The 54,977-nt window shown below is 41.7% G+C and overlaps 2 protein-coding genes across 2 annotated transcripts; one reads left to right on the top strand and one right to left on the bottom strand.

Annotated features, from left to right (window-relative positions):
* Nucleotides 1-30,449: 30,449 nt before the first annotated feature.
* neil3 (nei-like DNA glycosylase 3) lies at nucleotides 30,450-38,956 on the top strand. The gene is made up of 10 exons (XM_035161894.1): nucleotides 30,450-30,669; nucleotides 30,779-30,885; nucleotides 32,396-32,530; nucleotides 32,940-33,153; nucleotides 34,071-34,145; nucleotides 34,404-34,570; nucleotides 35,865-36,028; nucleotides 37,344-37,758; nucleotides 38,070-38,250; nucleotides 38,424-38,956. Exons 1-10 carry the CDS (start codon nucleotides 30,565-30,567, stop codon nucleotides 38,583-38,585), a joined length of 1,725 nt encoding a protein of 574 aa, XP_035017785.1. The 5' UTR covers nucleotides 30,450-30,564; the 3' UTR covers nucleotides 38,586-38,956.
* aga (aspartylglucosaminidase) lies at nucleotides 38,894-53,241 on the bottom strand. The gene is made up of 9 exons (XM_035161895.2): nucleotides 52,909-53,241; nucleotides 50,356-50,509; nucleotides 48,433-48,545; nucleotides 45,979-46,091; nucleotides 43,875-43,983; nucleotides 43,305-43,380; nucleotides 42,835-42,942; nucleotides 40,470-40,603; nucleotides 38,894-39,114 (listed from the first exon to the last, which is right to left on the bottom strand). The coding sequence occupies exons 1-9, from the start codon at nucleotides 53,066-53,068 to the stop codon at nucleotides 39,014-39,016; spliced, it is 1,068 nt and encodes a 355-aa protein (XP_035017786.1). The 5' UTR covers nucleotides 53,069-53,241; the 3' UTR covers nucleotides 38,894-39,013.
* Between the last annotated feature and the right edge of the window lie 1,736 nt (nucleotides 53,242-54,977).

Below are 54,977 nucleotides of genomic sequence, written 5' to 3'. Positions count from 1 at the left end.
CGGTCACAGTTTCATAAGCCACCATGCAAATCATCAGACGCTCAATATAGTTGTGGTTTTACCAGGCTCTGAGTTCTGAGAACGTGAAGCTTCTCGAGTATCTTGTTTTGACTTTTCAATCAAAATTCAGGCTTATTACAAAACTTAACGTCAGACTTACATTTAGTCCTGACATATCTAAATTATCCGTCAAATAATTCCAGAAAATGTAAGTACAGTATTCAATCGGGTGCGATTTGGACACATGTGTTCAGTATTAATGAAATTTCAATATACAGGCAACCACCGCTTCGTAGCAGCGACGGCTGGGACTCATCAACTCAAGTGACGCTATTACGACATCAGTTCGTTCACACCAATGACGACGACTGATTCTCCAGTTCAGGTTCTCTGTACGGAGTCAAGCTTCACCAATAGCAACCTTTCACACTCACATACACAGTCAGTTAACCTAAACGTAACATGCAAACTCCACACAGAAAGAACTGGGACTCAAACCAAGAACCATCTTGCTGTGAGGTGACAAGCCTGACCACTGCATCACCGTGTCGCCCTCATCAACAATCACAACCAGGTGTAAAGGGAAGCTCTCTCCTCTTCTGCCTCGATCCTATCCTGTCACTTTTATGCCAGTGACTGACTTCCTTACTTTATCCCCGAACACATCTGGGGTATGATAGTGTGTGAGCTACTTCCACGTCACAGCCTATCTCCTAGAAACCCCCCCAACACACACTCACACAACATGGTGGCAGTGCTGTTGTAGATATACCGAGGATCAGGGACTGATGAGCTCTGACAAACGCCGCCGACGGCCATGAGGGAAACGCATCCTTAATAGAAAACAAGGTCAAAAGTCACAGATTCCTGTGTCATCCAGTTAATTGGCAGAGAGCTTCCCTCGGCCTGGAGGTTCACAGTGCATCATCTAATGATGAATTCAAACAAAGGAGAAGGCAGCTCCGTCTTGTTCTAGTCTTAGGTTTCCTACTTTAATATTATGAAGAGCAAAAATAAAGTATCGAATGAGATTCAAGCAACTCAAATAAATGTTTTTTTTTTATTTCTGTGAGTGAAACTAAAGATGCTTCGGCTCCAAGGAAGAACAAGTCAAACAGAATTTGGAAAGAGGAAAACAAATTCTGTAATAAACGGTGCATAGCATGCAAGAAATGTGTGAAATATAAAACTATGCATTGGATTTGTTGATTTGTTAATCGCATGAAAATGTTTACAAATATAAAATCAGATCAGCCAAATTTTTGCCAAAACAACTTCCCTGATCAGAACCGCATCCTTCCACCAAGTTTCATGGAAATCTGTCCAATATTTTTTGCGTTATCCTGCTAACTAACAAACAGTCAAATAAACGCAAATGAAAACAACCAGTTAATGGAACGGGTTTCGGTTGAATCACTGAAATTGAAATGGAACGCGTCACTGAGGAAATATTGTCATTATTAACACAGCAAACATTTTACATGTTATAGGAGAAAAATGTGAAATTGATAAACTGTTATTTAGATGTGCGACTTAATGCATATTCAGCTGGTTGTGCAATGAAGTTTTACTCTGATGCAGTTAAGCCATGACGACTTGATCTTAATTACCAAATGGCTCATGCAGTTCGCCGAAGTTTCTGTTTAAGTTCGCTTTAGGGCAATAAGATGTGAAGAGATGGTCCCTCATATTTTTCGGGTCCTGCCTACGGCATGTTAGTTTATGAAGCTGCAGGCGATAAGGGGACTTCTTCTTCTTCTTCTTCTTCTTCTTCTTCTTCTTCTTCTTCTTCTTCTTCTTTATCAAACTCTCCTGCAGACGTCTGGCGTTTGACGATGCCGTTACTTGCGAGACAAATAAAACGGTGCTGAAATGCCATAAATGTGTGCATATTAACTTTGAGGTGTCATGGCGGCTGATTGATACGTCGCGGGCACGTAGCTGACAGATGTGTGCTCCAGATGGCCCCCGGGCGCTAAAGGTCACATGGTCTCCCAGAGGTCTGTGGGTCAATCATTCGCTGGGAGCTCGCTGCGGTGGCCAGGGGACGAGGATCCCGGTACTCGGGTGACACTGACAGATATCCAACCGGACTCCTCCCGACACTCCAGGACATATATGGAGCTGATTAGACTTTTACAAACCAGAAACACACACAGAGACGCGAGTTGTTGAATATTTAATAATGAATGTTTTGCTGTGAATTCTGTGTTATAATCAGTTTTTGGTGTTTAATCAGCCGAGTAGATGTGGAGGGAACTATAATGTGTGACTCATAATTCGGGTAAAGCACTTAAGAGATAAGGGGATTTTATTCAAAAAGCAAACGCGAAAGAGACTTTTTGGAGATTCGTGAAAAAACCTTGCATATTGCACATCAAATATACATAAGAGAGAATTTTACATTATTTCAATCAGCAAAAATGCAGATTAGAAGTTATTTCTTATCCAGAATAACACATCTAAAGTTTATTTCATTTTTTAAAATGTTGAATATTTGTTTTGCTTATATGCATATGGATTAAAATCAGTTTTTTCAAACATAGTTGTGATGAATAATAGATTTTAACTACAGTTTGCTTCACTTGTAATAACTGTGTAATAACTCTTTCGCTATGGAGGTTGTGTTTTCACCCCTGTTTGTTTGTTTGTCAGAAAAATCATACAACAACTACCTCAATGATTTCCAGGAAACTTGGTAGAAGTGAGAAATATGCGCCAAGAAAGAAAAAAGCACCAGTCACATTTAGGGGACTGGTATCTATGAGTGTGGCCAATTTGGTGCTGGTTTTATAAATGTGAAGGGACTGTGGGGCCTTGGCAGATGTATGTGCCAAAGTGATTTAAAGAAAGACTTCATACTTGAAGGATTTATCTGTCTCGAGAGCGGTAAAGTGTTGCTGGGTCATTATCAGATTTTACTGAAACGATTACAGCCCTTCATTTGTATCCCGAAGCTGCCACAATGCAGCAGTGTGGGGGTATATTGGTGTTTTCTGTTGTCGTCTGTGTACACAACACAAGATTTACTCTGGATAAAGTGGTTTCACTGGATAACGGTGACCAGCTGCAGGGACTTTCTTTAGCGCAGAGATTTCTGCGGCATGTCTGTGCTGGCTGCTAATTGGCCTGTTAATGAGCGCAACCGCTGCCGGAGCCTTTTATATCAACAGCCGAGATGCAGCAGGTACGACTCAACACACCTTCTCTAACCGGGGGGAAAGGATGAAACACGCGATGGCGTCCACACGCGTTCTCCGATACAGCGACGTGAAGGAATAAGTGTGAGGTTAATGAGTTTACACTGCAGCCTTCAAGTAATCACAGCTGAAGATACCCTGTAAAAACCGACACCTGCACATTTCTTCTAAGCTCATCTCCCCTGACAACTGCTTAGAGGAGCACAGCTGCTGATCAAAGTCGAGCTCGGCACCAGCCCGGGCGTTTGGGGATTAAAAACAACGCTGCCACACAATATAAAACTTAACGGGGAGAAATGTAAGCAAGCGAGAAATAAATAGTATGGTGGTTGTTTTAAAAAAAAAAAAGAACGAGTCTGAGGTAGTTTGAGGGAAACTGGCAGCACAGACAAACGCTGATGTCAAAGTGCGTGTTGGTAGGTTTCAGAAATGGCGGCATGTTAAAACATTGTTCTGTCTTCCTTAAAAGGAGAGCGGCTGCGCTGTGTTTATAAGGTTAACGTGATGGGAGAGTTTATTTTAGCTTCACTCAGGACTTAATTTAAAAATACTTTGTCTACATTGTTAACAGAGAAAGGTCGACTTATCCACAGAGTGTGTGTGTCTGTGGGTGTGTGTGTGTGTCACTAAATCAAACAGGATATTTAAGGGGCTGTCTTTAATTCCTAGTTTGTGCCGTGTGCTCCGCTGCTTTTAAGTGAAAGCAAACATTTGCTTCAGATTAGTGCGACTCTGATGCTATCGGCGCTGAGTGCACTGATTTTTCGGGGTGTTCACCGGTACGTCTCATAACTACAGGGATGTTGTGTTGAGAGTTCCCAGAAGCTGAAAGACTGGAAAAGTCTGCACGAGAGAAGATGCCCGTGTCATCAGCCGGGGGTTTGGTTTTCCTAAATTTGTACACCTCCGCTTCCAGAGCGTAAACTGACCCTGTCCGTTGTGTTTTTGTTTTTTTTTCCCGGTGACCACATCAATCGGGGAGATTTTTAAAGAACTGGCGCAGCGGTGCCTGGACATGAATGGGACATTTAGAGCACTGCTGACTGGGGCCTGTGTTGTGCCTCACATGTGGTCTGTGACCCTCGTTCCAAACAGTGTCGAAAAAGGAAAACAGGATGCCCCGAACCATTTGACTCGGCCCAGTTGTGCGTGCGACTAAGAGTGAGGCGATGGGGCAGGTCCGGGCATGTAGCAAAGAAAATAACTCCCTGATGGTCAGAGGCTCCTGCGCCTGCTGTGTTCAGCCCACGATCTGATGCTCGGCTCTTGAAATGCAAAGCAAACTATAAACCACAACCTTTCCTACAATCCTATATATAGAAATAGATACGTATGTATAACCGACACATTGGATTTCCTCTGTAAATATATTCAAGATGGAATTCTACTCTAAAAGTAGATATGAAATTAGAAACAGTTCCTCTTAATTAAACTTTCTGTCTCATCCTCTGATAGATAACAGTGAAGATTAGTTCTGCAAATCTTTTTAATACTTTTTAATAAACTCAGACCAAAAGTGAGAATAAAAATGAGCATATATATATATATTTTTTATAATCTAATGATAAGAAGCCAGAGATCGTTCATATTTACACGCATGTGCAGTGCAGCTTGAGATAATCTGCGTCTTTAAAAATAACACCACCTGGAAATGTCTAATTTTCATTTGCGCCACGTTACGAACCGAGCCTGGCCCTTTAAGAATGTGGCCTTGTGGGTAATATGTGTGCGATGCAGTGGACACTCGACGTGTGTTGCCGTTGATGTCAGTGCTAGTGTTGTTAGATGCAGTCCTGAAATTAAGTTGCATGTTCTTTTCTTCAGAGTTAGTTCAATGTTACCACCAACAAGCCAAGGCTAATCCAAGTAAACCAGCACAATACCAGAGGTCTCTTTACTGCTGTTCACGTCCACCCTGAGACAGAATCACAACGTGTCATCAGAAGACATCGCTCTCTGTGCAGTGGTTGACAAAGAGCCTTTGTGTTTTGCTAACACTGAGACGTAGAAGCCAACACGGAGCAGCAGCGAGTTCTCTCTCCCTGAGGAACGTGTCCTAACGAGCACCGAGCACAGTTCCTGTCTCACTCCAGGATCCGATCCTTTGTCCAGGTCTGTGTTATAATTCAACAGGTTCCTTCTTGGTTGGAATCTGTTTCGGCATATGAGAGAGAGAGAGAGACGATTAAAGAAAAGGTTGAATTTATGCGTCACTGCCTTTAAGAGTCTTACAACAAAAGCAACGTGGGACTAGTTCACGCATTTCACTTGGATGCTGTGGGATTTTTAGCCGCTACGTAATAAAGGGACTGTATTTGAAATAGTGCTTTCTCTCGTCGTATCTCATGCTCAATTCACCAGTTTATACGTCACGCACCATTAATACACGGTTGGTACAGCCATCAGGGGCAATTTAGGGCTGAGTGCCTTGCCCAAGGGCACTTCTTACTTGCCCGAGTACACCCCTGGTTGTTAAATGGAGGAGCAGGGGATTGAACCACCAACCTTCTGGTAAGTGGGCGACCCTCCTTACCTCCTGGTCGTCTTGAGGCGTCATGTCAACGAATGATGTCCGTACAGTGAGTTATGGAGTAAGCATACTTCACGCTGTAACTTTATCAGGAATGGACCTACAGTGAATATCTTTTGTTGAATTAAACATTATATCCAAGATTCTGTTTCTGCCGCCACATGTCTATTTTCAAATACTGGAACAATAATGAAATGGAAAATACGTACTGCAATACATACTGCAATTATGGAAATAATTGCATCATGCTTTTTGTTTGCGAGAGAAGTGGTGCAGCTGTGGGGGTGATTCAGTAAGGGTGATAATTTCAGTAAATTGGTGTGATCTTCAGTCGCAGGTGATCTCCCATTGTCCACTGGGAGCGTTCGCCACAACCCGTGGACAGATTTACAATCAGGATTTCAGTGTATGCCGTAACAGAGGAAGCTTTGATGTAGAAAATGCAAGAACACACCCCTCAATCTCAGAGCCTCAGTTTCCCACATCCTTTTCTGTCTCGAGACGATCTGGCATTTTTTTTTTTGTAAAGCATCGGCTGCTGAAGTTTCTCTAATAAAAACGTCTTTGAAGTCTATCTGAGATAAGATCAAACAATTTAATATTAAAAAAAAACTTTAACAGAATTATTAAATACAGAACTTATTAAAGGAATTATCCACCTTCCCTTTGTCTGAGAAGGCATCAAAGCCTCTCGACTCCCCCAGGTATTGGCCTGAAAACGTTGACGGAGCATGACGGGACTTGTGCATCGCTGCCGTTGAGCACAGCTCACACATCTCCAACAAGTGGGGGCACTTTTTTGTGCAAGTTCCTTGGGGACGGCCGAACCATTTTTGAAATGATTAAACCAGTTACAAGAGCTTGAGGTTGATGAAGGTCACAAAAACAAATCTGCACTCTGTTGAGGACCTTTGTGTCATTTCCTCTGAGTGGAAATCCACAGAAACATCCAGCGACGGATCGATAATCTCGTCATACTCTTAATAACGGCCCGGGAAACATCTTCAGTAACGTAGAAGTCTATATTTCTCATTTACAACGACATTAAAAAGATTCTTAACAGGTGAAATTTTGACTCTTAACTTGAAATTACAGTCTTTTAAGTTGCCTCACAGCACAGGCCTGTAATTTATATTGGCTGTTTAAAGAACACGCTCTGACGTCTCTTAACGTTTAACTATGACTTCTTTTATTATTATTTTTTTGCACGCTGTACATGCACAGCACTACATGAAATTGATGGGGCGTAGAGGCTGTTTTCATCTGAAGGCACATTGTGCCAAGTGACTGCAGGAGCGGGGCTGTTTTTATTGGCTCTTTAGTGCTTGGCTCGAGGAGAGTTTAGCTCCAGCAGGCATAGCCCGCAGTGTCTCCAGTAGCTTGTGAGGTCCTGACTTTGCTTTCAACTTCGCCAGCTTAGCGCAGGCGGTTTGTCATTAGTTTAACCACCAAACAATCATTTACATTCCATCTAATTGACAAAAGCTTCACCTCCACATGTGTTTGGGCTTTTTCTTTTTTTTACGACACTTCATAATGTTGCCGAAGTGCCACTGACGCATGGATGGACCCAGTGTTACTGTGGCAAACGTGATGGGAGTTTTCATTTAAGAAGCCATACCTCATTTACAGCTTATAGTGGATCTGCGGTACGAGCCTGTGTTTTAATGAGGAAATAGCTCCGGGGTAAAAGTCGGGCGCTGTTGCTTTATGTGTGAAAGATGTGAATGGTCCATTTAACCATGCAGCACTTTCATCTCACAGAAAAATCCTAAATGTGACGTTGTCTGTGGGAAAAGGGATCAAACACTTTTGTCAGTGCACGACTCTTGGGTCCGTGTGATGATTATCGGAGCTGAAGGCTGATGACGTCCTGTCGGGGTCTCCGACGGGACAAGGACAAAACATTTAAATATCTTAGATTCAACTTTATTGTTGTAGTGCAAGTGCATTGAGTACAAGTACAACGCCAATGACAGTTTGCATTTAACCAGAAGTGCAAAGACAGTATTATTTACAGTTAAATGCAGGAAAGCGAGTACTCCAGCATAAGTGAGGCTTTAACTTACAGGATTTAAAGTAGTAGACAGTAGTAGAAGTGGATAATTGGCATATACATATATATATATATATATATAGATGAATAGTTTAACCACGTACAGATTAAAGTGGGTCAAATTGGAGAGTACAAACTAGGTTGTATGTACAGTACAGTATATAAACCCAGTTAGTATATAAACATGTACATCCGGTTGTATACAGTCCTATAATTGAACAGTATGGTAAGTTCAGTCTGTACAAAAGGGAAAAGTTCAGCCATGAGTGTTCTTCTCCAAAATAACTACAAATATCTTATTTACTAACAAAACCATCACTATTAAAGAAGCATAGTCTGCAATAGTCTGCATGAAATATTTTAAATATATTCATGTATTGATTTATTAAGTAAAGAGAGAGGAAAGAACACGAAAGAATAAAATACATGAAGAGAAAATGTAAAATTTTGGAGCAGATGCAAATCTTTGCATGTGATGAACTTCGCTGTGTTGGATTGAACATTTTTATGACAGTGCGAAAAAGACTTAAAAGTATCATTTTGCCAGTTTATAGTTAAAAGTTACTTGTAATTCCAGATGGTCTTAACCTTTTCAACATCCCTCTTCTGAAAATGTTGTTCACATAATCAAACACATCTTCCCAACTCTCTGAAGAGGGGATGATAAAGGGAATAAGAAATCACAAGGAGAGGAAAGAAAGAAGCAACATTCAAGCCGAGCAATAAAAACAACAAACTGATGAGATATTTTTACAAAAAATGAATATATTTATTTTAGGGAAACGATAAAAAAACTGTTTGAAGTGAGTTTGAAGTTCCACACGTGTCTACATGTGCCACCTATTGGCCAGGAGAGTAAGTGCAGCCGTAGTTTTACTACAGATCTCCATATACATAAACACTAATATTGGTATTATGTAGTAATGCTGTAATAAATATGTGATTTAATTTACAGTGTGGTCTTAAATTAGCATTACAGATCCCTCTATATATCCATCTGTCTGTCTATCTATCTCTCTGTCTGTCCGTCCATCCGTCCATCCATCATCCCATACATCCATCTATCTATCTATCTATCTATCTATCTATCTATCTATCTATCTATCTATCTATCTATCTATCCTTCAATCCTTTTATCTATCTATCTATCCTTCTATCTATCCTTCGATCCTTTTATCTATCCTTCTATCTATCCTTCGATCCTTTTATCTATCCTTCTATCTATCCTTCGATCCTTTTATCTATCTATCTATCCTTCGATCCTTTATCCTTCTATCTATCCTTCTATCCTTTTATCTATCTATCTATCCTTCTATCTATCCTTCTATCCTTCTATCCTTCTATCTATCTATCTATCTATCTATCTATCTATCTATCTATCTATCTGTCTGTCTGTCTGTCTGTCTGTCTGTCTGTCTGTCTATCTATCTATCTATCCTTCTATCCTTTTATCCTTCTATCTATCCTTCAATCCTTTTATCTATCTATCTATCCTTCGATCCTTTTATCTATCCTTCTATCTATCCTTCGATCCTTCTATCTATCCTTCTATCCTTTTATCTATCTATCTATCCTTCTATCTATCCTTCTATCCTTCTATCTATCCATCTATCTATCTATCTATCTATCTATCTATCTATCTATCTATCTATCTATCTGTCTGTCTGTCTGTCTATCTATCTATCTCTCTCTCTCTCTCTCTCCGTCCGTCCGTCTGTCCGTCTGTGTATAAGTCAAAGTATAAATATTCTCAGCCTGTGTCTCATACAAGTTCAATACGACCACAAGGTGACAACAACAACACTGTGAAGTCGGAGGTATTCATGTCCTGTGTGTATATGAGGGGGGAGAGTGGGTTTGTGTCCAGCGCTGGTCTGTGGTCTGTCTGGTTCTCGACTCGACTGCTCACACACGGCACCGCTCCCCAGACTGTCTCCATGGGGACGGTCAGACACTTTCTTTTATTGGGTTACCTCAGGAAACCATTACCCACAACACCTTTCAGGTTCGTGTTTGTACAGCGGAGTGCAGGAAACTCCTGTTTTCCCCCAGAAGGCAAACTATGGTCTCATAATCTAATTTCTGGGGGGATTTTGATCGTATTTCTTCTTCTCTCTCACAACAGTGTCCTATTCTCTGCACTTGAAATTGATTGGTTTATATTTTGTAGGTGAAGTGGTTTATGTTGCTCAGTATTTTATCCAGTGCTGGTGTTATTTTAAGGTTTAATTTTCCGGGTTGTTCAGCCATATTTATTCAGACTTATCAAAACTCAGATTTTAAATCAACATAAGATTATAAGCTGAAAAGTTTGTTGTAGAAATAACATATTGATTATCAATGTTCCTTTTTGTTGTGTTATATATTATTTAAATGACGCTGCACAAACTATAGTGAAAACTCAGCTTCACTGCTTGTTTATCTATTTTACATTCACAGTATTATCCAGTTTGTGGTGAAGCTGTCGACTGATGATAGAGCAGAGTTGATGTAAAAAAGAACTCTGTGGGTGGAAGCACGCAGGCGTTGGTAGTCTGCCACTGCTGGCACCGGCTCACAGTGTTTCCACCGGAGAATCCAAATGGTCGCGGGCTGTGCCAGGAGAGAGATGGATCAAGGCGACGGGCCGTGGTATTCCCATGTCTCTGATCACAGAAGGTAAACTCTGCAGGGGGAACCTGGGAAAATCTGGAGGTGGGAAGCGCTTTCTGATTTGAGCTCGAACTCGCCCGGGCTGCAAACCTCTGCGGTGCGTTTTCATTTAGATCAAAGGGCCCAACCCCAATTCCAAGCATGCTAACACGGTGAGACAGCTGCAGCGGAATCAATGATATTTCCCCAGAGGATTTTCCCGAGCGGACATATTAAAACAAACCCCTCCGTGCTGCCGGCCACACCCCTGACCACTGGAGCTCTGACCGCTCTCTGTCCACATCTGTGCCGGTTTGAAAGGAAAATAATGTGGCCTACTTAATCGTGAGAAAATGAGCACAAAGATGTTCAGCCTTGTTTACTCCATCTGAAATATGGTAGATAATGCACTGCAGCTTCCCGACATATTCATTATATGAGCCTTTTTTTTCCCAAGTCAGCGCTGCAAACATTTGTTTCTCATTTATATATGAAACTGGCATTTTTTTTGACATACTTGAGAGATGAGCTTTACTTTGCTGCCATGTGTCAAAATATGAACCAGATATTGAAACCACTGAATCCACACACAAACATCTGCAGTCATACTCATTCTTCTGCAGATTTGAACCTAATGTTTTACGAAGGAGACGAGTCTGACTAAATCCTTGGATGTTTTTGGGCCGTAAAAACCTTTTAAAATGCACAAATAACACCTGCATCATCCCCGTTGACAAGACAGACCTCAAATATTAATAATTTCACGCGCATTGATACATGAAATCTTTGTCTTTGATGTGATAGCCATAGTTGTAAATGACTGGCAGGGTTGTGGTGCAATAGCCGGCTCGTCTCAGTCAAAGCTCCTCTCTGCCTTTCTTTGGAGATAGCGTTGCCATGGCAATAGGCATCCCAACTTAGTCCACAGGAGAGTCGGCCCTTTAGGTTAAAAGTTATGAGTTGCTGTATGCAAACGTCTCTCTCGGGCAACGCATAGATGAGACTGAAGCTGTTGAGAAAGGGGTCATTCTGTCATTATACTTTGATTACATGAATATTGATAAACTGATACATATTTCTCTCTAACGTAAACACATGCATATCAATGATCAAATGAATGAAGTGGACAACAAAGGAAATTTCATCAGATTATCAACAGATACAGTGAGACTCAGTCACATAAGCTACTCAGCAGGAGCCTTCACTGGTTTATTTAATGCATAAGTACACAGCACCTCAGACCAGACCCAGGTCCTGCAGGGAGGAGGAGCTTCCCTCTGCAGCTCTCACAGGATTCCCCTCGTGAAGCCCAGGACCTTATTCTGTCTCTCTTTGGTGACTGAAGGCTGCAGCCTCGGCAGCACAAAGCACCTCATGTATAATTCAGCGAGTGCAATCAGTCGTTTTGCATGAAACCGCTCATCGGTAGTTTGCTGCGTCACTTCAGCGAGAGTCAAGTTTGGAGAATATAAACACTTCCTGACAACTTTTTACCTCGTTTTTTCCGCAAAGATAGTGACAGTTAATTAAAAATCTAACAAATATAAAGCATAAGTGTATTTACTCGTTCCTCAGAGCTTCCAACTGCATCTGATAGTATTTTTTGTTTTGCTGCACAGAATGAGCCCAAAGGCTTTATTTCTCTTCATAAAGGAATTTTATAATTTTCCCTGGCATATGGTTTTTAGCTTATAGCTAAAGATGTTTTTTACTTACATTGTTAAACTGTATGCAAGAGGACAAGTTTTGATGTATAAATTGTGTGAGGGAAGAAACAACAATCTGAAAGGTCTTTTCAAAGGTGACCTTTCAGTTTGGTCCGTGTCCCATCTGCTAACATAGAGGAGGCGGGGTTTATGACCAGCCACCAGGCGGCGATCGAGCTACATGTGGCTTCACTTTTAGGGAGCCGTCATGTCGTCCATCTTTTGATACCGTCTATGATCTCAGGGAAATTACAAAGTGTGGTGATCGATCTTAACCTTGACACATGACGTTTGTGGGGTTAGTGTGTGTGACTACATATGAAGGGGCTGAAATAATTGTGAAAAGTGTGAAGAGAACCCAGTTGTTGCCAAAAATCATACTATTTATCTGATTTTAGATTTTGTTTATGCATCTCACGCGTCTATAAACAGCTGTTTGTGAGACACACAGCTGCAGAGACACCTTTGATGAGGAAGAAACTCCCAGTTTGGTCATTTCTGTCGAGACTTTATATTTTTGAGGCTGCAGCTCTGATCTGAGACAATACAACTGGTTGCCAGGCAACAGCATGTGGATGGCTCTTGAACGTGAAGTGTCTTCAGCTAAACCTTCCTGCACACACACGCCTACACACACACATATACACGTATAATGATAGAGGATAATAATGATGATGGAAATAATAATTTAAAAATGTGCATTTCCAACATCCCCTACGTTTAGTCATGTCTATTCCTACAGTGCTTTCAGAAGCAAATTGCTTGTGATGCTCAATGACAATAAACGATGACCAACTTAACAACAACAATTCATTCAAGGTCTGACCTGGTTTTCAGTAAAACTGTGATCAATACAGCAGAGGGGAAAACAGCAGGAGAACATAAACTGAAAATGCTGATTTATAACTAAAGACCCTTAATGCTTTGCTGTCTGGATATTGTATTGAATAATAGTGGCAGCGATCGACCCGCGCTGTGATTTACTGTCGGGGACAAACTCCATTTGATCCAGTGAAAAATAACTGTGCAAATTAATGTGTCGGCTTTGATCTGCTTCGCACCTTTGAGAAATGTTGATAACAGCATGTAAACACACGACTCAGAGATAAAAATAAAATGTACAGATGATGGCTGGAGGAAAAGTATGACAAGTTTATCAGCAGCTCATGACAATATCACTTCATAGTGTTCATGCTATAAATGATAGTAATGGGCAGTATGGTGCAGGCTTAACAGCGAGATGGTTGCTGGTTTGAATCCCCACTTGGCCTTTCTCTGTGGAGTTTCTCCTTGGGTCTGTGTGGGTTTTCTCCCACAGTCCAAGGACGTGCAGATTTCAGTTGACACTCTGATGTGTCCATAGGTGTGACTGTGAGTGTGAATGGTCGTGTCTGTACGTTGGCGCTTCTCACCCACGTCAGCTGGGATCTAACCCAGCGACGACCCCCTGTGGTTCAGCAGTTTATCTAAATGGTCTAAAATGGTTTTAAAATAATCACATCTGTTTCCATTGATGTTGCTGCCTCAGATATAGAATATTTTTGCATTGAATATTAAGATTCTCCACATCTGCATAAAGAAAAACAACTTGTCGACGGCCTCTGGTTCCACAAAACAGTCTAAAAAAGTTTGCACAATGACAGATGACTCCCAAATTAACTTGTTTCCCTCTGAATTAAAAAAAAAAGTTCTGTTGCTAAGAGATTTAAACATTACGCTTCAAATTTAGTTCATAATATGAGCCTGTGTTTTTTTCCCTCCTTCACTGGGCTCTGACATTATACAGTGTTGTGCCTCTGGGACTCTTCTCTGGGTGAATGTTGAGACCTGGAAAATCTGCCCATTAAACTGCCTGGAGATATTTCAAGCCCTGTTAAAGACCTGCTGTCTGGTCAGAAGATGAATTCCACCCACGCCTCCTCCTCCTCCTCCTCCTTCTTCTTCTTCTTCTTCTTCTTCTTCTTCTTCTTCTTCTTCTTCTTCTTCTTCTTCTTCTCCTTCTTCTTCTTCCCCGTGGTTTATTTCTCTCTCGTCGTAATCATGCACTCGCAGAGGTTTCTACATGAAAGTGGATCGATGGTTTAAAGGGAATCAGGACGCTTCATCATTCCTCTGTGGCTCTGCTGGAGCAGGGTTGAGAAGCGGCGTTTCCACGTGTTTAATATTCTTTTCCCACATTTTTATGTTCTCATGGTTTAACTGCATCAGCTCAATTCAGTGCATTCACTTCCATTTCTTTCTTGCACATGAACGGCAAATACGTACACATCCCTTGTTGTCTGTTTACCTCTTATTTAAACTGAGAGGTCACACTAACAAACACATTGAAAAAAAAATAGAAGGTTTTTTAGGCTCCAAAAAGATATTTCAATGAGGAGCTCGACAAGAGGAGAAAGTCATGTGATATAGATACAAGGCTTTTGGTGCTTTTACTCAAACGTGATCATGATTGAAGGGGGTGAGACTGTGCATACGGAAAGACACCGGTGACGGTGACGGGATGAAGAGGAAGCTGAAGATCGGGATGTGATTCCAGGACTGAACTCTGCTGGGCTCTGGATATGGAAACTGGAGGTGAAGGGGGCGAAGAAGCATCGCAGTGAATCACTGAAATGACAACTGACACCAGAGGAAAGGAGAAGAGGTTAAAAGTTTGACAGCAACAGAATCATCAGCTGATTGAGATTGTGGCAAAATTTGATTATGGTGGAGGGAGAGAGAGTGAATAAATGAGTCAAAATCAAAGCCTCATCTCAACTACACTTTTTTAAAACATCCTCTGAGAAACAATACTCTATAATTTGTCCCTGTTTTACAATGCGTCCTGTTCAGTGTGTTAGATTATAATAATTACACCTTTCAAAGAGAACAGCCCACGAGCTGATTGTAATCATTGTGTCACACACATTTTCGCACATAATCACTGTAACATTTAAAACATGGAAAAAATAATTGCTAGATATAACTTTTTCCATTTAAACATAAAGTGTTCAGGGTTATTTATAGTTTTTCTAAATGCTAAGAAAGCTTCTATCTAACATTTATCAAAATTTTAAAGTCACCGTAACATTTTTTAAAGAATATTCCACATTGAAAAAACAGGTCAAATTAAAGCATTTTAATGTAAATGAGGGACGATGAGAGAGACAGAGGACCAGTGCAGTAAGAAGACAACACAGTGAGGGACTGCGTCGCTGAATGACCGAGATAAAACAGGAAAATTGAAAATGACGGCGGGAGGAAAATGAAGATGAAGTTCCTCCATCTGTGTTGGTGGCGGCAGTCACACTGGGAAAGCACCTGTGTGAGACGGAGACCATTATAGAGCCGTTACAAGCCCGTTTCCAGAGGGACGACCACAAGTGGCCAATTAGATAATTAGAGCATCATTTCCTCCATGTTGTCCCCTCTGCTTCGACCTGTCTCCCGCTCAGGACGGAAATTTCCAGCTCAAGCCTGGAGAAGTGTAACCGTCTCTGGCTCAGCTGCGGGCGCACAGGGACAAATCACGAGGGTTGAGGGTGGAGGAAGGAGTTCGTCATTCGTCTTTGTCAGTTCACCGCAGGACTTGTTTACTCTCTTAACCCAAGTCATTACTATCGCAGACTGGGGAGAATAATTACATCTGGATGCATCTGGATTGGATCCTGCCCTCAGAACCGGCTGTTGGTGGAGCTGGATGCCACATTTCTTTTCATTTCAAACACAGTCTCTTATTTATTATCTCTGCCAAAGAGTTTATGTTTTCACCCCTGTCCATTGGCTTGTTTGTCAGCAGGGTTACATAAAAACTATTTCTATGAAACTTGGTGGAAGGATGGGACCTGGGCAAAGAAAAAGGGGCAGGAATATTTAATCACTTACATGCTGAGATTTCCAAGGAATTATTCATAAATCTTAAAGAAAATAATCAGGCATATTTAGAGGACTAATAACAATGAGTGTGAGCAATTTGGTGCGGATCCAAATAGAAATATGGGTCCAGCAGATTTAAATGTGGTTTCATAAGTGGACTGTTGGGCATTGGGTAAGCGCTTTACTCAGTGGCGTTCTACTTTTTTCGTTAAAGATATAAAATAGTTCATCTTTAACATATGTTACGGTGCTTGAATAGGTTTAGATTCTACTGGCTCAGGAGGTACAGCGGGTGGTCCACTGACCAGAAGGTTGCCTGCATCCCGAAGTGTCTGATAGCTGTGCATGAGAGATGTCTGTTCGAGAAAGTGTCGCACATAGATGCACTATATGAAAGTGTGTGTGAATGGGTGAAAGGTAAAACTGTATTGTAAAGCAGTTTGAAAATGCAAACCATTTCCCGTTCACTCAACACTTAGGGACAATTTTAAGTCTAAGATATATAAAATACATTGGTGTGTGAAACTGGACATAAAGACTCAGGTTATAGGAAAACTTGAAATAAATATCTATAATATCAAAGTCTGACAGAACAGTCATCATGGGCAGTTCAATGTTGTGCTCAACCACCAACGTGCACTGTGCACACTCCTTTCTACCTCATGAACCTCAGCTGCCCAACGTGCACAGTGCTCCCATTCTGGCTGTTGCACTAATTACCAGTCGTAGAGAACATAGGAGAGCAGAATATTGACAGTTAGAACTTCAGTCAACTTCCTGTGAATCAAAGTTAAGATTAAAAATATATTTTTGCACGTGCAAACATCACCAATGCAAGTCTGAACAGGAAACATGTTGCATCTTTCTCTCCTCTCTGCTTTTCACATTATTCTAAGGGCAAAGAATATTAACCGCACAATTGATTACACTTTGACTGAATGGTCATAAATACACCACACTGTGAAGCTGCCAAAAATACATCATATCTCGGAATTTACCGGTTTTTATTTTCATGAAAACAATGGACAATGAGGCAGGTTGTTCTGCTGAAGCAGCGACGCTCGCTGAAGCACAGCAATTAAAGCTCACACTGACGCTGAGCGCTCCGTGTTGTGCGAGGAGGTGCATCAAAGAATAATAGAAGAAGAGTCTTGTTTTCCCTCGTCTTTCCTTCCCTTCAGGGCCCCGGTGACACTCGCTGATAAATAATAGAACTCAAATGCAGCCTGAGGCGCCTGTGAACACAGCAGCTCAAAAAAAAATCAAGGCCTCAGATCAAAAGATTATCTGAGGAAATCTATGCACCGGTCACAGTAATGGCTCAGTGCTGCACTGGTGTGTGTGTGTGTGTGTGTGTGTGTGTGTGTGTGTGTGTGTGTGTGTGTGTGTGTGTGTGTGTGTGTGTGTGTGTGCGTGTGGGTGTGTGTTATTATCTCTGAACTGTGTAAGTGAGAGGCACAGAATTCAATGGTCGATCTACCTGTCGCACTAATTGAGTCACCGCTGATTTCACTGTGTTGTTTGTTGTCAGTCTCTGATCATATTTCACTTAAATGAGACACAGAGAATATTCATGCATGATTATCAGCACTGTAGTGTGTTTGTTTGTGTGTGATTGTGTGGCAGCAACACAAAGATGGACGACACGTCTCCACTTCCTCCCACTATCTGGAAATTAAGCCAAAACATCCCTGATATGAACGCTGCCATTTTGCACCTTTCCACAGTAGCGATCGAGTGATGGAGCTGCATTATATCACACGTCAGTCTCAGCTGTCAATCATGATGTTTTACCCCATTTTCATTGCATCAAACATGTAATTAAAACCGTAAACATGAACACTTGAACATCCATCAGTGTGATACCTAAAATGACAGAAACCATCTTTGAGAAAAATGTATTTGACGTCTGTTTTGACTATTTTAATTTGGTCCATGTCCCATTCACTAACATTGAGGAGGTGGGATTTATCACCTGTACTGCAGTCAGCCACCAGGAGGCGATGGAGACATTTTGGCTTCCCTTTGGACAGCTGTCATGTCGTCCATCTTATATATATACAGCAGTTTATAGGCAGTAACTGTCATCCTTCTTTCCTTTTCTACATCTTATCTCAGATCCTTCTACAAGATCAACCATTAAAAACATAAATCACTCAGGATATTGTCGGGACATGATCCATGTTTCCAACGAGGAGCAACAGTGAAGGACGTGTTTACGATCTTAATGTTGAGAGAAGAAGAAATGAAGACGGCAGCCCCGTGACTTTTCTACTGACCATTTCCACTTAGTTAGGATAACGCAGTTTGGGGATTTCGGTTGTCAAGGTACAAACTGCGATGACTCATCCTTGTACGATGAAATGACAAATGTATGAGGTGATCGTTGGGTGGGAGTTCTCTTCAGCCGGTGACTCATGTGGCTGTGAAGGACGGCGTCTGTGAAGCCAAATCTCAGATGAACCTGAGCGTGAAGACGATTAAAGATCATTTAACAAGATGATAAATAAATGATCATTTGATTTAAGTCTGAGAATTAATGAGGAATAATTATAGAGACAATTGTTGAATGTATGAATGTGTGTAGGATTATCCTTTTGTACTCAATGATCCCGAGCTGAGATCAGATACATCTTTGTCATTAGGGGCAGATGGCAACTTCAGGGCTGGATAATAAATCAGAGCAAAATGCTAATTCAGAATAAAAGTCAGTCAAAGTGAAATTGGAGTTGGCGTTGAAAGAGAGATAGACTTCCTGGAAATAGGCGATAACCCCCTCTAGAATATTTCTTTTGTAGCCTCCACTTCAAAAGAGAATATTTCAAATGGGAACCACATCCTCCGTGTAATGATGATTCTCGCCACTGTGCATCGCTGATCACTGTGAAAAAACATCAAATACACAAGCATGATCAAATCGATATCGAGTGCGACGTCGGCCCAGCTTCGCAAGAGCTGATGCAATCGAATGTCAGGCAGAAACGGTCCAAGTCCTCAAGTTGTGTTCCACAAGTAAATCAACAAACCACTGACACGAGTTCCTGCACGTGTCCAAACTTTAAAAAGATCTCAAACAGTTTAGGGAGTAAATTGGAACTCGGCCTTTCTGTGCTGTTGTTTCTGCATTTCAGCACTTTCCATTAAAAGAGATGTTATTACAAGGATGTACTTACGTGCATGTCCGAGCGCTGCAAGTAAATTAATTCCAATTCTGATGAGCTCAGTTTGGTGGGTTTTTTTAATCCACCCATGAGAAAATCTTTTAAGATGTGGGCACTGCATTTAGACCTGCCTGGATACTTCACTAAAACACAGTGAGGAGAGCCATTCAAATGACTGTAATGATACTGTGCTGCAGTGCAATTTAAATACAGTATATTTAGCTAAATGACAAGTTGTTACTGACATGACACAAACAACCTGGAGATAAATATTGTGATTGAAAACTCGCTTTTAAGCAAAGGAAATATTGTTAATTTATTAAATACTAAGAATGTATACGACCAAGATAAGATGTATGGTGCTTTCCTTACATCCCCTCTGGTGTTGACTCCTATGTTTGAAGCTGGTTTTGGAGTTTCTGCAGACTTTGTCCGCCTGGTCCTCCTCGTACAAAGTCTGCAGAAAGTCCGGAGGAGCACAGCAGGAGATCCTCGCAGAATTCACAACGAGCGACGTCATGATTCTGACACGCAACAGAAACAAAACAAAAACAAAACAAATATCTCTGGATTTAAAAAGCACTGCCACACACGAACAAGACACAAAGACAAAGATGTCAACAGAGTTCGTGGTGATCAGAGCTGATGTCGGTGTGGATCTGCTGCAAAAACACGTGACCTCCGCAGCAGAATCAATTCATAACGTCCTGTCTCGGCCTGCTGCACCCCTCCCCTGCCTGAATCCTCTGGAGGATTTGTTGTTGTTGTGAATGCGTCCAAGACCCAATTTTCCAGAGTTCCTTGAGGTTCCTTAAGGGTCTGTCCATTTTTTATGTAAATTTCAAATACACAGAAAAGGATGTCGGATTAAAATCTCCAACATCGTCTTTTTGATGCCTCCATTACGTCAGCGTCACCGTTCCTGCTTCCTCTCGGCTCCGTCAGCTCGTTCTCTCATTTCATCCAATCACAGCCTGGCACGTTCGCCTCGAGCCAATTACCTGTAACCTGTCAAAGTTAAAAACATTCTCTCTCCCTGTCATTGATCCGTCGGTGATCCACCTCCACCCCTGCACCACCTCCACCTCTGGATCAAACCGTCCAATCAGAAGCTCTTCATCAGACGTCCTCACCTCATCGTCCATTCCTCTTCATCACCGCCAGGCTCCAGGGGGAAGTCTCCCTCAGGTCTGAAGCCGCTGATTCATATGAGCATAGCGTTGTACCCCCCCACCCCCCTCCGCCGCTGGGGTCTTAAGGTCAAAGTCTGTCCCTCAGTCTTTCCTGATTTAATACGATATTAAATGAATCATTCTTTTAGTTCAATCAGCCCCACTCCTTTCCCAAAGAGAATACTAATATGATGACGTTTCACTCCTCATCTGCCCATGTTTGTTTTTCAAATCCGCTTCAGGTCAAAGGTCAAGAGGACGTGTGTAACCTCTGCATAGCTCGAGGACATCTCACCATGGCTGCTGCTCGGGGTTTGAAGCTCGGTCACAGTCTGGTCAGATGACATTACTCTGAGACTCCCTCACTGCGATGTCCATTACTGCGAGTGCCATCATTTACATCTAATTAAAGGCACCATTATCGAATTAGCCTAACAGCGGGCTGTGCACTATATGGGGGTAAGAGAGGCTGCAGTAATGATGTCGACTGACGATTAAGTTTTCCTTCTCCTGACAGCGGCAGCGTCTGGATGAAAGAGCTGCACGTCTCGGTTTAAGCTAATGCAGTTATTTTGATGCCTGTTGGTTCACCACTTATCCCAGTAACAAGCACAGCCAGTGAAATGAGTGGTTTTGTCCAATTCCTCAAGAGAGCGCGTCGCTGGTCACCAAGGGAACGCTGCCACCTAGAGGGGAAATCTGAAAACACTGATCTGTCGATTTCCTCTGTCTCTGCAGCCATTTTGTTGTGAATGAATTCATCAGTAACGTGTCAGAAAAGCCAGACACTCACTTGGCTTTTGTGACAGAGCTCCCGGGTGTCTGCGTCCCGCTGCTCTAACCTTTGTGGCAGTGTTTTGTCCCTTTGACGGCCTCTGGCACCAGCCTGTGAGTGTTGCTGTGATGTGTTGTTGCCAGTGGTTGACTTCACATTAAAGAAAGTTGTTATATCCTGTTTTTATTTTCCTGGTCAGTCCGTGGTTGACTCAGTGCATGACTTCACAGACTCGGCGTGCCCTGTTCCGCCGGCCTCTGACTATGAAAGGTGCAGTGTGTGACTCCAGTGCTGGGATGTGGTTTGATGTGGTTTGATGTGGTGAGCTGAGCCAGAGCGGCCGGAGGAAAACATATCCATCTTAACGACTCATTCTTTTCTTATATTTAGTCTAAGAAACTAAAACGGTGGTGCTGTGGTTTGCACTGTTGCTTAACACAGAGAAAGTTCCCGGTTCCTGGAATTTGCGTGTTCCCTAGTGTCTGCGTGTGTTCCCTCCTGGTACAGCCTCCTCCCTCACATGCAGGCTGGGGTAATGTTTGTTGGAGTGTGGGTAGTTGTTTGTCTCTGTATGTTGACCCTGCAATACTCTAGTGACTTGTCCAGGGTTTAATTCTGCAATATCGACGTCCCATACTGGGCGGCTGTGGCTCAGGAGGTAGAGCGAGTTGTCCACAAACCAGAAGGTTCAACACACGGCTCCTCCGGTCTACTTTTCCCAAGTGTCCTGGGGCAAGATGTTGGATTCTTAATTGCCCCTGATGGCTGTGCCAATAATGTGGTGTGTGTGATGTCGGAGCTGCAGGAATGGGTGAATGTGGCTTTTACTGTAAAGTGCAATGAGTGTTTGAAAACACTGGACAGATAGTTGCACACACGTCGAATCATTTCTTGCCTGAGGCGATTCGGTAATTGCTTAATTTACCTCTGCGACACAAAAGAAGGATGTTACTTGAGATAAAGAAATGAAATAGATATTTAATGGGGTCGCCTGACCTCTGACATTCACACAGATTAAATGTTTGGGCTCTTTAAGACGTTTCCAGCACAGAAACAAAAGAGACTTTCTGATGAAGGTATGTTGGGACTTGCATGTGTGTGTGTGTGTGTGTGTGTGGGGGGGAATGTGTTCAGGGAGGAGCACTGGACTGAAGAGCTGTTTTTTCTTCCTTGCCCTAATGTGTGATATTATTCACAATCCCTGGCTACATAAAATAGTTATTGAACAATAATATAAAAAATCCTGCAGGGAGGATGAAATCGTGAACCACTTATACATGAGGTGCATTTAACTCACCCTGTAGATTATAGAGTAGCAGCTGGAGAGTGTGGGTCTATTGGAAAAACGTGCTTTCCTTTGCTTTGATGAAAAATAGTCAATAATATGATGCTCAGGAGCTGAAAGCTATCGGTCTTTACATCTCCATCCCATAATATATTCTCATTTCTGTGTTTTTTATCCTCTGGATTATGGATAATGGATATATGATGTTTACAGTGCCACTCGAGTTTGTCCCTGGAATAATAATAATAATGTATGATTGAGCAAAGCAAGATAAAATAACCTGATGAAAACAGTGTCGCATTTCATGTGCTGTAGAATATTCCACATTCAGAGAGTCGCAAATGAGAAGCTTTAAAAATAGCGTTATTAGCAGTCATCAGTTCCTGCCAAGCCGGTGGAGACAGACACTGAAATGTGACCCTGGCACTGCAAGTGCTTTTGAAATCCCAGTTGCATAGCAACGCATCTCCATCTGCAGTTAAGCTTCTCGCCACCGAAGAAACAACTGTCATATTTGCTTCACACGCATTTTTATACAATGAAACTTATGAAAAAACATAAACATCGTTCTGTCTGAGGGTCTAATTTTCATATACACTCCTCTGTTTATTGAGTCATCCTGGAAGTTAAAAGTCCAAATTCCAAGTGGTTATTTAACAGAAAATACCTTAATAGCAGAACAAGACATGCAAAATCACATAGCTGACTATTCTTTTATGGGGTCAACCTAATTAATTATGCACTGCAAATCAATAGCCAGGTCATGCTCCATTTCCCTGCAGCTGAAAAGGCTTTTCACACTCGTGATGAATGAAATCTTATTTCATTTCAGAGCTCATCAAGTATTCATCACACAGTCACATGGACGAAAAGAATTGTATTTTATTAATTATCATGAATTATGTAGGCATGCATGTGCAGTGCATGTATATAGATGCACAATAAGACACATTCACTTACTGTACATTTAAATACACCATCAACAGCTGCACAATATAGATTTTTGCAGGACTCGTGTGAATCCGTTTGAAACATTAGGAATCTCTTCATCAGGAAAATTAGAGTTGTTTGTACGAGCTTGTCTTAAACTCTAGTTTCCTTTTACTGGTGCATCTTAAATCCTCAGTGAAAAACAGCCTGAAGGTTTGTCAGAGATCAGCTGGTCATCGTGGTTATCGCCGAGTTATGCAGAGACAATCTTTCCTAATTCACCTTTAACATTAAATCCAAAGTCAGGGATGTTAAAATCCTCAGTTCATCTAAACATCCTGAAGCAATTCACACTAATTTCTCCACCTGATCACTTGGCAGGGTCATTTTTTAAAGTTAAAGGGCGGGAAGCAGTAGCAGAGTTGTTGCGCTGGGCAAACTGAATCACTACCAGATGTGATTCTGTGGGACAACTCCACTCCATCAAATGGGCGGCTGATTGTAAGGAAATGACTTATGTGCAGTAAAAGTAATTTATTAGTATAATGAGCTCGTGGGTGATGTGGATTCAAACTGGATATTGTTTTTGAGATTTAACGATAACAATTTATTTCCTCCAACAAATAAAATTCAACCGCAAATCTGTGCTGTTGTCAACACAGCATGGACATGTTAATGAGAATGTGACCAATGAGAATCAAGGAGGTCCACTCCAGTGCTTGTAAGATGCTAGAATCGACTTCCTGTTTATGTTTATGCTCGTGAAGTGTTTTATGGGCAGACTTCTTTCACTTCTGTAAAGCTGGATATTATATATAAACATATGTGTCTCACAATTTATGACTCAAAATGTGCAAACGTTTTAGATTCCAGCGTTTACACGAAAAAGCAGATTACAAGGAAGATATAAAAAAGCTTAGGTATAAAACAAATGTCAACATAAAGATGTGAGGAATATGAGAGCACTGAAATTTGAAAAATGTGCAAATATTCACATTGTACATGCACAAGGTAAAGTTCTTCAAAATCACATTCTGATGATCTACTTTTATAATAATAATAATAATCTCTTTGTATAGGATTTTTCTTAACAAAATTACAAAGTGCTTAACAACAGGATAAAACAACAATAAAATAACAATTAATTGAAGTAAAATAAAAATATAAACAATAAAATAAAAGTAAATAAGTAGAAATTCACCCAGAGATTAAGGCTTTTCAAAAAAAAAAGAACATTTCTAAGATGGGATTTAAAAGCAGTAGTAGAGTTTCTGATCTCAGCTGATTAAGTTATTTCATAGTGTGAGGTTCCAATTCGGATCATCACCCATCAGAATCTGGGAACCCTCCGGACCTCTATCAGCTGATCTCCGGTGGCGAGCAGCCTCATAGGGAGCGAGTAAGTCCTTGGTATAAACAGGAGCTCGGCTGTGTAAAGCTGTAAAATGTTGGCTTCTCTCTTTGTGCCACACCTGGAAGCACAATGTGTTTATCTCGACACACCTTGACACTTTCCCCCTCCAGTGCTCATCACTTTTCTGGCCACGCCTGGATGATCATCTAGATCTTGGAGAGCTGTGCGACTGCAGATGCACTTTTTATATTTTCGGCTGACAAACTGCAGGCTGCGTGCGGCTCGCTCCACCGCTTCCGAGGTTGAGTTTAGTCTCTTTAGTGTCTCACAGCAAAAAAAATCCCTTTCCCTGTATTTTATAGAGCTGAGAGTGTGTCCTCTCTTGTACTTGGTGGAAACAGATGTCGCTGTTATTGCAGCAAAATGAAAAAAAAACAAGAGGTTCATTTCTTGGCGGTCGCTGGTGTCACTTGGTGACACATCAACAACTAAGAGTTTTGTAGTTCAGACTGGTGCTCACAGGAAAGTTGAGGAAACAGCAGCACATGTTCGGTGCAAAGGGAGAAAGGTCCAACTGATGAGAGTAAAAATATCACGCTCTTTAAAATATATCAAACAGCATGTTTATAGTTGTAGCTCATGCGAATATAGAATATAGAAAAATACAAGAATATGAAAAAAAGCTGATATGTATTGATCAGACACTGTAAATAGAGATGGACGATGGCTCCCCACTTCATCCCACTGTATAAAACTGAAGCCAAGATATTCCGGATCACGGAGCTGCCATCTTGTGCTGGTGATATCATTTGGAGCCAGAGTCTCTCGTCCAATCACGGGTCAGCCTCAGCTGTCAAATTATAGCGTTTCATCTAATTTTTACAGCATCAAATAACAAATTAAAACCAAACTTCTCAGAACAAAAAGCTCTTGAACAAATATCAGTGTGACACTGCAGCCAGCCACCAGGGGGCAATTTGTGGTCATTTCATTGCTTATAGTGAAAAGTGAATACTTTAATACAGTAGGGTAAGTGTATGGTATATGGCAAATGTATGTATACACCAATTCACACACAAACACATGCAAGGGCAATTTGTGGGCTCAGTATGTTGCTCAAAGACACTTTGGAATGCAGACGGGTGGAGCCGGGATCAAACTACCGGCCTCGTGGTTAATGGACAAACCTTCTGAGCCATAGATGCCTGAGGACACAGTGGGGATCCCCCTCTGCACACTTTACTAACATCGACAACTCCGCATTACACTTTTTTGTCTTTTTTTGACTATGAATCTGCTCTGATCTGATTTGAAGTAGCCGACTGTACCGAAAAACACAGAATGTGGAGCATCTGAGCCCCATCAGGAGAAATTGCACGGGGCTTATTCTCCTTTAATCTTTAATATGTCTCTTTGTGTGGAGCGAGCATAACTCCGCAGACACACAGCAGGAAACATTTTTTTGCTTTTATCCCAGGATCCTGCAGGAGAGAGGGGGCACAATCACCTCACTTGGATTGAATTACATCACAATTCCATGGATGAGACCCACCTTCAAGTGTTCCACTTCCTCTGGGGCCAATGTGAGAGAGAGCGGCTTCAGATTTCAATAGACGTTATTGCTGAGTGCTGCCTTTTTTTTTGAAGGAGGAGGAGGGCACGGCTGCACACTTGGCTGGAGAACATATAGTCAATCTATTTTTATCTGGGCCCACAGAAGGGCTTCTGGATGGCAAAAACTGCAGAGCAAACAAGTTGTTGCAATTACACAGGCAAACCACGCAGAAAATCTTGTGACAGTAATGAAAATTATAATTCCTTTGAATTCCTTTATTTATTTATTTTGTCTCAGCCATATGGGATTGTTGAAACAAACATCTGGCAGTTAAACTCTACCTGGACAGAGTTTAGGAGACGTAAGACTTTCAGGAACTTTAACGTACCATGTAATTCTCAATGAAAGTCATAATGTCATCAAGCAATTACTTATCTGTCTGTCTGTCTATCTATCTGTCTGTCTGTCTGTCTGTCTGTCTGTCTGTCTGTCTGTCTATCTATCTATCTATCTGTCTGTCTGTCTGTCTGTCTGTCTGTCTATCTATCTGTCTGTCTGTCTGTCTGTCTGTCTGTCTGTCTGTCTGTCTGTCTGTCTGTCTGTCTGTCTATCTGTCTGTCTGTCTGTCTGTCTGTCTGTCTGTCTGTCTGTCTGTCTGTCTATCTATCTATCTCTCTCTCTGTCTGTCTATCTATCTGTCTGTCTGTCTGTCTGTCTATCTATCTATCTATCTATCTGTCTGTCTGTCTGTCTGTCTGTTCTATCTATCTCTCTGTCTGTCTGTCTATTCTCTGTCTGTCTGTCTGTCTGTCTGTCTATCTATCTATCTATCTGTCTGTCTGTCTGTCTATCTATCTGTCTGTCTGTCTGTCTATCTCTCTGTCTGTCTGTCTGTCTGTCTGTCTGTCTGTCTGTCTGTCTGTCTGTCTGTCTGTCTGTCTATCTATCTATATATCTATAAGATAAGAGAGCCTGTGACCCAAGCATTTCATTGCCAGCGATTGCTTAATGTAATTGTTGTGCATTTGACAATAAACTCTTGAATCTTGAATCTATCTATCTATCTATCTATCTATCTATCTATCTATCTATCTATCTATCTATCTATCTATCTATCTATCTATCTATCTATCTATCTATCTATCTATCTATCTATCTATCTGTCTGTCTGTCTGTCTGTCTGTCTGTCTGTCTGTCTGTCTGTCTGTCTGTCTGTCTATCTGTCTGTCTATCTATCTATCTATCTATCTATCTATCTATCTATCTATCTATCTATCTATCTGCAATCTTAAGTATAGTGCTTTAGCGCCCTCAAATGGACAAATGTCGGAACTACCTGTATCCACTTATTTCCTACAGATTGTTGGCGCTTGATGTTTTTAAAGATTTTGGCACAAGATACTGAGTCATCAAACTTAAGCACTTACACTAAATAAATGACGCCTTCTTATCATTTTGGACACTCTGAATAAAACAGGAAAAAGAAAGTGAAGATTGACATGTAGCTGTTGATCTTTAACTTCTGTGACACAACATGCAAAAGTGCATTGAAGGAAGATCAACTTTTAAGTAAATTCACAAAATTAGGTTCTATGATATTTGAAGTAGCACGTGAGAGGATATGACAATGAATAAAAACATCACCCTTGTGGAATTGGATAATCTTTAAGAATAAAGAAAAATGTGTCTTTGAGAATTTTGTTTCCTATTAATTAAACACTGTTTCATATCCAATGAGCAGCTATTGTTAGGAAGTTGACTTGGTAAATAACATTTAACACCTGGCCTCGACAAATATTCAACATTTATCAAGAGCAACTGATCAAGAACTATTTATCATGCAGACATTTACCTGCATTAAAATAAGTATAGAACAATCTTATATAGTCATCTTTAGGAAAATAGTAATTGAGCAAAGCAGTAATGTGATGGCTCTCATTTAAAAGTTTAGATATGCTTTAGAATAAGGCTGCATGATTGATCAAAATCTGAAATCAAAACACGTCTTTTCGGGATATCATAGTTTGAACGAGGCCTTTTCTCACAAAGATTATAGCAGCTTTTACATATTATTTGAGAATTGTAAGTTAAGCTGTGTCACAATGGGAATAAAGAAGGTATTGAATCAGGGATTAAGGAAACTCTTTCTCATCTCATATAGGTTGGTCTCCACTGCCCAACCAAAATATCAGTTTCAGACGCCGAGGGCTAATACTGTATATATGTTTCTTTATTGCTTTATAATGTCAGGTTTCATTGTGAATGTCCATGATTAGTGAAGTAGAAACTAGTAAATGATTTAAGGAATATAAAAATGCATAGTTCTGTAGTAGCATATATACAGAGGGCACCTAAAATGAAAATTATATATTAATAAAATGAAGGTTTTCTTGTTTTCTGATATAACTTACGTACCCACTGCTTTTAAAAACCTTTCAGAGTCCAAAACTGCCCATGCAGTACATAAGTAAACTAAAGGGACACAAAGGAGAGAACCCTGATTAGATTATTTCAGGAAAACGCTTGGGAGTGGGGCTGAGAAAAACTGTGGGAGTGTTTCCAGATGAATAAAGACGTGTAAAGGCTGATGGGGTGAGGAGAGGTGGGGACGGCCGCTATAACTCACTGGCCACTTGTATCACCACCGATTTAATCCACTCTAGAAACAGACGTCAGTGTCTCACAGACAATAGGAACATATCTCACGGTGACATCACGAGGGAGAGGCTGAAGAACAACTGAGTCATTATCAACAAATTAATGCTGATGGGCCCCAAAGTGGAAAATCTGTTACAATCTCTTAGAACAGAAAAATAATGGCTGCGCATAGTGATAGAAGAGGTGAAACAGAGGCGAGCAGGGTTTTCTCAAATCAGGATTCAGTTCCTGACGACACACGGGGAATGCAAAGGAGCTCGGTCAGGCCTTGAGGTGGAGCTGTTGATTATGTTATATGGGACCGAGCAGGCTGCAGGTTCAGCTGGGGGTTTTCTTTGGGCGCCTGCCCATGTGGGGGTGGAAGGGAATGAGGCATCGGAGACACAGATTGTGAGCGAGCTCATTGGGACAAATGAGTACAACTCCATTATCGGGAAACATAACAGCTGTGTGGCAGAAAGAATGGGGAAATTAAAAGAAGGGATGAACCTTCTCCACCATGCGAAGGAGTGAAATAGTATTATTATTATGTAGGAGGGGGAAGGAGGCAGATATCTCAGCAGACTGAACATGAAGATGGACCATATGGAAGTTGCAGAAAACAACAACAAAAGATATATGGGGCTGTAGGCTATCACAGGGAACATTATTATTATTATTATTAAGGACAATGATTTTGAAAGAAGTAATTGAAGTAATCGTAGGATTACACCCAAAAGAATCACTCAAAACTGCAATCTAACTACAACCTGTAGGAGGCAGCAATGTGCCACGTTGCTTCCGATATCGTTCTAAACATCGATACAGCGAAACAGTCATAATTTCCCTATTATTAAAGGTATGATGAAATTTAAAAGATCCCTTTAACCTAATAATTACATTGTTGTTTGCCAAAGACTTGTTTGCAGTTAACTGCCCGGTCACACATTCGCAAATATTTCAGAGGTGAACATTTGACTTACATTCACTTACAATCCAAAATCACATTCAAATTCAAAAAAAATGTATTTGTCCCCGGAGGACAATTCTGAAACAGCGAGGAGGTGATTAAAACCATGGCTTCGAGATATTAGATATTTTTTAACAATTCTTCTTTTTTAATGTTTCACAGAACAATGTAAAAACTACAGATTGAAAAATAAAACCTGCAAATTAACAGACTTAACAGAAAATTCGCAATTTGCAGTCTCTTCAATACACCACACATCTGGAGAAATTGCTTAATCTGCTGTTTAAACACTGACAAACTTTTCTATTATGTTATAAACTGTTTTTATTCTAATCAATGTTGTAAAAACTCTTTCACCTGTTCAACTTTTAATTCTTGCTTTGTTGTCAAAGCACTTTGTAAATTATGTTTTTAAAAAAGTGCTACAAAATAAAGTTTGTATTATCATTTTTCCCTGTTAATTATTGTTTTTTACTAGTTTTACTCTTGTTGAGAGTTCAGAACAGACGATGTCTCACCTTGTTGAACTCTATGAAACATATTGTGATTTGTGAATATTATACAAATACAATCTGATTCATTCATTTATTTTGTGCACAAACCCGGAAATACATCGACCTGAACCGCACCGCGCATGCGCCACATTGAATTTCTTGGCGCGCAGTCTGGAGCACAACACGCGCCTTTAACTCGGGACGTTTCCCTCATTTCTAACTCGGGTTAAGTTTCCAAACAGGGACCTGGAAGATGGTGGAAGGTCCCGGCTGCACTTTGAACGGAGAGAAGATCCGCTCCCGAGTCAAGAGAGGACAGGAAGTGAGACAGATCCGAGGAAGCTTGACAACGACAGCAGTGAGTTGTGTTGTTGTGTTGTGTGTTGTCCAGTTTGACTGACTGTTTACAACATGTCCGCCCTGACGAGTGGAGCCGTGTGTTGAGTTGTGTTGCTGTGTCTCCACAGAGAAACAGTGGGGGACATGTCTTCCTCTGTTTTATCGGCTGTGTGTTCTCCGGGGTTCAGACTCTGGGGAAGGAGCTTTTCATCCTCTTTGGTCCGAGAGCGTTGAGGTAAACACACACACACACACACACACACACACACACACACACACACACACACACTGAGAATTACAGATAAAATCATCCTTCATTGATTTTATTTATTAGTCCCACAACAGGTAAGTATGCAGCAAAGAGCAAAGTAAAAAAAATACATTTCAGTAAAGTAATAATAAGAAAACATGCAATACTTCAAAAGTATATACAATATAAATGGCCCAAAATAATATATATATATAATCTAATAATTAATTTTTCATAATGTCTGTCCCACATGGATGTTATGTTTATGTTATATTATCTTATTCCCTCGATAAATGTTTTCCCCTTGTGAGAGTAGTGTTGCCCACAGCGCCCTCCTCCGGGCCTCCACTGTACCTACACGTACAGAGACGTTTACACAACACAACACAGGTCAGGTTTATTATTATTCAATTCAATTTTATTTGTATAGCGCCAAATCGTCATATAAATTATCTCAAGGCACTTTACATAGAAGGTCAAGACCTTGAAAATGTATAGAGAAACCAAACAGTTCCCACGATGAGCAGCACGTTGGCGACTGTGGAGAGAAAACACTCCGTCAATAGCTGGAAGAAACCTGGAGAAGCAGACTCGGTGTGGGCGGCCATCTGCCTCGACCGGCTGAGCAGAGAAAAGGGAGGAGAGAAGAGGGAGAGAGAGGAGAGAGAGAGAGACCAGGAACAGTTGTGCAGCATCAGGTTTCAGCTCTGACTAGTTGTTATAATGAAAACAACAAGAGTGATAGCTATGGATGTAAAGATGTTGTTAATGAGAAATCAGAAACTGTTCACATAATAATAATAATAGTTTTTGTCTGAATCCTGCAGCTCTGGAGTCAGATACCTTGCAGAGAGAATATATTTCATATAAAGTGCTGTACAATAAACAAACGACACATTTCTGAATACAACAAAAGAATAAGAAAACATAGACATGAATAAGACGAGAATGCTATGATGTGTGTGGATCGTTTTTTACCTGCAGCAAATTCGTTGTATTATTTTGTTCAGTGACAATAAAGCCTTGATTCTGATAGACTGAGGGGAACAGCTTTTGAAATAATAAGGCTGTGGAAACACCTTAGTCAGTAGTTTCCGATAAAATCAAAGCTTATTTCATTGCCTTGTATTCGGCCTCAATTCAGTCATTAATTCCTTCATTTGTAACATTGCCTGTAATGATCTTTCACAGCAAGAGATACTAAATGGAAAGGCACCATTATATGAATGGTTTTGTATTTTACAGTGTAACAGTGGTTCTATAATCATCGTGGTAAAATTCCTGTGGCTTGTATGTGAGTACTGAAGTATGACTGTCTGTAGACACACTGCTGAGATGGAGCCTGTGTCATCTCCATTAACACGGTGGAGTCTCCCAACGCCGGGCCACCTCTTTGTCCTTTAGTTGACAAGTCTTATATGGATTGAGACACGCTATCCTCAAAGCAAATTTGTCTTTTTCTTTTCCACCTCTCTTTCATGCTCACATCCTTTAGAGTCCACTTCGGTATGAATGGATCAATGCGTATAAACCCTGCTGAGAGGAAGGAGAGGACGGGCTCTGCACCAGTGCTGGAAATACACCTGACTAACGACACTGTGTGCTTCTTTGACAGCACTGTGGAAATAAGGTAATGGGGACACCAGCTTGCCTGGATAGATTGAGGTGACAGAAGTTCACCTTGGGGTATGAGTCTCATACAGGGAGACTCACACGGGGAGTATGTCCTACATTAGGCTGTGTCTGAAGACGGGCGGCTGTTGCATGACAAACGCAGCCGGCTTGGCTCAACATTTGTCCTGTTCATCGACTCTGCGCTCCCGGTGTAGCCAGACACACATTTAATTCTACTGTCTGGAAATTTCACCTACGCTGCTCCATCTCATAACAAACAAACTGAGGCAGAATATATACGAAAGAAACCATTTTCGAAAATGTGTAACCTCGATAATGCACCCGTGACCCGGTGGCACGCTTGCAGTAACAGCGGCCATATATTCTCCGAGTTCCTCCCGCACTATGAAATTGTGTGCTCGCAGGTTGACGGAGGACTGCGAGCAAAGGGTGAGAACTATGGAGAGTCTGGATGTGTGCTCCCAGAAGTTCAGCTTCTCCCAATCCGAGAAAGCGGTGAGGAGCCAAAGTAGCAGGAGCCTCTGCGACGTTCTCATGGACCAGGCCGTCATGCCGGGCGTCGGGAACATCATTAAAAACGAAGCCCTGTTCGACTCAGGCCTCCACCCAGGCGTGAAGGTATGGAAAACATGATAGATTGTGTTCATCTGAGGAACAGGAAAAAAAAGTTAAAGCTGTTGCCAATGAGGAGGGGTGAAATGGGGGGAAAAGACAAAAATATGCTTTGTGGCGTAGATGTGCTTATTCATCGGTGCAGTTTGGAAATGGAAATGTTCTGTCTATGAATGGATGTTGGGACTCAAACATCTTTTTTTATTTAAATAAAACACTCAGAGAACGCATCCCACTAAGTTTGAGGTTTTGAGGGTTTACGGGGGGGGGGGGATCATACACCCTGGACAGATCCCCAGTGTGTTTACATATACCTCTGCTTGTTTCTGGATATGTCAACAGACAAAACCTCCTTTTGTGGACGTAATAAGACGCAACTCATTTCTATCTCATATCTCTTGAATTGTGAACGATCCTCTGCCTTCTCTTTGCTCTTGAGGAATATTTTTTATTAAGGAAACTAGAGTAAAAATCTGACTTACAGAGTCACCTAAGTAAGACACACTTTGCAGGATGAGTACTTCTACCGCTTCCAGAGGCTCTGTTCCCTTTAGAAAATATCAGATTGGGTACATGAATAAAGCACCGGAGATCGAGACATTAATCCAGGACTTTTGCCCCCTTCTTCTTCTGGGACCATTGAATCTTTATGAACTTCCCCTCCATTATCCAGCCCACCGGGGTCCTGACAGAGCTACAAGTGTTTTTTTTTCTCTAGTCAAATCTTCGCTCTCTGGTATGTAATTTTTCTCCGTTGCATCATTTTTTTCGATCCAGGTTTTCATGTCCGGTTGTCTTATTGGCTATATGCTTGTATTATTGATTTGTGCTTTTCGTCTCTCTTTTGAAACGAGGGTCCAGACAAAAGAGATTTCCTTCACTCTCTGGTTGTGAGCTGTAACTAAGTGCTGCTTCCTCCTCAGGTGCAGCAGCTGGCGGACGAACAGATCCACCACTTGGTGAAAATGACGCGGGATTTTACTCTTCTGTTTTATAAGGTCAGACACATTTTATTTATTTATTCTAGATCTGTTTGTGTACTGTTTATTTAGATTGATACATATTTACATTTTGGTTTATAACTTGCAAGAATAGATTCAATTTAAATCCTGTTTTGCTGAGGAGCAGGAGTCAAAAACAAATGTTCCTTCTTCTCGATGCATAACAGACTCATAAGGAGAGTGGTATGTTCCTCTTGTTATCTTTATCCTCATCTTTCTATTCTCTCTCCTCTGCCCTTTCTTGTCTCCTATCAGTGTCGCAAATCTGGCTCTCCCCTCTACAAACATTACAAAGTCTACAAGCGTCCCCAGTGCGGCCAGTGCTTTCATGTTATCACAGTCTGTCGTCTTGGAGACAACGGCAGGATGACTTACTTCTGCGAGCGCTGTCAGAAGGGAAATCCCAGCGGGGTTGACATCAGGTAGAAATTCTCATAGACCATCGGCAATTTGACTGGAAAGGTATTGTCTTGAGCTCTTGTAAAGATGCTTTCATTGAAGGCTGGTGTAGGCGTTGTTGGAAAATCGTGTGTTGCGGATGAGAATAAAAGAACATCCATTACACTGCCTTATTCTCAGCAGCTTCAATGCATCTTTTCTACCACATGTTTGTCGAGCAAATTGTTTTCTCGCTGCCTTTTTATCCAGGGTTTTATAAACAATAGTACAATATACTGTTTAGCTTTTTTTCTTTGTAGAAATGTGATAAAACCTGGAATCGTGTTGTAACAGTAGAGTTTCTTTATTATGTTTTCTTGCTAAAAAGGCGGCACCACTGTAGTACAGTAAAAACAAGGTGTCGTTTTTCAAAAACCAAAGTCTTTGCAGAAAGTTCTAAAGCCTTTTTAGATAAAAGGTTCAATTTTAGAGAGGCCATGTTTGCAGGCAGATGGGCTTGGCAGGGGAGTGAGAAGTGTTATGGCGGCGGGCGGGGGGGTATTAATGCGCATGTAAGGCTATGTTTGCCAGACAGGGCACAGGCTCAACACCTCCTGGGTTGTGTTTGAGCAAAGCTTTGCGAGGGGTTAGAGCCCAAAGCCCTTACAACACATTACTCAGCTGATAAATGCAATCTGTGAGGAAAGTTTCCCGAAAGCCACCGCTCCTTTCCTCCTGCTCTACGACTGTTGGCACTGCAGATTTGCCTTCTTGTCAAACATAGTCGAGCTTCATGTCGGAGCACTAACATGTATGCTGGGAGCAAACATTCCCTTCTCACATATCTTCATCCTCTGCTTAAACTGCAAATGTTAGCCCAGTGCAAGTTTTCCTCTTTGCCTGTAACACAGTTTGACTTGCGTGAACCATTAAGAGTATGGGGCCACCCAGTTTGTTCTACGACGTATATGTATAATTCATGTTGCACTTCCAGTAGCGACGACAACTTGCTTTTTGTATAAGTAATCAAAGAAATGTATGTTCACGTGCGAATCTGTGTGTCCCCTGTGGTACTCGCCCAAAAACAAATTGCGAAGCTAAAAAAAATGCAAGGTGTTCAGAAACGCAGAAGCAAACAGCAAGACATTCTCTTTTAAAAACATCTACTGGAATATTTTATTACATAAAAATACGCTGTGTAATTTCGAATTATTCATTTTGTCTGTAGTGTTCTCAGTCAGTGAAGTGATTTCAGCTTCAGTGCACATCTCCTTCATTAGTAAGCCTGTTTTTAGTCACAAAGATTTATTTTTGTCGCCCCTGCTTTTCTTTATCTAGTAAGCTCCCAGTCAGAAACAGCCTGATTGAATGGGCGTACAATCAGAGAGCCGGCGATAATGTGGCGAAGCAGGAGGAGGAAGACTGGGCCTGTCAGCTCTGCACGCTCATCAACCAGCCGGCAGCGAAAGCCTGTGATGCCTGCTTCACTCCAAGACCTGAGGGTGAGGAAAACATCGTGAATTGGAATTTAATGGGGCGACAATGTCCTTGTAAGCAAGAGATAAAATACTAGTAGCTCCAGTTTTGCGGGTTCGGCCGAATGATCCCACGTGTCCGCTCGCCGTCACTGCTCAAGTACTTCTGGAGCGAGTCACCGTGACCCTGCAGACGAGCAAACCGATCTCTCCATGTGTGGTTGCGTCTGTGTGTTGCCCGCACAAATAACGAGCATGTCTGTCAACTGGCCGTTTGTCTCCGACTGTCTGGAGATACATTATGGCAGCAGTGAATGAGCGTGTGAAAGGAATCTTCTACAATCCGTCTGTTGCATCTGCCAAACCTCAGTCCAATGGTATTTTTATATTTTGTGTTTTTTTTTTGGGGGGGGGGATCGTGCTGCCACATTTCAAATATTATTATTTTTTTCATATCACAGCTGACTGAACAAGCGAATAGCTGCAGCATGAGTATCACTGACTCCAGACTACAGTTTCCACATGGTTCATTTGGTTATGCTGAGCTTTTCAGGCATGGGTAAATTGCCGACTATCGTATGTCAGCCTTTCTTTTTTGGCTCGGATTCCTGCAGTTACATCAGATGTTCTCCTTCTCCTGCAGCCGCACTTTGGACAGAACAGAAAACCCACAATTTCCAGCATCTGGCTGCATTTATAGTGCTTATAAAAAAGTATTTTACATTTGAAATAAATTTAGATCACTGGTAGGGATCTAAAAATAGGTATCCCTCCATTGATTGGTGTTTAAAAAGCCACAAAATCTTATTTGATCCTGCGCTGTAAAACATTTAATCTTCAAAGGGGGATGAAAACCCTGATGGAAACTAGATCTACAAACGGAAAGACACATGTGCAAAGTCCACCTGTATTTAGATGTGAGTCTATTCAAGGACAATGTTTGCAGATGAACTGTTCCATTTTTTTTATGTACAAATGAATAATAACTTATTTCCAGAGGGAAGGTTGTATTTTGCTTTTCAGTATTACCCTGATTAGCATTTCTGCAGTTTTATAAATTAGCTGACCACAACGCTGCACCACTAAAACAGTTGGGGGCTAAGTACCTTGCTCAAGGGTAAATTAATGGTAGTAGTCCAGGGAATGCAGTTTACCACAACAGCAAACATTTACCTAGCTTCAAAGTTTTATAAATGCGGTTACATTTGCATATGGATATTATCAGCACAGCGGATTGTGAGACTGTCTGTGACTCCACACTAACAACAGCAGCCCAGTGCGCCATGATGAGCTGCAGTTTGTGAAGATGAAATGATTTCTTACTGTGGCTTCGTCTTCACAGTTCACAAAGACGACATCAGCACTGAGGCAACCCCCTTCGCCACCGATTTGATTAAGTACCCCTGCAACGCCTTCAAGAAACCACAGGAGGAGCTCAAAATCAACTGGAGGTCTGCGTTCGGGACTTCCACCCTTGTTTTCTCCGACTTGAGCGAGAAGCCAAAGCCTGTAAACTCCCCGCTCTCCCCTGCCGGCAGTCATTCGAATTCCTTGGCGGCCAAGCGAGGTTTAAATAAATACAGAGTCTGCCAAGGGACAACAAGCCCCAATTATGCCTCTGGTGGCTGGCAGAAGCAAAATGCCGAGCTCTCCAATGGGGAGGCGCTGGCCTCCTACAGTCAGCCATCCAAGAAAATGAGAATTGATCACAGTCCCTTTCCCAGTAACAATGCTCAAAATGGAACCCCCTACTCCGGGTGAGTGAATCTCTCGCTTGGCTATTCGTGAATAAGTTTATAATAAGAGAAGTTTTTTGCAACTTCAGTAAGATAAGTAGGATAAAAAACTGTCTGACTGTGGAATTTTTAATGCAGCATTGTTAAAAAACAACACAGATTGATGAGTAGCTGTAGTGTTTCCATGCAAATACAATTATTACCCACACATACCATCACACGGTTGAGGAGTGGTTGTTTGCTCTCTAATGAGGGTTGACGTGACAGGTGTTCCCGTGTATTATTTTTGAATTTATTTCGTGCTAATAAGAGCGCTTCTTCACTTCTGTCAGTTCGCGCAAAACAGGAGCAGCCAGCAGCGGCTCCTCCATTTCCTCCAGTCCCAGTGTCCCCTGTTGTGCATCCCATCGTCGTCCAGCTGTCCTCCGAGTGGTCCGCAAGGAGGGGGAGAATAAGGGACGGCAGTTCTACGTCTGCTCGCTTCCCAGAGAGACCAAGTGCAACTTCTTTGAGGTGAAACTGGAAAGCAAGAACTCATCTCTGTATAACATTGTGAAGCCTGGAAAATAAAGCGTCTACAGTTTTATCCAAAACACAAAATAGTGGCATTTATTTGCATCGAATTTAAACTGACTATAGTAACACTTTACAACTAACTAATGAGAAGCGTGTTTTCTGTGTTGCAGTGGGCGGACCAGCACTTCCCTTCTTGTCACCATGGCAAACGCTGCTTAATGAGAACGGTTCTGAAACTAGGACCCAACAACGGGCGGAATTTCTACACCTGCAGCTTTCAAAAGGGAAAACAGTGTGAGTTTTTCCAGTGGGCAGAGAGCGGACCAGGGTGATCCGACCTCCTGGCTGCTAATGTGTTCTACTAGCACATTGTATAAACGATGTGCTGACCCCACATGTTCATATAAATAAATGGAAATATAAGTGGGACATGATAGTTCATCGTGAAAATTTGTGGAATATGCAGATGTTTGTCTTGAACTTTACATTGAGCAGAGAATACCTATCGTATGAATGATCTTCAGCCCAGAAGAGTTTGCATTGAAATTCTCCTTCCGATCTTTTAAAAGACATAAATAACAAAGTTGTTACGAAGAAACTGTGATAAATCTAATAAGAATGAATAACAACAAAACTTGTGACATGTGCATTTGTTTCCTTTTTAATTTATTTCATTTTTGAATAAAACCAGTTTTACAATTCAGGGTGAAGTCTGTCAATTAATTTAAATATAAAAGAGAGGCATGAAAATAACAACTGTTCAGAAGCAGTCCACGGATTTGAGAAGCGGTGCGTCTGACTCGGAGTTTGACACCATGAAGTGAAACTGCGAGAATCCAGGGCTTTTGTTGCAGGCTGCACCTGAAGGAGATCACAGAGGAAACCAAAGATGTCACAGAAGAACAAAACTTTCAGCCCTTCTTAAGGATTTATTCCTTTAACTTTTTTGCGCCAACTGCTTACAGCTGTCAATGCAGATGTTTGCGAAGATTCTCACTCCAAGTCTGAATATATAGAACAAAGTTAAAATGGAGGGAAGCTCGCAGATGTTTCACCTCATGCGAGAGGTTCGCTCTGTTCTGACTTGGTGGTGACACCCACGTATTTAACCTCTTCAGGCTTGTTTTAAAGGTCGTCGGCTGTCTCTTGGTTCGCCGGTGCTCCTGGCTGAGATATAATGAGACACTGAAAACACCTGCATACAAGGATGTTGTAATAAGAGTCTTCGGAATCACCTGAGGCCGAGTGTAAACTTTGTCTTTTTTTGGATTCACGCGAGGCCAAATGTGAACGGCTGTTAAATCCTTCACACTTACACCCTCGTGCGACTGCAGCCGCTGTGGTTACAGCATCCCTGGATATTTTAAATGTCATTACGCTCATCTCTCATTATTCATACCTATGTTGCAACGTGTGTGATCAGGTGGCAAAAAAAGACAACGTGGAGATAACGGCAAACGGAGAGAATCCTGGACTAAGTGTCATTTATATGAGAAAGAATAGGTTATCTAATGATTTTTTTCTGATGGAGGGAAGAAAAACTGCATGTGGCCTGAGCTGCTGTGATTATTTTTAAACTTAGTCTGTGTTGTCATGAGAACAAAGCAGTCACAGGGAGGAGAGGGTGGTGCTGGAGTGTGAGTGGATGACACACTGTCAGGAGACGGTTTAATATAAGTTTTGAAGCAACTGTCTGCTTCAAACTTTGCACAAAAATGATAATGGTTAAAAAATTTCCTCAAATCTTCGTCTCTATTTTAGAAAAAGTGAGAATATTTTGAGAAGCAGCATCGATTAAGTTGTGAATAAAGCACAACATATTTATGGGTATGATTTTCTACATTTAGTTTGTCTTTTTAAGCCTTTTAAATACATTTTCACAGATTTTTTATATATTTTGGGGGGATTTTTGAATCTTTTTAATGAATTTACCATAAAATAGTAACATGCTGTTCGTAAATGGTTAGAATCAGAGACTATTTTCAATCAAACGGAATAAAAAAAGGTGTGTGTGTGTGTGTGTGTGTGTGTGTGTGTGTGTGTGTGTGTGTGTGTGTGTGTGTGTGTGTGTGTGTGTGTGTGTGTGTGTGTGTGTGTGTGTGTGTGTGTGTGTGTGTGTGTGTGTGTGTGTGTGTGTGTGTGTGTGTGTCAGGTGTTTGCCTGAGCTCCTTTGGCAGGGAGCGGCACAGTCTGTGTGTGTGAACCCAAACACTCACCATAATGGCCTGTTGTGTTAGCGCAGATGATGGCTCCAAAGAACTCTGAGTAATGCCTCTTGATTCTGGAGATGGCCATCTTGCAGGCTGCTGAGGGATCTGCCCCGGTCCTCATCAGCTCCACGGCCAAGTAACTGTTGGCAGGATCACACACAGTGCACATGAGGCAAATTTAAAGAGCGCTGTCGAGGCCACCGACCACGGAGACGACGACGGCGGGGATGTGCGTGTGATTATGGCGCGGGATTAAACTGATGCAGACATATTTCATCTTTTTACATTCCCAACCTCCCTTCATATGAATGCGAGACGTTTGTGAAACTCCTTTTCGGGGGTTCACGAGTACAAAATAAGCAAACGTGGAGGAACACGTTTTCTGAGCTACACAGACACTACAGGTGCTGTTGACTCCCTTATCTTGAGGGCGCATTTATAACGAGAGAGACATCTGTTCTTTGCAAAAAGTATCAGAAGCTTGTTCCTCTCTGAATACTTATGATGGTGCACACCACGCTGTGTCTTTCTTCCACACGTTCGCAAATGAGTGCGAGTTAAATTCCTCTTTACTCCCCCAAGGAGGTCAACTTTTCTATTTCTGTTTGTTCGCAGTATTACACAAAAACTGCTCAACCGATTTCTATGACAGAACCCATTTTATTTAGTTGCAGAGCTTTACTGTGGCAGTTTCAGGGTTTTTTTACATTGGTGAGTATGTTTTTCATCGTTTTTGTAAATGTCTCAGATCAATTCACGGACCTTGATGAAGATAATACCGACAAGTTTAGGGGACTGATATTTCTATGTGTGTGTAATCTGGTGCACATCCACATCTTGTGAATTTAAATGTGGTTTCAGAGGCGGACTGTTGAGCCTTGGCGGAGGTGTGCACTCTACTGGGTGCCCTTCTAGTTTACATTTGAATATTCCTCATGGCAGACTTCAAAAGGAAGGATTCAGAACTTTGGACTTGTAGTTGTAAACTTGTTCGTGTGGTTTAAAAAAGAAAAAAGTCTTTCTGGTGGTGGGGGTGTTGTTGCTCTATTCTGATGTCCTTTTGATGGTCCTGGGGCAGCCTTGTAACTACACGTATCAATTAAAATATGTAGCCTGCTGTGAAACAGTTGGGCACTGAGAATGAATGAAACACACACACACACACACACACACACACACACACACACACACACACACACACACACACACACACACACACACACGCACACACACACACAGTCTTTGAAAAACTCAACCCCCCCCCAATAGTTCTAGGATGTGACTCGGAAAAAAAACACCATGACTGAAACAGAATCCCTCAGGTGTGGGTGTGAATGTAAAGCTGGGTGAAACTTAAAAGGACAGCATGTGGGCTCACCAAACTATCCTGGATAAATAAAGCTAAAAAAAAAAATCAAACCTTCGGAGACTGCTATATTCACACAGCCTGAAAAACAAACAGCAGCTTTAGTGAAATCTCGCCTCTTGTGGAATGTACAAATGACAGTTTTGGGGCAACATAGTCCACTCAAGTCTTTCTAATGCTGTTGTTGCACATGCACCGAGAAGCTCACGCCAGAAGACGGCTGTTTAAAATCTGCACGTGTCATGCATGTCCATATTCTTGGAAACATCATTCTTTTGTCAAGAGGCTGAGAAATAAAAACCCTGGTTCAGGTGCATGGAGGCGTTAAGATTTCGTCGGCGTGTCTCGTGGTGTTTTGAACACTTTAAAGACACAGATTTCTACGATGATAAACTATTTTCCAGCACCATTTCAAGTGATCAAAATCTCAATATCCTCTATTTGACAGAGAGTTCACACATTTGTCGTATTCAGGGAATTTCCTGCATGAGAGGAAATTTAAAACCGTGTCCCAAATTCAGGGGCCCCTCTCCTTTTGGAGGATGAGCTACACACAGCCCAACAGCTTCTCTCTGAAACATAATGAATACTGGGATGGGTCGGCCCGAGAAGGATCCACCCATTGGGGCCTGTGCTACTCGGGGAGGGAAGGACGAAGGCCTCGCTGCGGCGCTGTGACCCGATCGGTCTTCACATGCAGCCTGAATTGAGACACAGCTACATTCTAACTTCCATATGTATTTACACGTGTTTTGAAGAGGCTTTACAAGCTGAGAAATAAGTCCACATTGCATTCACATTACTTACATTCCAACACATCTGAATCCTTTTCTCTGAGATGAATGAGAACATCTTAATCTGAAGGGCCATAGAGTCCTGACCTTCCCTTTTCATATATATCTTATGTGCGACAGCGATTTTCTCTCCGTGCATCAGAGCACAAAGTCACAGCAAGGTACCAACACAGTTCTGACCTTCATCACAGCAGAACAATTGATGAGGTACCTTGGGAGAAAGCGCATCATGATGTCTCCATCTCCGGTCGCGGCAGCACCGCCGGCTGAGCTGTCTGCGTAGGCCCCGGCTCCGACTATAGGAGAGTCCCCAACACGACTGCACAGCAGGAAAACCACAGGGTTCATACACAGAGCAGTGCCACGTACGATGCATACACATTAAATCTTTCTAGATGCACTGAATGCTTATAAACACACTGGAAAAAGCAGATTTACAGCATCATCTCCAAACAACACTGATTCTCTGTAGTTATCTTTCAAAAGCTTGACCAACTAAAAATCCTAAATTTGAATCTCAAACTTATATTTCTCTCCAAACCGATATTTTAGGTGATAAAAGATGATGATTACAGTCTAAGGAACGGTTCATTTCATCCAAGACCAAATGTCCCTGGGCCTCGTCAAAATCACTAATACATATTCTGCCCATTTTTGACACTAATAACATCATCTACGTACCCTGGAACTTTGTGACTCATTCCATTGGTTGATGTACCTGCAGCCACGTGACCATCTTGATCGACAGCAATCATCCCTGGTGCGACAAAAAGAAGAAAGGGAATTTTGAGGAAATCTGTGAAAAATGTGTGATCTCGCAATGTTAAAGAAAGGGATCCGAGCCAATAGGTTCTCTCTTGGCCTGTGTCCCATCCCTCCAGCAACGTTTGTGGAAATCCAGCAGTAGTTTTTTTACGTCATGTTGCTAAAGGACAGGATTGAAAACAGTCACTGATGATTATTCTTATTTGGTTTTCTCGGAGCGTTGCACTGGATTCCTAACAAACTCAGGTGCCCTAATTCGTACCAACACCAAGTGAAAATCAGGTCTGATCTTGATCTTGACAGTGACACAAATTCAATGCCTCAACATTTAAGTGTTCCCTGATAATCTCTTCTTCAGTGGAAATGTTATGCTGCTAAAAACCTGCTCTTATCACTGGCTTGTTTCAATTAAGTGCTTAAATACTAAACTGTTAAACGTCCGGGGAAAAGCCGGCTTCCCTTTCGCTGTTAACTGATAAAACGTACCTATGGTGTCGTGGGAGTGCGCATTAGCATGCTGGGCCCTCTCCGTCTCTTTCAGCATCGCCCTGGGCTTGTAGGGTCCGCAGGACTGGGAGGGATCTGGAAATACATTCTTTAGACAGGAGAGAAAACATCAGCGCCTGAATAACGCCGGTATCCTGCTACTTAATTATTGTAATAGCACACGAGAAACGCTGATCTGCAGCCATTTACTTTTGCTGAACTATCAGCACTATTGTCGTGGATTAGTTTGGTACTTCATAATAAATGGTTGGTAGTCTTCTGAAAAACCACGTTCCCAGTGGTCTTGTACATTACGAGGACAAAACCTCCCAGTATGAATTCCTCCTCCTCCTCCTCCTGCTGCAAAAATGTGTCCTTCGGCACTCAAAAGCCATTTTTTATTGAGACACAGGCGGCCCACTGTACCAGCTCATTCATTCAAAGTTGACTCGGAGAGGGGGGAGGGGGGTAGGGGGTCAGCACAGAGCACAAGATGTGAATATCTGTCGGAGTGCAGTGTAGTTTGACAAAAGCTTTTCTCTATCTCCACCTGAAGGCGTCCTGTGAATGACGGAGTGTTCCCGGTTGACCCGCGGGGCCGGTGTGAAAAGTTTAGTCAGTGTCTTCTGCTGCTTTGATCTCGCAGGTAAGTGGGATGCAGCTAAAAATATTTTTAAAAGTGTCAAATTCTGAGTTTTTAAGTGAAGGGAGGCAAAAAAATATGTAAGACTGGGAGCCATGAAAACTATTAAACTTAAATATTAAAAACAAAGATGCCTTTTATGTAGAATGTGCGTCTGTATCGACATTACTTCTCTACAGGGCCTTCGTCAAGCCATCAGTAAAGCCAAGTTGGGCTCAACCAGCCTGTTCTATGGAAGTGCCCGTGCATTATTCATAGCGCCCAAGTCTGTTACATTCCATTTCATGCGGGTGAAGGTAAAACCCTTGAAAACAGTCTCTTAAGTTATAAATAATACAGGTACAGTTGTTCTCCGGTGACCTCAGCAACAATCTGGAACTTTTCAGAAAGGCCTGTCAAAGGAATAATTTAAGTCGAGGTAAAGGGGAAATAATGACATATTTCTTCAGATTCATGCTGGTGCAGCTGTGAATTTTCCACTGGACCCCTAAGCAGGCTTTTATCTGGAGATGGTTGCAGCAGATTTATTTATTGTCTTTCTAATAATTACAGAAGCCTCGGTCTGTCTGTATGTGGCTCAAACAACCGATTCTGCAGGTGCGTTTTTTGTGAGTCGAGCTTCACCGAACTTTGAATAAACGGGTGAACAGCTCTTAGTGCAGCAGCAGCAGCAGCGGTGGAGCAGCTCCAAGTTCCCTGCAGGTGTTGCTGCAGGACTCAATTCCTGCAGCAACACTTTAACATTTTCAGGAAAAAAAGCTGCAACTAGCACAACTACAGACCGAGCACACAGCTCAAAAAACATATGGATTATACAATGTACAGCAGCACTAAGTACTACATGCAGTACATAACCAATACTGTGCTCTCTCCTCTGGCTCTCTATTTGCCAGTATTTAGTGATGGAAGTTTACTCTGCACCAAGTATATATTATTCATTTTGATAAGGGTATTGTACTTTGCTACACCAAATGATTAATTGGCAGGAATGGGTCTAGAACGCTTTGGGGGAAAAACTCCAATTGTAGCATTGATCAGCTTTTCCCCTCCCTCAACTACTCGGGGCTCTTATCTCTCAAGTCTCGTAGTGAAGCCACTCAGGGGCCATCAATAGAGGATTGTATTTGTGCCGGGAATCCACAAGTGTAAATATAGTAAATTTCATTAATAGGACCCTTAATCTCTGTGGCACAGCTGACTTGAAATGAAAAACAACTGTTCTATCTGGAGATTTTGGCTCATTATTGGGGCGGTGAAGAGGAGAGAGGTTTATTCTTTTTTTTTTCAGGATTGCAGCAATCCATCGCTGAAGGGCATCACCTTTACCACAAACGCTGACTTTTTATGAACTACTTTAGAATGCCTGTCAAATTCCCAGCCGAATATCAATCTTTTAAAAGTAGCGCGCGCCTGTAGCCCCCCAAACAAGTGAGGAAAACACACACTCCGGTAGACACACACCTTCCGATAATTAGGTTGGCAGTTGCTCCCCAGCCACTGTGAGAAAATATTCACAGATTTGTTGGTAGTCAGGTCCTCGGCAAGGAAGCCCATGTTTTCAGCAAACACGGAGGCTGCGGAGAGAGAGAGAAGCGATACTTTCAGGGGGGGGGGGAGCTACACACTCTGGTCCACGCTGACCTTGGATGATAAGAAGAACAAAAGGTCACAAACAAAAGGACGGAATCGGAGGCAATCTGATCTCAATTTGGCTCGTCGCTTCAGCCTCACGAGGGAGGAAGTGTTCCACCGCTTCCGTTTTTTGAACAGTGGCGACCTTTTCCATTCCGCGGAAATCCTGGTTCAATTTGGATGAATAGGGCGTAATGAATTGAATTTTCACGGGGTATGAAATAAAATAAGCCGATCTTGTGATATTTTGACATATGAGCCAGACGCTTTGATTTAGAAGACACTTGTCATATGGAAATAATAGACTTCAGTATTGACCTTCAGTTAAACTGAATCGCAGAGAGTTGTGCTCCTCGTCGCTCTTCACTCATGTTTTATTCATTTACCCGTGAAAACTGTTCGTATTTGGAGTGTTATACTTTTTTATTCTTGTTAGCTTCAGCGACACTCTGTTGGAAAGTGACAAATACCAGCTTTAATTTGAATTGGGTTTACAGCACGTCAACACTGAAAGAACTCTGTGGGGGGTTTAGCTCTTTAAACACATTGTGCCTGAATAGCGAGGGTTCAGAAGAGACAGATCCACAACTGTAAGTAAGAATGAAATCATTACACTTAATATAAACTGTGGAAACAACAGGGACTTTGTATCTTCCCTAGTTAGGGTCTATTATGCTGCTTTCAGACGTGCACTGAACTCCAGACATTCTCCTGAAGTTAATCGGACTACATCGGTATGTGAAACACAAATGTCAGAGTCAGTTACAACAGACAAAGGAATTTCCCCCCCAAAATGTCTTGAAGAATGTCCGAGTGAGGATAAAGTGGGAAAAGTCAAGGGAATTCACAGCGGAGAGCGAGAGGGCAACACATGACATTTCTAACACTTGGCGGACGCACAACGGAGAAAAACCAAAAGAATCCACATATCTCAGGATGAAAAAGAGATGTCGTACACATAGAAGATCCTGCCGAAGATGTCAACTTGGGAAGTCAACGAGATTCAAGAGCTTTTTGGTGACAAGAACCTGCATACAAAAGCCTTTTCATTTCTACATAGGAAATGATATGTCAGGTCCTGCCTCTTGCTCCGCTCACCTAAATGTTCCAGACATTCTCCTGCTGTTGGGAACACGTCTGACAATCTCCTGCTGCTTTCTTTATATGTGAAAGGCAAATAAAGTCGAGACCCAATTGTCTGGACATTTCCCGGAGTTCGTGTTTGAAAATGGCTCAAGGATTTGAGTGCAACCTCGTTTGGTTCTTGCTCGTTGTGCGGTTTCTGCCTTTTGTGTGGTCTTCACCGAGTTGTGCTGCTCAGTCAGACTGTGATTGAGTTCCTCCTGTGTTCCTGTGCATTTATCCTGTTGCTTCCATCAGTAGAGAAATGGTGGCGGCGGCTTTGAGTCATGAGCGGTTCTCTTTTTCTTCACACTCTCCTCCTTCCATAATTTTGAAGGAGGCCGATTTTGGTTTCATCGCTCAATACAACTCTGTTCCAGAACTCTACCTGATTCCTTTTGTACGTTTCTTTCGAAGTGAAACCTGGGCACTATTCCCCTGTAGTGCTGACGAGAAAACGTGTCTGCCTTCGTCCTGTAGAGTGCTTTTGACTTGCTGTGCAGAAATGAAAGGGTTTTTTATTCTTCACCATGGAAATCATTTTCCGGTCATCCACAAGACTCATGCTCCTCTGTCTACCGGCTTGTTTCCCCCGCATACACTTCCTTTTTTTAGAATGTACCCAGCAGTTGATTTTGACAAAGTACTTCTTGAACCCTTGTGATTTGGACATTGTGCGTTTAAAAAGGGGCTAAATAAAAATGTATAACTTTCCATATACTCACAATTGGGACCGTATGTTTCCTCGCTGTTATACAATCGTTCTATTTATGCTCAGAGCATCATACTGCAGCTATGACGCATGCATTCATCACCAACTGCTTATGGTGGTGATCTAGGGGATTAAGGCTTATTCAAGTGACCCATTAGGCATCAGGCACCATATAAGTGCCTAAAAGGGGTTTGGCCCTAATGTGACACCTGCTTAATGAAGATGACTAATGTAAATCCAGCTGCCGCGTTAAACACATTTAATTCCTTTTCAAACTGGCTCAAGACAAATGTATTTAAAACAAACTTGGACCTTGTTGGATCTCTGTTGTTCCTGAACTCAACCATATGTTTATATAAAGGACAGGATTTCTAAGATTGGCCCTTCAAACATTCACCAGGTTTTTCTTTTTTTAACGTTTACCTTTGGGGACATAAGACCTCATATACCTGACTCTCCCACCAGCAGTGTGTGATCGGTGCGCTCCATCACGGCCCTCGCTACTCCGATGGCGTTCTTGATTCTTCTCAGGTCTGCGACTGCACCGACCTCCATCGTATCCCTGCGCAGAGACAATACACTGTGAATTAACTGTCCCTGTCCCCCTGCTGCAGGGTGAGTGGACAAGAGTCGTGGCAGATTCGAGAGTCAGCAAGTGACCCGTCTATTAGCTCTATAAACCAGTACTGGTGAAGAATACAAACCACAACGGTAGCACATCTCAGATGTCGTGACCCTGCCCCCCCTCATAAAAGGCTGGCTGGTGATTAACTCAAATAATTTCCATACCACAGGTCATAAAGCAAATTAGAACAAACGTGTGTGAAAACAGTGTTTTTATTCCTATTCATTAGCAATGGAGTGTAAACACTAACACTTTTGACTCATGCAATAAATGTGACACACAATTCTTTCTCGATATTATTTCTCCAATGAATTGTGTTTGTAGAGAGCTAATTAGTAAATGAATCAAGCCCATGAAATGCTACTAAGGTTAACAATACTTATCACCCTATTTGTGATATTTATATAATAGCTAATAATACTAATAATAGTATTATAATAATACTACACCAAAGACTGTATATAAAGATGGATGAAGTGTCTCCAATTCCTCCAGTTGTGCAAAAATTAAGTTTAAAATATCCTGCGCTTCCATCTTTTGCTTTGGACGTCATTTGAAGCCACTTGTCTGAATCACAGCAGTGGTCATGGTGTGAAGTGGCAAAAGGAAATAAAATTATGAAATTATCTTTGAGACATTATTTAATGGGTAATTTGAGTCTGGGTCCCCTCCACTAACATGGAGGAGGCAGGATGTATGACCTATAATCCAGATGATTGAGCTCCACTTTTGGGGAGTTTCCACGTCCTCCATCTTTATACACAGACTATGTACTACACCTGTTAGTCTTAGTATAATGTCCAGTTTATTCTTGATAATGTGTGAAGAGTGGAGTGGACTTTATTCGTAATGGCGGTAGGTTGCAGTGGCAGTGCCGTGGATTGCATTGTATTGATTCATGCTTCGAATGTTTTAATCCATCACAACAAAGTAGAGCCTGAAGAATTGCCACAGGGTTGAGTCATCTCCCCTTTAACCCAATATCAAAAATTGAATGTTGTTTTCTGAAGTTTTTTTTTTCATGGATGTTCTCTTGGATTGCGTGAAATTGTACAGGTGTTTGGATTCTCGCTCTGAGTCTCTATCTAAAATATGTCTGCCAGTGATAACTAGTGCATTTCTTATGCAGCTATATTGGATCGTGTGTGGGAGACGATCCGCTCCCTGGAAAACATTCATGACTATGCAACCAGAAAATAGTCAATTTCCCTGCAAAATGGAGGAGGGAACATTTCCCAGAGTAATAACAAACAGCTTGCTGCGTGCATTCATCTTCTATTGTGAGCGGATATTTGCCTCCGATGATAACTTGCGAGTGTGTAAATGTTTGTGTTTAAGGACCTAATGATTGCAAAGCCTTCAGATCCTAATGAGACTGATAATTAGAGGTTTATTAAAGAAATGCTCGCCGGAAAGGTCAGTCAGTTAATCCTGTAAATGTTAAAGATGCACAGACAGCAGCAGAGCAAGTTGTCATTTGCACAATACATTGGAAATCTGCAGGTGCCTTATTAGAGTGAGACATTTTCAATTATACATAGGTCATTTATGATTAAAAAAAAGTGAAAACCATTTATCTGTTCATTAAGAGCTATTTCGGGCTCAGGGCACTGCTGGAGATTCAGGCTTTTACCAAAAGAACAATTTTACAAAATACATGTGGATCCTCATCAACCTTTACCACCTCGTTAGGTTGCCTTACGAATTTCCTATTTTTGGTAAAAGCCCAGTTCATGCCACGATTTACCCATTCATGATCAGGGCGTCCAGTGTGGTCTCTCCAGACTCATCGGGGCTCCCGCCGTAGCCCACAGTCCCATCGCACTGCTCCACTTCACAGCGGGCACAGCCCTCCTGCACGGCGTCCAGCATCGAGCCACCGGACTGCAGGACGCTCCACGCTACAACACAGAAAACTGTGAGTCACCCAGTGTACAGTACACAAAACATATGCATGAGGGGAAATACAACCACTGCCAATGAAGTTATTAAAGCAAAGAGGGAATTTTGTGCCTGTATCTGGCTTCCAGATATTTATGCATCTCAAAGTTACCTGTGGATGTGGAGAAGCAAGTTTCTATCGAACTAACTACGATTGAGTCTGTCATAAATAACGCTAACAAGAAGTCTGCTTATCCTTTGAGGATCGTGTATGGGCCAATCCCAGGGGCCATTGGGCAAGAAGGGATAGAGAGGCAGGGGAAACCCACACGGACATGGAGAGAACATACAAACGCACGATGGCCAAGCTTGGATTCGAACCAGGAATCTTCTTGCTGTGACGCAAACCACTTGAGAAACATTTTTTTTGCAACTTAGATATTGCGTAACTTTATGTAATATTTGTTAAGTTGCATATTAACTAATCAGATTAAAAGTTTGTGTGATGCCCGAGATGTCCACTTGCTAATAAACAGCGAGTGTGAGCTGACAAGCATTTGGTCACTGATCCCCGGCTGAGCCCCCCCCGAGTGCCCACAGGGGATCAAAATACCAACTGGTAGCGCCGTCACCAGCTTGCCACTCAATTCTCAGACCATTAATCTGTGTTCAGCGGGATACAACCACAAATTCCTCCTCTTGTCAGTGATGATTTCTCCATCTATAAATTCTGTTCATCTTCGGTGAGTGCTCTTGACTGGAGGATATTATTATTAATATTTTTTTCTTTTTTTTTAATATCAAACTGCACATTGCAAATCTTAGAAAATACAACAGAATGGAAGAAGAGATTAGCCTCCTATTGTCAGCTGCTTTCTTAAGCCCCCCCCAAAGCATAAGAGATCTGCATGGGGGGGGGGGATCAATAGAGGTAGCTCACAGACTACACCTTTAAATATCCACCCGCAGAACAGATAGCTGGGCACATTTTTCATTTTCATCGCCTGCCTCGGGGATGAGATGTGACGTACATCTGATAAATTAAAGGGTATCCATCTCGAATGGTGAGATTTTTAAGTTCACTTTAATCACCTGCCGGTTTGATCTGCTGCTTGAGATGTTTCGAGCACCGTTCCTGTCATTTTTTTTCCCCGTGTCAGGGGCTGTGCATCCGCTGGAAAACCACTTGACTGCTAAGTGAAAAGCAATGCTGAAATATTTTCAGTTTCAATTTGAACGTGTCCAATGTATCATCCTGAAGGAAATCAAATAGAGTGAGGCAGAGCTGGCAGTGGCAGTTACGATGCCTCGTGGGTTTGGCCCATTTCCTATCGGCATCTAAGACTCTGATGGGCTTACACACCTGTGCGGTTAAAGCTTCTGGTGCTGCGAAAATAATATTTTATAACAATGTGGGGAAAGGAGATCCGGAAAATTGTGGTTATATGGCCAGACAGTGTTTGCACTTCATTATACACACAAAACACACAAAACACACACACACATCAATCCTTCTACCTCCTTATGTATAATAGAATTGGTCTTTTGTTGATCGATAGATTTGTTGTTTCATATTTAAGGTGTCAGAAAATGTTGAACTCGCCTTCACCATTTCCTGCAGCCTGAGGTGACGTCTTAAAATGTTTGTTTTTTTGTTAACAACCAAAAGTGGAAATCCAAAAAAAGACTCAATTTGCAGTCAGGGATGACGGAGACGAGCACATTCTGAGGGCGCCATAAGTCGTGAATGTCACATGGAGCCACCTTGATGAGTCATGTCTAGTAAGGGCCCAGTAAAACAAGTTTCCTGAATCAATTTGTGAAACTACAACTCCTGTCTGCAGCTGAAACTAGACTGTTAGACACGTAGTCGCTGTTTAAATAGCAGATGGATTTCACCCCAAAAAAAAGATACCATACAGGGGACGGTGCTGCGGCAAAATGAGTCCCATCAGACTGTCAACACGAAGCCGGGTTCAGCCAACCTCTGCCTCTCTCTCAAATGTCACCGCTCCATTTGAAAAAAAGCTCCGTCTGCCAACTTGAATAATTGTGCAGTCGCTGGATTTATGGCATTGTCACAACTTTTCGATGCATGAAAATGTTAAAAAGAAAGAAGCAGGTGAAGTGGCCAAGCTGCTGTTTTTAGTTTCCACGTGTTTTGGTACAGTGGAAACAAGTGTTGTGCATGATTCCCTGGATCTTCTGTGTGAGATAATGAACGCCCACACACACATAAACAATATGTTAAACAATATGAAACAAACACATATATATGGTATATATATATACATGTATACATATATATACATGTTGTTTTGGGTGGTTAAGTGGGTGTTTTTGCATGTTTTGCATGTCTGTAGATTCCTGCAGAACGAGCTCTGTCCTGAAGGGAACTCGAGACAACGTGAGTTCTTACCTGCAGCCGTCGCGTTCTTGAAAGGCCACGTGTTGATGACGAGCGGCAGAGACGCGTGCCCGAGGTGGAACAGTAACGTGAACGTGCACAGGACGGATGTCAACATTACGGATGTCAACATTGTGCTGTGGAAATAACGTCCCACGGACTTTAGAAGCATATAAAATATATAAACGAGTTGTTCCCTTCAGTCGTTTCTGTTTCCTCGCGTCACAGGAGGACTCGAGTTCCCGCAGAACGCGAAACAACCGCGTTTCAGCTTCTTACGAACGAGCTGCAGGATTTAAAAAAGTCAGACTTTGAATGAAAAGTTACATTTCTACTTCCTTGTTGTGTCACATGCTGAGTGGGCGGGGTCTTCCTTAAAGGCGCAGTACGCATGCGTTGGAGCAGGAAGAACTCAGGCTTGTACTTTGTGGTAGAAGGATTTGTGATACTAGCTTAAGACCTAATACTACTATTAATACTACTACTCCTACTATTACTACTAATACTACTACTAATACCATTACTATTACTCCTCCTCCTACTACTACTATTACTACTACTACTACTACTCATACTATTACTACTACTACTACTATTACTCCTACTACTACTACTCCTACTCCTACTATTACTACTAATACTACTACTAATACCATTACTATTACTCCTCCTCCTCCTACTACTATTACTACTACTACTACTACTCATACTCATACTATTACTACTATAACTACTACTACTACTCATACCACTACTATTACTCCTCCTACTACTACTACTATTAATATTACTCCTCCTACTACTACTACTATTACTATTACTACTACTACTACTACTACTATTACTACTATCACTAATTCACCATAATAATAATCAAAGAAAGTATGATACCAGTAATAATAATAATCAATGAAAGTAATAATACCAGTAATAATAATCATCAAAGAAAGTAATAATACCAGTAAATATAATCAAAGAAAGTCAATGTAATAGTATTGTAGTATTGCATTTAACTACTGTAGCAGTAGCCTGTCAGAATCAGAATCGGGTTTTATTGCCAAGCAGATTTTACACATACAAGGAATTTGTTGTGGTGTATTTGTGCAAAGTACAAATATAAAAAACACTATAAGCACCATGGGGAGGGATTGTGCAATACATGGTTAGTAAACACTAGAGACTGGATTGAGCAAAGTACAGTTAGTACCTGGATTTGTGCAGAGAGCATTTCAGGACTTCTTTATATCTGGAGAAAACAAATTGTGAAAATATTACTGCACAGGAAACTAATTTTGAACTATTTCAAAGATAGTTTCTATGATTGTAAACAATATAACACATCGGATTGTTAGATATAATATTTTAAAGTTGTCAGGAATGTAATTATCATTATTGTATTCTATACACGCGATACTGGACCAAAACTGGGTCCTGCATCGTTTGCAAAAGCAGCAGCCGAGCTTATTTATTTGCTCTTTGTTTGGTACACACTGTCTCGCTGTTGATATCAGAGGTGAAGTATGAGAAGTCATATTCAATTATACTTACGGGCAGAGTTATTTTGGGGGGATTTTTATTATCTTGTGTTGTTGTTATTTTGCCTTTTGACTCTTAGCAAACCATGGAGAGGGTAGAACTGTATATTAGTCCAGGAAGGTAAATAACAATCTTGCTTTATTCCTCTGTACGTGTGGCTTCATTTTAAGGAGGGTTATTCTATAATGTCTGGCTTTACATCTCTTTATCGTATCTATAGAACTAATTGCTAATTTGGTGAGTTTTAGACAAAATAACCTGCTTGCATTTAAAAACATTTTGATTTAGTTGAAGCACAGTTGCCTTGCATTCGGATACTCTCCTGCAGCCCTCTCATCTGAGATGAGTCAGAATGTTGCTGCGCTGCATCTTAAAGTTTTTCCGTCCTTGGATTGTGTAACATTCCCACTTGGAGAAAAAAATCATGGCAGTTCCTTGACTTGTCTGGCTGAACTGATGTTAACAAGAAACAGCAACGGCTGATGAAAGCTGAGCAGGTCCGAACAGCTCCGTCCCAACTCAGAGGCAGGATCTTTCAAAGGATA

This window comes from Hippoglossus stenolepis, chromosome 7 (assembly GCF_022539355.2).
Source record: "Hippoglossus stenolepis isolate QCI-W04-F060 chromosome 7, HSTE1.2, whole genome shotgun sequence".
Classification (NCBI taxonomy): domain Eukaryota; kingdom Metazoa; phylum Chordata; class Actinopteri; order Pleuronectiformes; family Pleuronectidae; genus Hippoglossus; species Hippoglossus stenolepis.
The sequence above is the reverse complement of the archived record's forward strand: the minus strand, read 5'-3'. Positions and strand labels throughout refer to the sequence as shown.

Coding starts and splice junctions, on each gene's coding strand:
- neil3 (XM_035161894.1), top strand. CDS start 30,565: ATGGTGGAAGGTCCCGGCTGCACTTTGAACGGAGAGAAGATCCGCTCC. Junction 33,154..34,070: donor GCCTCCACCCAGGCGTGAAG/GTATGGAAAACA, acceptor CTTCCTCCTCAG/GTGCAGCAGCTGGCGGACGA. Junction 38,251..38,423: donor CCAAGTGCAACTTCTTTGAG/GTGAAACTGGAA, acceptor TCTGTGTTGCAG/TGGGCGGACCAGCACTTCCC.
- aga (XM_035161895.2), bottom strand. CDS start 53,068: ATGCTTCTAAAGTCCGTGGGACGTTATTTCCACAGCACAATGTTGACA. Junction 43,984..45,978: donor GCCAACCTAATTATCGGAAG/GTGTGTGTCTAC, acceptor TCCTGTCTAAAG/AATGTATTTCCAGATCCCTC. Junction 42,943..43,304: donor ATGAGTCACAAAGTTCCAGG/GTACGTAGATGA, acceptor CCTGCTGTGCAG/TCGTGTTGGGGACTCTCCTA.